This window comes from Bos indicus x Bos taurus, chromosome 1, assembly GCF_003369695.1.
Source record: "Bos indicus x Bos taurus breed Angus x Brahman F1 hybrid chromosome 1, Bos_hybrid_MaternalHap_v2.0, whole genome shotgun sequence".
Lineage (NCBI taxonomy): Eukaryota > Metazoa > Chordata > Mammalia > Artiodactyla > Bovidae > Bos > Bos indicus x Bos taurus.
Window position 1 is genome coordinate 150,502,870 of NC_040076.1, and position 71,239 is coordinate 150,574,108.

The 71,239-nt window shown below is 45.9% G+C and overlaps 1 protein-coding gene, 2 long non-coding RNA genes and 1 pseudogene across 4 annotated transcripts in view; 2 read left to right on the top strand and 2 right to left on the bottom strand.

Annotated features, from left to right (window-relative positions):
* Positions 1-520: 520 nt before the first annotated feature.
* On the bottom strand, positions 521-14,218 carry LOC113896902. 2 transcript variants are annotated; one of them, XR_003512175.1, is made up of 3 exons: positions 13,827-14,218; positions 2,212-2,332; positions 521-560 (listed from the first exon to the last, which is right to left on the bottom strand). It is a non-coding gene; the product is annotated as an uncharacterized LOC113896902 (long non-coding RNA). The 2 variants fall into 2 exon arrangements; XR_003512176.1 differs by lacking the exon at positions 521-560 and adding an exon at positions 1,994-2,131.
* On the top strand, positions 1,027-1,153 carry LOC113899561 (annotated as a pseudogene).
* A 159-nt stretch (positions 14,219-14,377) lies between the features above and the next one.
* ETS2 (ETS proto-oncogene 2, transcription factor) lies at positions 14,378-34,157 on the top strand. The gene is made up of 10 exons (XM_027549003.1): positions 14,378-14,675; positions 19,150-19,221; positions 22,500-22,611; positions 23,850-23,969; positions 24,267-24,467; positions 26,293-26,376; positions 27,572-27,796; positions 28,876-29,139; positions 30,684-30,802; positions 31,948-34,157. The coding sequence occupies exons 2-10, from the start codon at positions 19,150-19,152 to the stop codon at positions 32,161-32,163; spliced, it is 1,413 nt and encodes a 470-aa protein (XP_027404804.1). The 5' UTR covers positions 14,378-14,675; the 3' UTR covers positions 32,164-34,157.
* Positions 34,158-65,540: 31,383 nt separating this feature from the next.
* Positions 65,541-71,239, bottom strand: part of LOC113896905 — a 10,644-nt gene continuing 4,945 nt past the window's right edge. Inside the window, exons 3-4 of the long non-coding RNA XR_003512180.1 lie at positions 66,769-66,907; positions 65,541-65,807 (exon numbers count right to left, since the gene is read on the bottom strand). This is a non-coding gene — a long non-coding RNA (uncharacterized LOC113896905). The remainder of the gene's footprint in view (positions 65,808-66,768; positions 66,908-71,239) is intronic.

Below are 71,239 nucleotides of genomic sequence, written 5' to 3' on the forward strand. Positions count from 1 at the left end.
CAACACTGTAAATCAACTAAACTCCAATATAAAATAAAATTTTAAAAAATGAAAGACTTCACATAATGTATTTATCTCTTTTTATTGGTAAAACTTGTAACAGCTGCATCTATATGTACAAACTAACATTATACTTGTTCCTCAGAAAGGCGGCAAAAATTCCCTGGAATTCATGAGTGTCGTTTACCCAACAAATATGTATTGAGTGCCATGTTAGGAATTGTTCTGCAGAAAAGTAGTGCCTGAAATGGATACAACCCCACCCTGCTGAAATAGAATTCATGCAGGGGAGAAGAAGAGTTGTTCTATCACTCAGTCATGCCCAACTCTGAGACCCCATGGACTGCAGCACGCCAGGCCTCCCTGTCCATCATCAACTCCCAGAGTTTACTCAGACTCATGTCCTTCGAGTCAGTGATGCCATCCAACCATTTCATCCTCTGTTGTCCCCTTCTCCTCCTACCCTCAATCTTTCCCAGCATCAGCGTCTTTTCCAATGAGTTGGCTCTTTGCATCAGGTGGCCAAAGTACTGGAGCTTCAGCTTCAGTATCAGTCCTTCCTATGAATATTCAGGGAGAGTGAACAGGGTGAAAAAGGAAAATGTCAAAGGAAAATTACATAATGACAAGGGCTTTAGGGAAAAAAAAAGTCAGCCTGTGTTAGATGAAAAATGGATTAAATTTTAGACGTGGGAAGAGGTTTCCCAGGAGAGGGAGGATCCTGTCTGATGTTTGGGGGAGGCCAGCTGGTGCCCTGAGGACCAGCAGGACTGGGGCAAGAGGAGACATCTGAGAGATGGAGGCCTCAGAGTGGGGAGGGGAAATCGGAGGGCCTCAAGCTCTTCCTCTGAGTCACCCTGGGCCACTGGAGGGCTTCAGCTGAGGAGAGAGGGTCTGACAGATGTTTTAACAGGATCCCTCTGGATGCTGTTTTGAGAACAAATACAGTGTTTAAAAGCCTTTAGAAATAAGTATTCAAATGTGCAAGTCACACTGACAAATCATTTTTAAAATGTCAAATTGTATTTGCAGCCAATTAAGCCAACTATGCTCCATTCCCCATGGGGGCTTGGTGTGCACTGATTGCAAATGTCAGGTAGTATATGCAGCCTGTTGCCTGTGTGGGTTGCCCTAAGGGACCTTGGAAACAGCCCTTTCCAGGGGACACTCATGACTGGCCTGCCACCCTCAATCCAGGCTGCAGATAGGTATCTGTGATGCCTTTGGGAAGGCCCAGGGCACAGTGGCCAGGGCCCACACCGGCCAAGTCATAAAGTCCATCCACACCAAGCTGCAGAACAAGGAGCATGCGACTGAGGCCCTCCGCGAGGCCAAGTTCAAGTGCCCTGGCTGACGGAAGGTCCACATCTCCAAGAAGCGGGGATTTGCTAAATTTAACGTGCATGAATCTGAAACATGGTGGCGGAAAAGCGGCTCATCCCGGATGGCTGAAGGGCCAAAGTGAAAAGTGAAGTTGCTCAGCTGTGTCTGACTCTCTGCGACCTCATGGGCTGTAGCCTGCCAGGCTCCTCCGTCCATGGGGTTTTCCAGGCAAGAGTACAGAAGTGGGTTGCCATTTCCTTCTGCAGGGGATCTTCCCAACCCAGGGACTGAACCCGGGTCTACCCGCAGTATAGGCAGACGCTTTACCATCTGAGCCACCAGGGAAGATACGAGGGATCAAATACACCCCTAATTATGGCCCCCCGGACCAGTGGTGGGCCTGCACTCATGAGAGCTTGGTGCTTTCCCCTGCTCACTCACACTTACCAACAAATCCTACTTCCCTGTCAAAATAAAATGTCAAATTATGCCAATTGTACCTCAATAAAACTGAAATGAATGAAGGAAGGAATGAGTGAGTGAATGGATGAGCAAAATGTCAATTTTTTTTTTTAAGTAAACCAGATCAGGTGGTTCTTTCAGAGAAATAGTTCACTCTTTTTTCTATACAAACACCAAAGTGAAAATAAAGCAACAAGAGACAAGCAGCTAGTTTCCTCAAATATTCTTCTCCCTCGTTATCGAGTGTGTTGAAGCTCAGAGAGGGAAGGGCTTCATTGATCTCCTCTCCTCTCCCCAGTGAGGAAGACCCAGCTGTTCCTAAGGTGGCCCTCTGCCGTGACAGCCACTGTGGGAGAAAAACAAAGGAGGCCTGAACGCAGCCCTGTGACAGACCGTCTGGCACAGCCCAGGGCACCTCCTACCCACCTGGCTTTGCGTCTTCCTCTGCTGCCCAAGCTGGTCCAGGAAAAGACCATCACTGGTCAGCCCTCTCTCGGCGTTAAAGATGCTATAAGCCTCAGTCACAGGCCAGACGTTTCACAGATAGCTGCCAACAGAAACCAAACAATTGGATATAATAAAATATATACGGGTCATAAAGAAAAATGAAGTGCTGACACAGGTTACAACCTGGATGATCCTTGAGAAGAGTAGGCTGAGTGAGAGAAGCCAATCACAAAAGACGCTTGCTCCTTGGAAGAAAAGCTATTACAACAAACCCAGACAGTGTATTAAAAAGCAGAGATCATCACTTTGCTGACAAAGGTTCGTATAGTCAAAGTTACGGTCTTTCCAGTTGTCATGGACGGATGTGAGAGTTGGACCATAAAGAAACTGAGTGGGGAAGAATTGATGCTTTCAAACTGTGGTGTTGGGGGAGCCTCTTGAGAGTCCCTTGGACTGCAGGGAGATCCAACTAGTCAATCCTAAAGGAGATCAACCCTGAATATTCATTGGAAGCACTGATGCTGAAGCTGAAGCTCCAACACTTTGGCCACCTGATGGGAAGAGCTGACTCATTAGGAAAGACCCTGATGCTGGGAAAGATTGAGGGCAGGAGGAGAAGGGGACCGTAGAGGGTGAGATGGTTGGATGGCATCACAGATTCAATGGACATGAGTTTTGAGCAAACTCTGGGAGATAGCTAAGGACAGAGAAGCTTTGTGTGCTGCAGTCCACGGGGGTCACAAAGGGTGACTGAGCGACTGAACAACAAAACAAAAAATGGTACACCTCTGTTCATGGGAAAAGCATAGAATAGGCAGGCAGAAAGCAGATCAGTGATTACACAGGGCTAGCAGGGGAGAGAAGGGCTGATGGGATGATGGCTAATGGAAACAGAGCTTCTTTCTGAGGTGATAAAAATGTCTTAAATGTGACTGGGGTGACAGCTGCACATATTTGTGAATATTTCTAAAACCACTGAACCATATACTTTCAGTTCAGTTCAGTCGCTCAGTCGTGTCCGACTCTTTGCGACCCCATGAATTGCGGCACGCCAGGCCTCCCTGTCCATCACCAACTCCAGAGTTCACTTAGACTCACGTCCATCAGGTCAGTGATGCCATCCAGCCATCTCATCCTCTCATCCCCTTCTCCTCCTGCCCCCAATCCCTCCCACCATCAGAGTCTTTTCCAATGAGTCAACTCTTCGCATGAGGTGGTACTGGAGTTTCAGCTTTAGCATCATTCCTTCCAAACAAATCCCAGGGCTGATCTCCTTCAGAGTGGATTGGTTGGATCTCCTTGCAGTTCAAGGGACTCTCAAGAGTCTTCTCCAACACCACAGTTCAAAAGCATCAATTCTTCGGCCCTCAGCCTTCTTCACAGTCCAACCCTCACATCCATACATGACCACTGGAAAAACCATAGCCTTGACTAGATGGACCTTTGTTGGCAAAGTAATGTCTCTGCTTTTGAATATGCTATCTAGGTTGGTCATAACTTTCCTTCCAAGGAATAAGTGTCTTTTAATTTCATGGCTGCAGTCACCACCTGCAGTGATTTTGGAGCCCCCCAAAATAAAGTCTGACACTGTTTCTACTGTTTCCCCATCTATTTCCCATGAAGTGATGGGACAGGATGCCATGGTCTTCGTTTTTTGAATGTTGAGCTTTGGGCCAACTTTTTCACTCTCCTCTTTAACTCTCATCAAGAGGCTTTTTAGTTCCTCTTCACTTTCTGCCATAGGGTGGTGTCATCTGCATATCTGAGGTTATTGATATTTCTCCTGGCAATCTTGATTCCAGCTTGTGCTTTTTTCAGCCCAGTGTTTCTCATGATGTACTATGCATATAAGTTAAATAAACAGGGTGACAATATGCAGCCTTGACGTCCTCCTTTCCCTATTTGGAACCAGTCTGTTGTTACATGTCCAGTTCTAACTGTTGCTTCCTGACTTGCATATAGGTTTCTCAAGAGGCAGGTCAGGTGGTCTGGTATTCCCATCTCTTTCAGAATTTTCCACAGTTTGTTGTGATCCACACAATCAAAGGCTTTGGTGTAGTCAATAAAGCAGAAATAGATGTTTTTCTGGAACTCTCTTCCTTTTTCCATGATTCAGCGGATGTTGGCAATTTGATCTCTGCTTCCTCTGCCTTTTCTAAAACCAGCTTGAACATCTGGAATTCATGGTTCACGTATTGCTGAAGCCTGGCTTGGAGAATTTTGATCATTACTTTACTAGCGTGTTTTAGAAAAGGCAGAGGAACCAGAGATCAAATTGCCAACATCCGCTGAATCATGGAAAAAGGAAGAGAGTTCCAGAAAAACATCTATTTCTGCTTTATTGACTACGCCAAAGCCTTTGACTGTGTGGATCACAATAAACTGTGGAAAATTCTGAAAGAGATGGGAATACCAGACCATCTGATCTGCCTCTTGAGAAATCTGTATGCAGGTCAGGAAGCAACAGTTAGAACTGGACATGGAACAACAGACTGGTTCCAAATAGGAAAAGGAGTACATCAAGGCTGTATATTGTCACCCTGTTTATTTAACTTATATGCAGAGTACATCATGAGAAATGCTGTACTGGAAGAAACACAAGCTGGAATCAAGATTGCTGGGAGAAATATCAATAACCTCAGATATGCAGATGACACCACCCTTATGGCAGAAAGTGAAGAGGAACTACAAAGCCTCTTGATGAAAGTGAAAGTGGAGAGTGAAAAAGTCGGCTTAAAGCTCAACATTCAAAAAACGAAGATCATGGATGGCATCCTGTCCCATCACTTCATGGGAAATAGATGGGAAAACAGTGGAAACGGTGTCAGACTTTATTTTTCTGGGCTCCAAAATCACTGCAAATGGTGACTGCTGCCATGAAATTAAAAGACACTTATTCCTTGGAAGGAAAGTTATGACCAACCTAGATAGCATATTCAAAAGCAGAGACATTACTTTGCCAACAAAGGTTGGTCTAGTCAAGGCTATGGTTTTTCCTGTGGTCACGCATGGATGTGAGAGTTGGAACTGTGAAGAAGGCTGAGGGCCGAAGAATTGATGCTTTTGAACTGTGGTGTTGGAGAAGACTCTTGAGAGTCCCTTGGACTGCAAGGAGATCCAACCAGTCCATTCTGAAGGAGATCAGCCCTGGGATTTCTTTGGAAGGAATGATGCTAAAGCTGAAACTCCAGTACTTTGGCCACCTCATGCGAAGAGTTGACTCATTGGAAAAGACTCTGATGCTGGGAGGGATTGGGGGCAAAAGGAGAAGGGGATGACAGAGAATGAGATGGCTGGGTGGCATCACTGACTCAATGGACGTGAGTCTGAGTGAACTCTGGGAGTTGGTGATGGACAGGGAGGCCTGGCGTGCAGCGATTCATGGGGTCGCAAAGAGTCAGACACGACTGAGCGACTGATCTGATCTGATCTGATCTGAGATGAGTGCAATTGTGTGGTAGTTTGAGCATTATTTGGCATTGACTTTCTTTGGGATTGGAATGAAAACTGACCTTTTCCAGTCCTGTGGCCACTGCTGAGTTTTCCAAATGTGCTGGCATATTGAGTGCAGCACTTTCACAGCATCATCTTTCAGGGTTTGAAATAGCTCAACTGGAATTCCATCACCTCCACTAGCTTTGTTTATAGTGATGCTTTCTAAGGCCCACTTGACTTCACATTCTAGGCTTTTACATGGGTTAATTTTGCAGTATGTGGATTATATCACAATACAGGTGTTTAAGTGAGTTTGTGTAGTATGTAGCTTGAAAAGACCAAGTCAGACTGACACAGAGGCTCTGACCTGCTGCCTTGGGAGCAGGGGGCTGATGGCCACCTGTCTGCTGTGTGTTCTGTATGATAGAAGTGCCCTCTGGCTCCCTGCACGTGGGGAAAGTCATGGGAAAAATGTCTCACCAGGGACTGACTACATAATTTGAAGAGCCTTCTGCAAAATGGAGGGAGAAGGGAATGGCAACCCACTCCAGTACTCTTGCCTGGGAAATCACATGGACAGAGGAACTTGGTAGGCTGCAGTCCATGGGGTTGCTAAGAGTCAGACACGACTAAGTGACTTCACTTTCACTTTTCACTTTCATGCATTGGAGAAGGAAATGGCAACCCACTCCAGTGTTCTTGCCTGGAGAATCCCAGGGATGGCGGAGCCTGGTGGGCTGCCGTCTATGAGGTAACAGAGTTGGACATGACTAAAGCAACTTAACAGCAGCAGCAGCTGCAAAATGGAAAAGAGCCTCTTATATATTATTAAGAGAATTCCCTGGCAGTCCAGTGGTTAGGATTTTGCAGTTTCACAGATGAGACCGTGGGTTCAATCCCTGGTGGGAGAACTAAGATCCCACAGTTCTCAGTGCATGACCAAAAAAATAAATGAAAATGTAATTTTTTTAAAAATGTCAAAATTTTTAAGTATAAAGAATTTCATGATGGCAACTGGGACCTGGTCCCCTCATTGTCCCTTTTTCCAGGTGTAAATGCAAATGACACACCAACAGGTGCCCTAACAGTTTCAAGCCTGATCATAAAAGGCCAAAAATTGGGCAGTGGCCCAATTCCTGGAAACCTCCACTCCTTCTCCAAAGTGGGAGGTGGGGAAGGGGTGTGTCCCTGTGAGTCATCTCTGCTTTGTTTTAATAAGGGGGCAAATACAGGACTGTTTCTTTGCTCAGAGAGCTGGGGCACCCCCTGTAGAGTTCTGTGAGAACCTTCCAGAAGATGAGTCCTGGGGTTCTTCCTCTTGACAGCTGAGAGTATTGTGTGGTCTCTCCTCTTCACCCTCAACCAGAAACAAAGAGGCAAGTTCGAGGTGACAAGTCTGGCACTGAGAGGTAAAGCCAGCATTAGCTGCAATGAGAAGAGGTGATTTACATAATGACTATAAACCAGAGACACTAGCAACTCCATGGGTCTGAAATAGACATAGACACTGGAAATCATAAAAGTAAAGAAACGAGGGAAAATGTCTTGCAGCAATTGGAAAGCCAAATCTCAAAAGAACGTGAAACAAGAGGGAGGGAGGCAGGGCACAGCCTTTAAAAGAATGACATCCCAGTAGAGGATATGACATAAACTGGTTAGAATCATCTAGGTCCAAGACAGCAGAAGGTTCAACTTCCAGCAGACCCTGAGGCTTATATACGCTCATTGTAATACACTGCTGCTGTTCAGTCGCCAAGTCGTGTCTGACACTTTGCAACCCCATGGACTGTAGACCATCTGGCTCCTCTGTCCATGGGATTTACCAAGCAAGAGTACTGGAGTGGGTTGCCATTTCCTTCTCCAGGGGAATCTTCCCAACCCAACTCTCCTGCATTATAGGAGATTCTTTACCATCTGAGCCACCAGGGAAGATAATACATTACCATAAGCTAAATGACACACCCACAGGTGCCCTAACAGTTCCAGGGCTGATCATACAAGGCCAAAAAGTGGGCCGTGGCCCAATTCCTGGAAATCTCCACTCCTTCTCCAAACTAGTTGGAGCAATCCTCCCGCTCATTAGCCTATGAAATTTCCCAGCCCATAAAACTAACCACCCCATATCTCAGAGCCTCTGGCCTTCTGAGATGGCCCACACTCTGTCTGTGGAATGTGTTTCTCCGGGGGCTATTTTTGCCTTTTAGATGGACTGAATTCTGTCTATGGAATGTGTACCTCTCTCAATAAATTCACTTCTTACCTATCACTTTGGCTTTCACGGAATTCCTTCTGTGCATAAAGAACCTGAAGAACATAAAGAACGTAAAAAGAACCTGAGCCTCATTAAGTCCTGGGACCAGGTGTGTGATCTCAACGAAAGGGGTTCAAATCCTAATCTGGGCTTTGACTGGGTTCGAGTCCCAGCCTGAGGGGAGCAGTTTCAAATGGACATAACATAAATACCCGGTTTTAATGATTATTCACGTGTTGCTTCTGTCACATTCCTGGGCTTTACAATGCTAATCCAGGTTTTACGTTGTCACCAAGAGCGGCAACGTGAATTAGCCTTCCTTAATCACTGGCTGGACTGGCGGGCGCAGCAGTGACTAACTCTTCGTTTGTGTGAAGACTAGCAGCTCGGTGTCCAGTTTGCAAGATAAATAGTCATGCTGGTGCTCAAAGCATCATTCAGTCCAGCGTGTACTGTGGGAATCATTTTGTGATTCAGAACACACATGCACACCTCTGAAATCCTATATCTCCTCAGATCTGACTCACATTGCAGACACATTTATTTAGGGATTATCAGTTCTTCAGAATACAACGGGTCCCTCTTACTATTTTTGTTGTTCAGACTTGCCTACAGCCTGTCATCATGCAGCTTAATATCACAGTGGATTTTGAAGGCGGCTCATATACTCTGAGAGCACTGCCTTATAAGGAAATATGACTGCGTCAGGGAGGCATGGGGGGCAGCTGGCCTGGACTGGGGCCCCAGGTCCACCAGGAAATAGTCTTATGACCAACAGCAAGAAATTGATCCTCAGTAGGCTTTAGATTCCTTATAAAAACAGAAGTTGGTCTCACTTATTAACTCTCTTTTTTTTCCCCAATTTTAAAATTCAGTGTTTATTCCTTGATATCCTGCTACCAAAGGCCAGAGAATTACAGTGAAACCATGTACGCCTATGGATGGCATTGGCCTTGATCTTATTCCTCGCTGTGAGTCAAGATCCTGCTTAGAGTGTAGAACTGGGTGGTCATTAGACGTGGCTGAAGGGGATGGTGGGATCAACCCTTGCAGGGTCAGGGGAGCTCTGGCTTATTTGTCACAACCTTGTATGTGCCAGGCATTGTTCTAAGAGTTTCAGAAACTTGAACTCACTTAATCGTCCAGCGGCCCTAGGAGAAAAGCATGGCTATTATGCAAATGATGGAAAAGGAAACTGAGGCCCAGACAGTTTCTGTAGCTTACCAGGGTCGCAGCTGGACAGCTAATGAAAGGCTGAGCTGGGACTGGACCCCAGGGAGACTGGCCCATCAAAGGATAAGATCACGGGCTTGCTCTATCTGGTTGCCCTGCCTTCATGCCCACAGGGATCAATCACAAGGGACCAATTTTGGGCTCCAAAATCACTGCAGATGGTGACTGCCACTATGAAATTAAATGACGCTTACTCCTTGGAAGGAAAGTTATGACCCACCTAGACAACGTATTAAAGAGCAGAGACGTTACTTTGCCAACAAAGGTCCATCTAGTCAAGGCTATGGTTTTTCCACTAGTCATGTATGGATGTGAGAGTTGGACTATAAAGAAAGCTGAGCACCAAAGAACTGATGCTTTTGAACTGTGGTGTTGGAGGAGACTCTTGAGAGTCCCTTGGACTGCAAGGAGATCCAACCAGTCCATCCTAAAGGAGATCAGTCCTGGGTGTTCATTGGAAGGAATGACGCTGAAGCTGAAACTCCAATACTTTGGCCACCTGATTCGAAGAGCTGACTCATTTCAAAAGACCCTGACGCTGGGAAAGACTGCAGGCAGAAGAAGGGGACGGCAGAGGATGAGATGGTTGGATGGCATCACTGACTTGATGGACACGTGTTTGGGTAAACTCTAGGAGTTGGCGATGGACAGGGAGGCCTGGTCTGCTGTGGTCCATGAGGTTGCAAAGAGTTGAACAGGACTGAGCAACTGAGCTGAACTGAATGAGGCTGCCAAAAGCAGATGAAATTAACACAGGACATTAGGGGCAGTTTTTGACCTTCCATAGTCACATGTTGGTTGTTTTGAGGAATCTTAAAGAGAAGTATAGAACCAAACTACCTGCTCTCGAGTAGTGTGGAACCAGCCTGGGGGGGTCGAGTGGTACTGCAAGGGTGCTGGATCACCCCAGGTTGGCCTGGATTCTGGGAACCTCTGACAGCAGATGGGCATGAGTAGAGGGCAACTGCATGGTGTCCACATCGTGTGCCTATCTGCTGTGTGAGGTGAAGGGAGATGGGGGTGCTTTAAAATTTAATTTCATTTGTTCCTTTTTATTTATTTATTTATTTTTTTCATTTGTTCCTTTTTAAAATTGTTTTTCATTTATTTTTGGCTGTGCTGAGTCTTTGGTGCTTTTCGCAGGATTTTTCTAGTTGCAGCGAGCAGGGGCTACCCTAGTTTCGGTTCAGGGACTTTTCAGTGCAGTGGCTTCTGTTGCAGAGTGCATGCTCAGTAGTTGAGGCGCGTGGGCTTAGTTGCTCCACAGGATATGGAATCTTCAGAGACCAGGGATAGAACCCATGTCCACTTCATTGGCAGGTGGACTCTTAACCACTGGAACACCAGGAAGTCCTCATCTGTTCCTTGACCCTAACATGTATCAGTAGAATAACTCCTGCCAGACATGACCCAGTGACTGCAAGGTGAATGGTCAGTAAAGGAAACATAGGCGGTAGAATATGAATGAATTTTTTTCAGTTACTCAGTCGTGTCTGACTCTTTGCAACCCCTTGGACTACAGCACATCAGGTCTCCCTGTCCTTCACAATCCCCCAGAGTTTGCTCAGACTCATGCCCATTGAGTCAGTGATGCCATCCAATCATCTAATCCTCTGTCATCCCCTTTTCCTCCTGCCTTCAATCTTTCCCAGCATCAGGGTCTTTTCAAAATGAGTTGGCTCTTCATATCAAGTGGCCAAAGTGTCGGAGCTTCAGTGTCAATATCAGTCCTTCCAATGAATATTCAGGGTTGATTTCCTTTAGGATGGACCTGGATCTTCTTGCAGTCCAAGGGACTCTCAAGAGTTTTCTTCAATACCACAGTTTGAAAGCATCAATTCTTTGATGCTCAGCCTTCTTTATGATCCAACTCTCACATCCATACATAACTACTGAAAAAACACAGCTTTGACTAGACAGACCTTTATCCACCAGGTGAATGAATGAATTAAATTATATCTAAGTGCATTTTCTCCTCCACTGCCTATCCCCTTCTAGGATTTCCAAAGTCTCGCGTTTGTGTATGATATTTGCAGAACTGTGGACTTTATTTTTACTTCTCCAAGAGCAGGGACTAAGCCTTTACTCATCTGTCTTCTCGGCAGCTGACACTGTGTTTGCTGAATGAATAAATGATATACCTCAGACCATATGACGTCTGTTGCAGCTGGAAACTGCTTCAAACTGTATACTGCCTATTGATTAATATTTCAAGGTAAATACAGACATGTTTCTAAGGAACCATTTTTGTTGTGGTAGTTTTTACAGGATGACTAGGTAAGCTAATCATTTTTAATAATTACATCTGGATTCTAAAGAACTCTATGTGCATTTTACTCTCTGGAAATTTAGTACTTATAATGCCTTCATTCTGCTATAATTCCTCTTTCTTCCTCTCTTCGATGAGCTTCCTTCTTTCTTAAGGGAAGAGTTAAGGCTACTCCTACACTCAGCTTGACATGGTGTGTCTGGTCATTTCAGCCCATGCATGCCCCAACTTTTCATTTCCTTCTAACATCTTCGACTTTTGATCTTGAAGCCCAAGGGTCATACTTTTATTGGGTTTAATTCACTGGAAAACCCGATGTTCCTTGTGAATCAAGCCATAATAGTCAATGAATAATCACAGGCTGCAGCCATGCCGGGTTTTAGTTCTGCTGAGTAACTAGGAAACCGACAAATAACAGGAAGGTAAAAAATGTTAGGAACCCCGGTACGGCCCCATTTGATTATGAGCCAGTGACCCAGACAAGCATAGAGGGGGTTACTTACTGCGTAGGACCCAGGGTAAGGGCGCTGCTTGGCTGAGCCCAGGGCTCCTGGGAAGAGGAGCAGGGAGTGGCAGAAGTCTGGGTGGGAGTCAAGAGTCCAACTTGTGGGTACCCTGAGCTTCCTCTCTCTTTCAGCTGCTGTATTTTTTCCAGCTCTGCACTTATGCCCCTGGCTAGATTATTTTCTATAAGTTTTCATGCATTTATATCCGAGAGGGTAGGAATGATTTTTTTCATATATTGATGTATATATTTTAAAGGATTTTTCATAAAATGCTCCCAGAGGGGAGCTTGGAAAAAGACATGTAATAGCTATAACATTTTGAACCTCTCTCTACCAGGTGATGGACAAATTTGCAAATTTGGCTCTGTGTTGAGCTCCCATCACAGCCTTATGACATAGGTGGCATAATCACCCTTGCTTCTATACAGCTGAGAATCCCCCCAAGGTTTAGCCAGTTAGAGCACGGGGAAAGCTGGTTGTCATAAACGGACTGTCTTCAAAATCCTGTGACCCTTCTTTTGATGTCTTTCTGCTCAGATGTGCTGGAGATGCCCCTCCTCTCTGAGTTCTTTAAGGAAGAAAGATGTCTTCCCAAAGATCACTGGGTCTCAGGGGCCCAGGGGGCCCCTGATCACCTAGCACTGATACCCATGTATACAGGACAAGGCAGCCCCACTCCGGGCAACTGAACTTGACCTAATGGCTGTCTTTTCCGAGTTTCTCAGATGCTTTCAGTAGCCTAGAGGGTAAGTCCCTCTGTTAGCTGAAACCGCAGCCCGAATGAGTCAGTATTTTCTGGTACAGTTTAAAAAAAAAAAAAAAAGGTAGCATACTCTTCATGTCTCCATGGTAACTTACTATGGATCTGTATCCCACTTATGAAATTCCTTCCTGATCTATCTATCTGTGATTTCTGATCCAGGCCTGAATGTACACAGAGAAGTCATTAGAATCCGTTCAATCTGCTGGAACGATCAACTGTTTCTGCTTCTGGTGGTTTGAGCTGTATAGACCCGGCCTCTGACCTATGCTATGGTGAGTCCTGGAGACCCTCAGGTACCTGAAAACATTAAGGTGCAATACTATCTCAATTATCTGAACAACTCCTGGGTTCAGGGTTGCCATGGAAACTGGGAACCTTGGCAACAGAGAAGTGAGGCCCCTCTCCCTCTCCTTTCATAGCACTGTGGTCTCTGAGATGCACCAACTTCCAGTCCCTGGCCTTGCCTAAGCTGAGCTATTTTATTCTACACCCACCTTTGGGAAACTAAATCTTCCACCAAAATATTGAGAAGCTGATCTGAATCTGAATAGGAAATGTGCACATTTCTAGCCAGAGACTCAAGTATTTCCTGCTAAAAATGGAAACAGGAGGTACCAGTCACAGTTTTGACCATAGTTGGAAGTCAGATAAACTGGAGTTTCAACCCCGAATTTCCCATCTGTATGTCTTCTGACTGGGCAAGTTATTTGCCCTAAGGGTCGATTCTCTCATATATAAAGCAAGGACAATGAGGCCTTGGAGAATTATCACGGAGGATTAGCCCAGGCGCTAGAGGTGAAGAACCCGCTTGCCAACGCAAGAGATGTAAGAGATGCGGGTTCAATCCCTGGGTTCAAAGATCCCCTGGAGGAGGAAATGGCTACGCACTCCAGTGTTCTTGCCTGGAGTATTCCATGGACAGAGGAGCCTGTCGGGCTACAGTCCAGGGGGTCGCAAAGAGTCTGCACGACTGAAGCCACTTAGCACAACCCAGGGAAGCCCAGCCAAGGCTGGTTATCACCAAGGCACCGCTCAACTCTAGGGGCGCCACTCACGTGGAGGCTGCAGGATTGGGGCGAGGGGGGCGGCTTTCCGGAGCAGGAGGACTTCGTGACAGACAGAGGGTCTACTTCGTACCTTTGTCATCTCAGCGTGTTTTCACGACAGAACGCTCGGAATAAAAACGATCGGAAATCATACGTCCATAAGCATGTCCAAGAATGGGGCCACAATGAGTCCCCCGGTGGACCAAGCCCCGCGGCCACTCGGTGGCACCGGCGGTAGCTAGCTACTCCGGTCCTGCCAGGACACCTTTGGGGGTTAAAGCGGCGGACCCGGGAAAGAAAGAAAGAAAAGAAAGATTCGTCCTGAGCTCCCAGGACTCACACGGCCCGGGGCGCCGGACGTCGGAGGCCCAGGTCCGCAGCGGCCCTGGGCGAGCGGCCGCCGAGCGACAGCAGGCGCCGGGCGAGGTCCGACCGGGCAGGTCCGGCTCCGCCTCCGGCTCCGTGCTCCTCCCCTCCCCTCTGCCCCTCCTCTCCGCGCGCAGGCTCCCGGCCTGGCCCCCTCCGCCGCCCCTCCTCCTCTCTCCCCTCCCCCTCCGCCCCTCCTCCTTGTCCCGAAGTCCCCTCCCTCCTCCCTCCTCCCTCCTCCCCCCCGAAACCCCGGCTCCAGAAGAGCGCGCGGCGGAGGGCACCGGCCGGTTACTTCCTCCGGCGGCGGCGCGGAGCGCGGTGCAGCCACAGCCCGGATCGCCCCGATCGTCGCGAGCCGGCCCGCCGTCCCCGGCCCGCCCAGGCCTCCCGGATCTCCCGGAGCCCGCCCGCCGTCCCCGGTCCGCCCCGGCCTCCCCGAGCGCCCCGAGCCCGTCCGCCGCCCCCGGCTTCCCCGAGCGCCCCACTCGCGCGCCCGCGCCCCCGCGCTCGCCGGCGCGCACCGAGGAAGCCCGGGCCCCGAGCCCCGGGCGGCCCTGCCCGAAGCGGCGCGGTAAGAGCGGGGTCGGGCCGGGCGGGGTGGCCGGGGTCCGGCGGGGGTCGGCGGGCGGGGAGCGCTCTGCGGCGCCCGCTTCTCTCCCGGGGAACCCAGGAACTGAGTTGGGACGCAGGTGGCGCCCCGGATCCCCAGGGCGCAGCCGAGGTCCAGGCAGGGTGGCGACTATTCGTGGGATTCTGGGGTCGCGCGTCCAGGATCAGTCCGCTTGGGGTTCTTATTCCCCGTGTCGAGTGGCTTTGGGGGTAGGTGGGTGGGCGGCGAGCAGGGTTCCGGGTGGGCCCGGCCGTGACGCGCGGAGCCGGCTCCGAACTTGGGCCGCGGGGCCTGGGGTCGCCGAGGCGGCTGGGGCGCGCAAGGCGCGCCGGCTCGTTTCACTTGCTTTTGTTTTAAAAGGAAACGCAGGCGTGAAGGCGGGGGTGGCTCCTGCCGGTGGGCGCCCGGCGAACCTGATTTCGCCTGGGGGCTTGGGGGACGCGCGAGAAGGTGTCTGAGGGCCCCTGGCGCGCCCTGGTTTGCCGGTGACTTACCGGAGGGCGCCGGGCCCGGCAAGATCCGGGGCGCCTGAAACACCTGGGGAACTGCGGCTCCCACCCCCGCTCCCCGTCACCTGCGCTGTCGCGTCCGGGGCCCGGCCAGGGCGGCAGGCAACGGGGGCGCGGGGAGGATCCGGCGGCTCTACCGAGACCCCCGGGGCTCCCCAGGACCTCTGCATTCGGGCCCCTTGATGCTGGGAGGTGAATGTGGGGACAGTGTCGGAAATGGGGTTATGGGTGCGCAAGGCTGCCTCTAATTTCGGGATCTTACAGCATTTTGGACGAAGGGGTAACAGCGTTTGTGCGTATATGTTTTTTTTTTTTTTTTCCAAGCACTCGAGACTTTTTTATTGGCCTGTATTCACTTGTACAGTATCCTAAAATAGTATTTGACCTGCAGTTTATTTAGGGAATAAAGAAATGAGCAGCCCCCTTTGGAGATAGGGGTAGTTAATGTTAATTTACCGGTAACAGATTCATCTTGTTCCGTGCAGTGGAAGCGCCTGCGCGCTGTCTGCCATCCCACACCGCCACCAATCAGGGAGATAAATCTCAAAGTTAAGGTTTATTAAAATTCTGAATAATATCACAGTACAGTAAACTAGCGTGCTGTGTGTCCTGCAGGGAAATAGTCTAACACTCATTTCTGGGATTAGTCATTCCTCTCCCTAAATTGATAGCTTTCAAAGGAAAAAGAAAACCAATCTTCAAAAGTGCGCTTAGGGTTTGATTTTTTTTTTTTTTTTTTTTTCTTTTCCAATTTGCCTAAATGCAAACCTGTGCTCTAATCTCCTAGAAGCAATCACTTGTTCCCATAAGGGTACTGTTGTTGGGCAAGTTCTACTTGTTTTAAAATTGAACATGTCTGCCATTTACCCATTTTTTTCTGTTGTTGCTCAAGAGCAGCGATCAATAGGGCAATGGCAAAAAGACCTGAATGTGAAATTGATTTATGTGGACTGATTTGGCCTGTCTGCTGTCTTCACAAGCCCTGTTGAGTAGAACTGTTGTTTAAACGCTAAGTCACGTCTCACTCTCTGCAACCCCATGAACCCCACCAGGCTCCTCTGTCCATGGGATTCTCCAGGCAAGAATACTGGAGTAGGTTGCCATTTGCTTCTTCAGGGGATCTTCCCAACCCAGGGATTGAATCTGTGTCTCCTGCGTTGGCAAACAGATTTTTTACCACTGAGCCACCTGTGAACCTGTTGAGTAAAACAGGGGAACTTAAATTTGATTAGCTATGCGTTTGCCAGAAATGATTGGTAGAGCACTTTGATTCTACATGGTTTTTACAAAACAAATTAAAAGCCGAACAACAAAAGAATTCTATTCCGCAGCTGGTAATTAGAGCTCTTTATATGGGAGTGGTAGACTGCCTTTCCTCTCAGAATTTGTACACAAAAACCAGGCGAGGTTGCTCCATGGCCTTCCACATCTATTCTCGGTCCATCTCCGTGGAGCTCAAGAATGTGGAGTAAAGTCTGCAAATCAGGAGAAGGAGACGGGTAATTGACACCCAAGATGTCCTTTCATTTTGGTCTCCTGTTTTGAGGCTTGCTGATGTCATCAACAGGTGACAGGGCTTCATTCATGCAGATCAGTGGCATAAAGCTCTCCATTAAGGAGCATTTTGCATCTGTGCAAAGTCGGCCAGCAGGAGCCTAGGCTTGTGGTATCTGTGTGTGATCTCTGCTCTTCACTGCTGGGAGGAGGGTCGAGGCCTCACCATTCAGGGGATCCTGGCTCAAGGCGGAGCTCAGGTCAGGCCATATCCCCAAGGGGTTTTGGTCTGCTCTGTGCCCCTGAGGGCTTCCCCCATCCCGCAGTAGCCCTGTGATCCTGGGCAAAGTCCTGGGACGGGGGTGTCTCTGTAGCCTCTCTGTCAGATGGCATAACATCTACCTCTCTGGGATATCAGACTGTTGAGTAAGGTGACAAGGCGTGGTCCCCCAGCTCAGGCTTAGCCCTTTGAAAGTAGGAACCTACCATGGCAGTGATCATCCATAGTGTATATTGATTTTTGATTGATTGTGGATGACAGGATTCACCAAGTGGGGGTTCTGAGCAGACGCAGTCCTTTTTGATCCAGAACAACACCCCCTCCCCAGCCCCCATTATTTACTGTCAAACCTTTCCAGCCTGCACCGGCCCCCCTGATGATGACCTGCCCTCAGAGGTTTTTAACAACTGCCCCCACCCCCCAGGTGGCTCGGTGGTAAAGCATCTGCCTGCCAGTGCAGGAGACACGGGTTCCATCCCTGGGTCAGGAAGATCCTCTGGAGTAGGAAATGGCAACCCACTCCAGGATTCTTGCCTGGAAAATTCCATGGACAGAGAAGCCGGGCAGGCTCCAGTGCATGGGGTCGTGGAGTCTGACACTACGGAGCATGCACACCCTCCGCCCCCACAAACACACCATTGCCTCTGGCCTCCCCTGTGGCAGGGACTCTCCTCCCACACTGCCTTTCTAGCCAAGGGGGGTGTGTGTGTGTCTGTATGCTGAGTCCTTAGGAGGTCTGGTTTAGCCATAGTGTTGACCATAAAGAGAAAACAAGAAAGGACAAACTCGAATTAAGTAGTTACAGGAAAATATGCTGTTTGCCTCTGCTAGTCAGCCTTATCCATTGCACAATATTTTAATTACTCAAAGTTTTGGTTGAAACAGGTAGCAGCACCCAGTGGAGACCTCAGAATGGGCAGTGAGAGGTACCCATGAAGTTTCCTATTCTAGACCTCCTGTTCCTGGTTCTGAAGCCAGGAGGGTGGGTTACTGTCATGGGGGCTTTCCCAGGGTACTTGAAAATCAGGTTCAGTTGCTTTGTTTTTTTTTTTTCATCTAATGCTCTGGCAGGATTATCTAAGTACTTTTCTCACGAACTAATATTTAACTTACCCTGGCAAACAGTAACGTTTTAGGGCCCCAGATAAGTTTTCAGTTGATTACAGCAAATCACAGGTCACTTAGGGAATTGTCCAGTTGCAGGTCATACATGTAGCTCTTAAGCTTTCCAAGGGCCGCAGTTAAATACAGTGAAATAGATGAAATTAATTTCAGTTAACCTAACATTCAGAATATTACATAAACACGCAGTAAACAAAGAGTCAATACTGAGATAGTTGACTTTTTGCTGCGAAATCTTTGAAATCGAGGGCAAGCACATCTGAGTCCGCCCTAGTCCAGGGCCAAGTGCTCAGGAGTCACACGTGGTTACCACACGGGTCAGCGCGGGTCAAAGGCAAAAGCCCAGGCCATCCAAGTAAGGCAGGTCCGCAGTCGGAGTTACTTCCTCTTAAAGAAACGCACAGCTGAGCAGCCTGCAAATGCAGGATTTTGAGCTTGTGTGCTCAACGCTGGAGAATCTGAGATAATGCAGGAGAGTTTCATCTCAAGCTGCCCTTCTTCCTTTCTCTGTGCTTCCTGAGCTTGGAGAGGGGGGGAGGGCGCCTCCGAGGCGGGTCTTCCAGTGGGCTTTCCAGGATTTGGATCTGCCCAGGAGCAGAGGTGGCGGCTGGCCCTGGAGCTCCCAGGTTGAGCTGGCTGCCCCTTGCATGCAGGAGGTGGTCCACGGCCAGGCAGCCCACCCACCCACAGCCCCAAACAGCCTCTACACCCCGACCTGACCTTGAAATTGGCGATGAAAAACAGGTCTTCTGCACTCCTGTCCTGGAAGGACCCAGGCCCCCAGCCTTGCTATCCCAGCCAGCCGGAAGGCAGCTTTATCTGAGCCCCTCAGATCCTAAGGGAATTCTGCAGGCGGCATTATTATTTAATTCCTTGAGTAGCATCACCTTTGTGAGAAGAATTCCTGGCATTCGGTTCTGAATGACCTGTTAGGGCTGGAGCACTGGAACTGAGGTGTGGGTGCGGGTTTAACCATGGCCTTGGTTTGTTGCCTCTTTCAACTCTTAATTTTTTTTTCTTCTTGTTAAAGATGAATGATTTTGGAATCAAGAACATGGACCAGGTGGCTCCTGTGGCCAGCAGTTACAGAGGGACACTCAAGGTGAGTGAACGAGTCTTAATAAAAACTTAGAAAATTGGAAAGCTCAGTTTCTTGGAGTGAAAAAACAATTGGGTCCCAGGAGACCGGTTCTAGCTGTGAGACTGGTTGTGTGACTCTGGACTGTTTGCTTAATCTCTGGGTCTCAGTGTTTTCCTCTGTTAAATGGGTTTCCTGGTGTTTGTTTGACTTATCCTCCAAGATATGAAGGAAACCATTCAATTTGTAGATGGTGAGACCTTGGTAGTTGATTTCTGAGGCTCCTACCAGGTGGAATGTTCCATAAATTCTCAAGAGAATAGAACTGGAGGAGGTATCTGTTCTGTCCACCCAGGAAGTTTCCTCAAGTGATGGCAAAGAGCTGAAAGAGCTTAGAGGAGGCAGGCAGGCCCAGTTATTGGCTGCTGCTCCTGCTCTCATCCGAAGGGTCAGTGCCTGTGGGGTTCAGGCAGTCTGTCCTTCCTGGGACAACTGCGGCTGTTTAAAAACAAAGAGAAAAACAGATTAAACAGCCTCCTCCCTTGTAATAAACATTTCATGTAGCTTCTATCTCACTCCCTTTTGGGAACATTCTTTAGCAACACAAATTGATAATTTCCCATTTGCCTTCTCCAAATATGACAGCGAGATTTGATTTTTTTTTTTTTTTTAGTGTTCTGTGGTAAAGATGTCTCACAAGCAGTGGTTTTAGATTGGTAGTGTTTTGTATAATATTGTGTCTCTGGCACGTTCCGCTTTTTACTATCGTTTATGAGGTTGTTTGTCTGATCAAACCCCAGGAGGCAAAAACCGACACAGGTCTCTCCAGAGTATCATGAAACTGATCAGATTTCAAGCCAGTGAGGTTTTTGTTGTTGTTCAGTCTGGTCAGACGTTTTCACTGTGGCCTGGCAGAAACCATACAAGAAATTACAGTAATATTAAGTTTGAAATGACACCTCTAGAGAGAAAATTTCTCCTATAAACTCGAAGAGCTTAGGCCTGTGTGATTTCTGGGCTTGGAGAAGAAATCGTTCTTGCTGAAACTGATGTCTTGAAATACGCCGTGGGAATTTATCTTGTCTTTTGGCTTCTTGGTTTTAAAAACAGAACAGAAGTGCAGTCAGGAAAGGAAAGGCATTTCTTAGTCACCTGGGCCACGCTTTGTTGTTCAGCTGCTTAGTCCTGTACGACTCTTTGCAACCCCTTGGACTGCAGCACGCCCAGCTTCCATGCCAGGAATTTAAAAAATCTATCCGGTATGTCACCAAAATTAGCATTGCTATAAGGTATTTTATAAGCTATTTAATAAGCTGTTTTATAACTCGAGATGAGTATTTCACACGTGCATGATTGGCCTCTCCCCGCCCCCCACCCCCCTGCCCCCGTGCGTCTTGGGCAGTTGGGTTTTTTGGGGGGCTGGGTGCCAACATCATTGGGCCAAGCTCCAACTTCTGCCTACCCTCTTATGTCATTCACTGTTCTGCATTTCTAAACAGAAAGCACACCAACCATTGGATCTGTAAATGTGTTACACGCTTTCTGATTGATGACTCAACAAATGGGTCACTGCATTACACATGACATGGGATTTCCAGCTTATGTTGGGAAAATATAGCCGTTCTTCACGTTTTTCTTCCACAAGTTAGGCAATGATGAATCAGGCCTTTGTCTGTTACTTACAAATGACTCTTACAGTACAGGCTCTTCCATTTGTATTTGAAATTCTCACAGCTCCAGGCTTATCTTTCTGTGTGTGTCTCTTCCCCTAAATTGTAGGTAGTTTAAATCTGTTTGCTTTGGAAATCTTTCCCCTTCATAGATGATGGGAGGCAGTAACGGAGTGACCTTTTCAATACACTATATTTTTACAAAATTAAATCTTAAAGAATGTTCTTATATGTATTTTGTTTGATTTTTGTCATTTGATATTTTTCTTTCCCTGCCTTTCATCTTAACTGCAGTGAGCTGAAGCTGTTTTGCCAAGGATCATTTTTTTCCCCCCTCCTTATTTATTTTCTTATATATTGAAGTATAAATATAGTAGGGCTTCCTAGGCGGTGTGGTGGTAAACAATTTGCCTGCCAAGGCATGAGAGGCAGGAGACACAGGTTTGATCCCTGGGTCTGGAAGATCCTTTGGAGGGGGAAATGGCAACCCACTCCAGTATTCTTGCTTGGAAAATTCCACGGACAGAGGTGCCTGGAGGGCTACAGTCCATAGGGTTGCAAAAAGTCAGATACTATTACCTGTACACACACATAGTTACTTTACATTGTTGTTAATTCCTGTTATACAGCAAAGTGGTTTGGTTTATATATATATGTATATATATTTACACATATATACATAGATATACATGTACATTTTAAACATTATTTTCCATTATGATTTCTCATAGGATTTTTTCTTTTTAATTAGGGGATAATGTTACATTGTTGTGTTAGTTTCTGCTGTACAACAGCGTAAGAGGCATTTTCCTTATGAACATGGCCTGCGTATCTCACCCATTTAGCTGAGAAGGGCTAGGTGTTTGGATTGAGGTGGTCTCCGAGTCCCTCCAGGCACTGTTCTAAGACTCTCTGGGTTTTAGGTTTGTTTGCTTAACTTATACATTTAACTTGATTAGGCCATTAAAAGTAAATTCCCAGTCATTCTGATTCTGTGGTTGATGACAGGCAGACCTTGATAGACTGCACTTTGCTATACTGAGTTTTTTTTTTTTTTACAGATTGAAGGCTTGTGCTAACCCTGCAGTCTAGCATTGATTGGCACCATTTTTCCAACAGCATTTGATCACTTCGTGTCTCTGTGTCACATATTGGTAATCCTCGACATGTTTTAAACCCTCTGCTAGCAAAAGGATTACCAAGGCTCAGATGATGGTTAGCATTTTTTAGCAATAAAGTATTTTTTAATTAAAGTATGTGCACAGTTTTTAGACACCATGCTATTGCACACTTAATACTGTAAGAGTAACTTGTATATGTATTGGGAAGCCAAGAAATTTCTGTGACTCACGTTACTGTGATGGTTACTTTATTTCGGTGGTCTGGAACCAAGCCTGCAGCATCTCCAAGGTGTGCCTGTAAGTGATCCAGAGTAAAGAGATCCTTTGGGTCACTTGCATCTTCTCAGAAGTCTGCTCAGAGTGCCAACTGGTCAATGCCACGCGTGGCTTTATACCTGGCAAATTGAATCAGGGTGTTTTGGTGAGGCTGCCCATGGACCACTTTTAAAACAGGTCATTAACTAAGTGTAAATGCCAACGTTTCCGTTTTCTTTCCCTCTTTCCTTTGCAGCGCCAGGCCGCCTTTGACACCTTTGATGGGTCCCTGCTTGCGGTTTTCCCTTCCCTAAATGAAGAGCAAACACTCCAGGAAGTGCCAACCGGCTTGGATTCGATTTCTCATGGTAATTGGTTACTCAGACTTGATGAATTGAGCGTGATGTCGCTAAGGATCTCAGTTCATAGATTACCGTTCGTAAGGGATGCACATTGATGTCTTGAATCTTTGTATGAAAAGTCAGACAGAGGCTGGGATCTGGGAGAAAACATTTCTTTTTTATGCAGCTGGTGACTCTGAAGTTCTTACCTGCTAGACACACCCCAGGGAGAGGAGGTGCCCTGCTGGGGGCAAACCGCAGGGGGCCCTGAGCGGCTCCTTAGGCTGCTCCAACTCTGCAGCCAGCCCAGGCCCCATCTCCCAGTCCCCTCTGTGACACAGACCAGTGGACCTCACAGTGCACCCCACCTTTTCATCCTAGGTTCACGTCCTTAGCTTAGATTTTTCCCCCGCTACCGCCAGTTTTGGGGCAGCAAAGTATTCCTGCTCATCTTTAACCATCTGCCTTTGTGCCTGTAGTTCTTCCTATCAGTGTTCTTTCTTTTGAAAGGTATAGCACGTCAGGTGATGCCTCTGTGATTACTATGATAGAGTTATTAGCGGGAGACATTCCAGAGATGACTGTCACATGAAGTCAGTGCTAAAAAATACAGCCCAGAAAATTAATTAAAACGCATATGCTTGCGTAAGTGTGCTGTCACGTGACAGCCATTCATCATTCTTGAAATTGCTGAGGGAATGCAGAGAAGGTTGTTTTTCAAAAAAATTGACGTCACAGGTGCTAAGTACTATTTGTTCCTGCGACATCTGCTGTCCCTTTGCCTGCAGCTTAGTTTAATGGATGGAAGTCGCTTCCAGATTAGCCATTTACAACCCCTTAAGGCTTTTGGTGAGAAACCACACAACTTCGTCTGTTGTCAAAAATGTAAGACTGGCTGGCCTGCAAAAGAAACCTTACCTAGGTGTCGATCACTGCTTTCTGAAGTTTGGCAAAAATTTGACTTGAGTGTTGCTTTACATTTTTTTTTTTTTCAAATAAGGGTAGTTATTAAATTGTAAGAAGTATAGTTACATAATTATTAAAATAATACGTGTTTTATTAAATTGCAATATATTTTCTCAGTTTCGTTCAGAAACCATTTTGGTTATATTAATATTTATGCTCCTCTGGGGAATGATGCTGAAGACTGAGGATCCTCATTGTTCTTCCATAGGAGCTAAGACTTCCTCCCTCCTCCCCTATCCGTTCTCCCTGTGCTGTGGCCAGCTGGAACTCTTAACGTCCCCATGGGGTTTGTTTTCCAGACTCAGCCAACTGCGAGTTGCCTCTGCTGACCCCATGCAGCAAAGCTGTGATGAGTCAAGCCTTAAAAGCCACCTTCAGTGGCTTCAAAAAGGAGCAACGCCGGCTGGGGATCCCAAAGAGTAAGTGCTGCTTCTTGGAGCTGTGTTCTGCCCTGCGCTGTGCTAGACCGGGAAGTCGGGCCGCCATAGCTTGAGATGGCGTCATTTCAAGCATGTGCCTAGGGTGTCTTGCAAAGAGGGGCAGAGATCTCATGAAGCTGAGCTGAGCCACCCCTCTGAACGCTTCTTCCAGCACTGCTGTTAGCACCTCAGCGTCTGCTGGCTCGTCACCTTGAGCCCTGGTGCCCATCGGGGCTCTGCAGGTAAATCAGGAGTGTGTCTGGCCTCACCGCCTTGCTTTTCTCCCCTCCCTGCTAGATCCATGGCTGTGGACTGAGCAGCAGGTGTGCCAGTGGCTTCTCTGGGCCACCAACGAGTTCAGTCTGGTGGATGTGAACCTGCAGAGGTTTGGCATGACAGGGCAGGTGTTGTGTAACCTTGGCAAGGAGCGCTTTCTGGAGCTGGCGCCCGACTTTGTGGGTGATATTCTCTGGGAGCATCTGGAGCAGATGATCAAAGGTACCTGTGAGCAACGGGGTGATTGTGGTGGGAAAGAGTGATGGGGGAGCTGTGCATGCTAACTGTAGAGTCAGCAATTCAGTGATGGAAGGCAGATAGACTGAAAATGGCATTGCACAAGTCAGCTCCATGGTGACTTCAATGATTTCAATTCCACTTAAGTACGTGTGTGGGGAGCATTAGCCACAAGGTGGGAGCCTTAGTCACCAAGGTGTTCAGTGTCGCCAGACCTCATGAGTCGGAGGCATACATGTGGCTCTGACGTCAAGGCAACTGGGATGCCCGTGTTTGGGGGCTCACTTTACAGAGCCTTGAGAAATCAGTTGGTCCCAACCAAAGCGTGCCTTTGATAAACTGGGAATTTTATAGTTATTTTCCTTAAGACCAGATGGGATCCCACAAAGACTTTTTGTTTTATGTTTGTAAACAAATGTAGAAGTGATTGATGTATATTTTACACACTGAAATATTGTACAGCAACTAGCCTTCAAGCAAAAGAACTCTCATGTAGAAAATGTTGATTTAGACCTAAACAGAGCATTGAGACTAGTGTTAAAAATACATTGAGCCTTACGGGCGGTGACGCCCTCCCCATGAGCTCATGCCTCTCGCAAAGTATCTCCTTCATCCCTCTCCAGAAGAGACGAGGAAGCAGGAGCAAGTGCCTCGTGCAGAGCCCCAGTTCCTGTTTCATGGGTGTGAAATGCCCAGGATGCTACAGAATCACCCTGTCTTTAGCCATGCACAGGCAGTAGTTATGTGTGTTCACTGCTGTGCTGTTCTTGGCCAGCCTTCAGGAGGAAGAGCAACCTTACAGGAGGACCAGCCTTACAGAAGGCTGCTCCTTCGATTCAGACCGAAGCAGTGCTCAACGTACCCTGTATCAAGATGAGTGGGAAACCTTCCCAATACACATTTTGGATAAAAGAAGAAAAAAACCACATTGAGTTAAAAAGCAAGATATAGGAATCTTCAAGTTAAAAATATAAGAAAATAAGCCTGTTGGTGGAGTTCAGAGAAATATTTCTCATTCAATTGATTTTAAACTCTGAGTTTCAACACCTATTACAGACTCAGCATCTTAAAAAGATCTCAGGGCCCCCCACCAGCTCTTTGTAGTTATGACTTCTGAGGGCCAGGGAAACCTAAAGACCCTTAAATTTTCCCTGAACCTGGACAAGTCTGATCTGACAAGTTTCTGTTTGAATCTGTTTGTTGGCATGTTGGACCCATTTTGCGATTTCTTAGTGTGTGTGTGTGGTTGTGTGTTTGTAGAAGTAAGTTCACACAGAGAATGCCAACCTTTTCCTTTTTAAAGTTCCTGGACACATGGGTCCCACTTGGAAGCCCATGGCACTGTTTTGACCTCTCTGTAGCTCTTCCCATGCGTGGACACACCTTAGGGTTTGAGGTGATGGATCTGAAGCATCACCAGGGCAGAGAACCTGTCCAGGTCCCTAATTTGCTGTGTTCCCAGCCCCTGGTGAAGAGGGTACTTCATAAGCATTTAACCCTTTGTGGACTACATGGATGAATTCAATACATCATCTAGTTCGCTCAAATTATACAATAGAAAATTTAACTTTGCCAATGGCAGCACTAATTTTAGAAGTCTTTTTCTAGTTATTAGGAAAATACGTTGCTGTCTCTAGTACTTTTAAAAAACATAATGACACGGAACACCATCGGATTAAGTATGCAACTAAAATGCATTTCTTTATGCTGGAATAACCGTAGAACAGTAATTCAGAAAGGAACTTTTTTTCCTTGCGTCGTTTAAAACCTCTCAATTTGTAATTTTCTGTCTCCTCTGTCAATTTTTCAGAAAACCAAGAAAAGAACGAAGATCAGTATGAAGAAAATTCGCATCTCAACTCAGTTCCTCATTGGATTAATAGCAATTCGTTAGGTCAGTGCAATGAATTCTGCCCTTGAGAGCTTGGTTCTAAGACTTCCTGTTAGATTCACAAAGGGTGCGAAGCCAGGGTCTAGACCTGCACTGTCCCACACAACGGTCACAACTCACAAATCCAGGCCACTGGTCACTTGAAGTGTTGCTGGTCCACACTGAGATGTGCAGTGAGATAAAACTCATGCCCACCCATCTGAAAGTCTTAATATAAATGTCTCCTTAATAACTTTTAACATTATGATTACATGTTGAAATGATAATGGATTTCTTGCATACATTCTGATCAGTTGTATCTGACTCGCTGTGACCCTATAGACTGTAGCTCACCAAACTCCTCTGTCAGTGGGATTCTCCAGGCAAGAATACTGGAGTGGGTTGCCATTTCCTCCTCCAGGGGATCTTTCCAACCCAGGGATTGAACCCACGTCTCTTGTATCTCCTGCATTGGCAGGCGGGTTCTTTACCGTCTCTTGGGTCAAGTAAAATGTTCAAACTTGTTTTGCCAGTGTCTTTTTAGTTTTCCAGTGGAGCTGTTAGAAAATCTAACATTGCATTATGGTGGCTTGTGTTAACCTTTGCATTGGCCAGCGCTGGTTGAGGCAATTTATAACGCAAGGGGGCAGAATGGAGTGAGCTGATCGCCAGGGTCAGATCAGTATAATAGATAAAGGTGGCAGGCACAGGAGGTATGTGAACAGCAGTACCCCATTTGCTCTGGGATGTTACAGAATTTGGGTCGGTGTTTCTGGTGGTTGACGCTGGTGAGCGCAGCTTACGGTGGTCCCCTCGGGCATGGGCAGGGTGACTGGACAGGCTCACTTATGGGTCACAGGCTGGACGGCAGATCGCTTAGTTGGTCTGGACCTGTTTGCTCGGAAGGCGAAAGAGCCAATGACCCTGTCGTCCTGAGGCTCCCGCGGAAGCATTAGGAATATCCACCTGCAGCATTGCCCCAAGGGTCCAGAGGCTGCAAGCCTTTTGGGAAAGGGCCCTGGACTAAGAAGATGGACAGTTAGAACAGAGGAGGACTCGGTGGAAAAGCTGCCTGTCAAAGCCTCAGAGTGTCCACTGAGATCTTGCAGAGGGAGGGCTGGAGCGGGAGGGTCTGCTCGCGTTCCCTCTGGTTGGAGGCGTGTAGGCTCTCTGGTCATCACGCTGATGTCACCTGACAGCCCGTGGTCCCGTGTTACAGGTTTTGGCGTGGAGCAGGCGCCGTACGGCATGCAGACGCAGAGTTATCCTAAAGGCGGCCTCCTGGATGGCTTGTGTCCAGCGTCCTCAGCGCCCAGCACGATCGGGCCAGAGCAGGACTTCCAGATGTTCCCCAAGGCCCGACTCAGCACCGTCAGCGTCAACTACTGCTCCGTGGGGCAGGACTTCCCGGCCGGCAGCCTGAACCTGCTCTCCAGCGCCTCTGGTGAGACCCAGGCTCCCGAGCGCCACTCTCGGTGGGGCTGGGGGTGTGATTTCCCGGGGCCATGGTCAGACCATGACCTGAGTTTCTTAATCAGTTGGCCCGTGCTCTGCCCCTGGAGGAGGTCAAGGGCTGGACTGCCGGGACCCGGCCACAGCAGCGATGCTCAGCGAGCTTGCTCCTCACGTGCCTCTGGCTCTGGTCTGGCCCGGAGGGTGTTGGGGAACCAGCAGAGTTCCTGCTCCCGTAGCAGGAGTCCTCCACCCACCCAGTGCGCTGTTGGAGGAGGCGGTGTAGGCAGGTGATGGGATGTCTTTGTGGAGACGAAAATGCATATTCCCAGGTGTCACAGTGATAAAGAACCCGCCTGCAGTGCAGGAGACATGAGACATATGTTTGATCCCTGGGGCGGGAAGATCCCCTGGAGGAGGGCATGGCAACCCACTCCAGTATTCCTGCCTGGAGAATCCCACGGACAGAGGAGCCTGGAGGGCTACGGTCCATGGGGTTGCAAAGAGTTGGATATAACTGAGCAACTGAACACACTCGCAAGTATGCAGTGTACAAAACTCAGATTGGATTTTATATATATATATATATATATATATATATATATACACCCCTGGGGACCACCACCCAGATTGAGATGGAGAGGGTGCCAGCATCCCACAAGGCTCTCTCATACTCCCACCCACTCAGTAGCACTCTCCCTACCCCCAGAAGATGCTACTGTCCTGACTTTTCTCATCACCGTCTTTCCCGTTCTTGAACTGGATGCAAAGTGTTCTCGTGTTGGGCTTTTGCTCACATTGTGTCTGAGATCCATCCGCATGGCTCCCCTTTCCCGTGCGGTGTAGCCCTCCGCTCGGAGTAGCCCTCCGCTCGGAGCTACACAATGTCTCTGTCCTCTTGCCTTTTATGGAAGAGGCGCTTGAGTGGCATGTTTATTCATAAGAAACAGGCGCCTCAATGAGAAACCTGAGTTGCTGTGCACCGGCGGGGCGAACGCCTGGAGGGGCCAGTGGTCGTGCCTGACCTTGCGTTGTCCTAGAGGGGTCAGAGCCCATGCTTGTCTCTGCCAGGGAAACCCAGGGACCACGACTCGGCGGAGACGGGCGGCGACAGCTTCGAGAGCTCGGAGTCGCTGCTGCAGTCCTGGAACAGCCAGTCGTCTTTGCTGGACGTGCAGCGGGTGCCCTCCTTCGAGAGCTTCGAGGACGACTGCAGCCAGTCCCTGGGCCTCAGCAAGCCGACCATGTCCTTCAAGGACTACATCCAGGACCGGAGTGACCCAGTGGAGCAGGGCAAACCAGTTATACCCGCGGCCGTGCTGGCCGGCTTCACAGGTGCGTGCGCCCGCCTTGTTTATCAAGGGCGTTTCTCGCTGGACGACCTCGCGTTGGTGCTCCCGGTTTTACGCGTGCGGTGTCATCCTTAAGCCGAGCGAGCTGTCTCCCTGCACCCGAAAGAGGCCACGTGGACAGGGATGTTCGTGGTCGCTGAGCTCAGCATAGTGGGTGGGAATCCCCAGGCTGCTCCCTCACCTGGTCAGTCCTGGCCGGTCCCCAAAAGGAGAGGAGAACAGCGGGGGACACGGGCCCTGGAGGCTGAAGCTCTGACTCAGCCACGCCTGGAATTTCAGAGACTGTAGCCTGGTGGGGGAAGGGGCACAGAGCTGGCCTCCAATAACCCAGGGACTGTTTACCTTCTGCTTCTCAGATCCATCTTATTTTGAAGGTTTGAGTAACAGCTATTCTAGGCGGGGACAAATATTAAAGCTGTTTTTAGAACCAGATATTTCCAGGTTTTTTTTTTTTTTAATTGCTTTCTGTGTCCTTAAATGTGCTTTTTTTTTTTTCCTTTTTTTATGCACCCCCCCCCCCCAATCCCATAGTTTGACCATATGGAGCCACTGGGGATTTAAAAAATACCTGCTTTTAAAAATCCAATAGGTTAAAATAAGAATATGCAGGCATCCCATTTCTTTTCTGTCCTGTAAAACAAACAGCCATGAAAATTACTTGGAGAGTGAAAATAGCTGTCATTTTCATACATGGGCGTCAGGGCCTAATCAGAAGGGAAACAGCCACGGTGTGGGTGGGTTTTCATTTTAACGTTAGTGATCATCGGTTGCCTTGCCAGCTCTGTGGTTGACTAGGACAGTACTGGGACCCTAGGGCGGCCTAGCATGGCTGGTAGTAGCCCATTTCACAGACAGGGAAGTGGGCTTGGAGGACGCTAGCTGTGGTCACTCAGGTCACAGCTGTATCCATGATGCGGTCACTGTGCCTTGGGGAATATACGGAGAGCACTTTGCAAAGCTTATACCTCACCCAACACATGCTAAGGCCCTGGCTACTCCCCTAGGTGCCCCAGTGACCACTCAGTCAACCAAGTCTTGGATCAAGCGATTTAGCCACTGTCATCTGGTCGGAAAGCCACGCGTGGGGTTCCAAGAATGACATGCCTCGCTCTGTGCTGAAAGGCCCCTTCTAAGGCCCCCACCCCTGTCCTACGAGGTGTCTCTAGAAATAAACCTTGAAAGTTATGACATAAGGAACAATTAAATGGAGGGAAGGATTTTGATGCCAAGGAGATGGTGGCCCAGAATTTGTTTTTTTTGTTTCTTTTCTCCAAAAGACCAAGCCCAGCGATCAAGGACCCGGTGATCTCTTTCCCAAGAGCAGGAGGCATGGGGGAAGAAGCCCTCACCTTGGGGTCTGGCCTCCTGCCATTAAAGCATCCAAGACTGTCACCAGCACCCAGCGCCACACCTTCACCTTGATACCCACTTGATACCACTTGATCTCACAGTTCTTGTTTCAGGAGGGTGACTCTAAAAGCCTTGCTGTGTTTAAAAACGTCTAACCCACCCCCTTCTCCCCTGCAGGAAGCGGGCCTATCCAGCTGTGGCAGTTTCTTCTAGAATTGCTCTCCGACAAGTCCTGCCAGTCATTCATCAGCTGGACGGGGGACGGGTGGGAGTTTAAGCTCGCTGACCCCGACGAGGTATGTCCAGACCCGGGGACTCAAGTCTCCAGGTTCTCAAACCTAATTCCATCACATGGGCTTTGCATGCAAGAAACGGGTCCCAAGTATATACAAATGAGAGCACTTCTGCAGGAGACAATTTCTGGCCCTTTAAGAGTCTTACTGCGATGATAAGCAGTTTAATATGCTGTACTCAGCGGCCCAGTCGTGTCTGACTCTCTGCAACCCCGTGCACTGTAGCCCACCAGGCTCCTCTGTCCGTGGGGTTCTTGAGGCAAGAACGCTGGTGTGGATTGTGTGCGTGGCACTGTTGGGCTTCCCCATCTTGCTCTGTCATTGAGCCGAAAGGCGCAGGCTATAAACTGAGGCTCTTGCCTGACTGTCGGAACACGTCGTAGGAAATTTGCCTTTTTCCCTTGCCGGGGGTGGGGGGCAGATACTGAGCCCCACTCCTCAGCTGAGCCAGCCCGTCTGGATGAGAAAGCTGAGGGCGGGTCCCATAGCAGCCCTTCAAGGATAGCGCAAGGGGCACCCGTGGTCTCTGGCACCTGTGGGGTGTGGTGCGTCAGCTCCCCAGTAACCCAGGGCGGCAGAGGCACTGAGGAATGCAGACGTCCACGTGACCTCGGTCCCACTGCGGCAGCTGCGGGCGCGGTGGTCTTGGAGTGCGAGCCCAGGAGGTGGGGGCACATAGCATTTCCTTTGTCTCAGGACCAGCCCCTTGATTCTGAACCCTTGGCTCCCGAACACTTTACTGAGGGAGAAGCCTCAGCAGACGAAGCTGTGGGTCGGGGGACCCGTCTCCCTCATCTGCCTGTCCCTCCATCCCCGGACAAATACCCAGGGATGCAGAGCAGGAAAGCAGACGGCATCTCTTCGGTCCCTTTGTGGTGGTCCAATAATCATGCATCCAAATTGTCATCAGGGCCAAAGGGTGCTTTTTCTTTCTTTTTTTAAAAATTAACTAATTTTGATGGGAGGATAGTTTTCTTTACAGTATTGTGATGGAGAAGGCGTGCTTTTTCTTTCTTTTTTTATTTATTTTGCTGGGAGGATAGTTTTCTTTACAGCATTGCGATGGTTTTTGCCAGGACGAGGGAGACACGTGTGCTTTTTTTCAATTAAGGAGTTTTAAATGGCACTCTTTCCCATCCCCGCCACAGGTGGCCCGCCGGTGGGGCAAGAGGAAAAACAAGCCCAAGATGAACTACGAGAAGCTCAGCCGGGGTCTGCGCTATTACTACGACAAGAATATCATCCACAAGACGTCAGGGAAGCGCTACGTGTACCGCTTCGTGTGCGACCTGCAGAACTTGCTGGGCTTCACGCCCGAGGAACTGCACGCCATCCTGGGCGTCCAGCCGGACACGGAGGACTGAGCCCGCCCGGGCTGGGGGCGGGGCTGTCAAAGCGCCCCGTCCCAGGACCCTGAAAGGCCGGACCGGCTCATCCGGCACGCCTATTGGAAGCAGTGGCCTTATTCCATCGGACACCGCAGTTCTTCGCCGAAAGCAGCACGGTTTCTCGCTTCTGAAAGCCTGCTGCCGGGAACCCGCCACTTAACGATGCTATTCCATTCTGTCGGCCCAGGAAGAAGCTTGGGGCCCCCGGCCTAGCCCTGGGCAGGCTGTACGGTGACAGGATCGGTCAGGCTGTTGGGTCTTCTCAAAGGAGCGAGCGTGTCACAGACGCACACTTCTTGGATTTTTCTTTTGCCTTTTTGCAGCCAGGAATCGCACAAGAGCTCTCTTTGGTTCTGAGGGGGAGGAGGGGGCAAAGACACATTCTGTTTCGAAGTTAGTTTGTATATATGACTGTAACCTTGTAATTGTTATCAGAGTCCCCTAACAGACCTATTTAACAGAAACTGTATATTGTAATTTAAAATAATTATATAACTGTATGTGAAAATAGGAATGCAGATGGCATTTTGCCGTGTTCGCTGGTTTTCAAGAGCACTGGCGTCCTTTTGCAAACATTTAATCTGCTGGTGCAGATTAAGAGAAGTTGTAAAGTGTGTATTATTTACATTTAATATGCCTACAGGAATAAGGTCTAAGAAGGTTCATTCCTGTTTTGTTTTGTTTTGCCTAGGTTGTTATCTATGGCAAGGACTTTGTACATTTGGGAATTTTTATAAGAAACTTAATGTTATTATCTGGGGGCCTCTCCTGGCCTCTCTGCTTCTCCTTTAATTGTAATGTAAAAGCTATAAAGCAGTATTTTTCTTGACAGATGGCATATGTTTTCCATTTCTATGCATGCCTTGAAATAAGTTTATAACAAAACTTACTTTATTTTTTAGTTCAACTATGTTTTCCCCAGCGACACACCTCCCCTGACCAGGCATTTCCTTCCCCAGCCCCACCCCCACACCCCAAATATGCTGTGTGATTAAAATAGGAATACTATTTTTGGAAATATGCGACTCCTTTTCAGAGATCAGGAGGGATTTATGTAGCAGCTATTTTTACTGCAAAAGTAACTCACTGGAAAAAAAATGTAATTTGTTAGAAAGTTTTATTTTTACTGCAGCACCATGAGCCATACAGAGCTGAAGATGCAGGGGGAGGGGAGGCTTAATTAATAAACTTCTCGGGCATGAGTGGAGCCTGATTTTGTCCCATCTTGTTTACCTGTGGAGTCTCAGGATTTCCCAACACCAAGCTGCTCCTTTCTGTTGAGTGTCCACCGTTTTTATTTTCTTGCACACAGAATGCCCAGAGGCAGAAAGAGGGTCAGCAGGATGGGAAAGAGAAGGCATTGGGGCCATTCATGTGAAGAAAGCGTCTTCATCGTGATGGAGACTTCCATAGTCCTTTTGAAGGAACCCCTGGTTCAGCCTGTGTTCCTGGCTTTTGTAAACGAGTGAGTTGGTTTCCAAGTCAGACAGTCTTCACTAGCGTCTGAGGGGGACGAGTGGTGATGTCTCTGAAGACGAGTCCTCCGTGTGATGAGACAGGGGAATTGGGTGGTAGGGTGAGCAGGGGAGAGCCGGAAGGGGGACCACGGAGTCTCATACCCAGACAAGACCGTTTGCAGTACCGCTAAGCACAGGATGTTCTTCTCAAGCAAGACCTGTTTATCTGCCGGACAGCTGTTTATAACATCAACAGACATGCGGCTGGGAACATCTTGCTGCTGACAGAAATCGGCCATCCGCTCGCTCATTTTATTTGGGCTTTGACCGCATGAATTTGCCAGTATTTGTTTTTATCTACAGAATTGGCAATTTTACATGGCTCGAGCCAAGAGTCATGGAAAATCAAATCCATGGTAAACCTTTGGCATGATAATAAACAGGACTTATATATCAAAGTTTTGTAATCTGGCCTTTTCTTTCTCAAATAATAAAGTATTTTGTTTACATCAATTCCTCCTTGTGAGAGTCTTCATGCTTCACCCCTCTGCCTCCCTCCCCCAGCATGGAGGCGGCAGATCCAGAGTGCTGGGCCTGCCCCTTGGTGGCTGTCACTCCAGGTCACAGCCCCTTTGAACTGACTTTACACACCTCTGCTGCTGCTGCTAAGTCGCTTCAGTCGTGTCCGACTCTCTGCGACCCCATAGACGGCAGCCCACCAGGCTCCCCCGTCCCTGGGATTCTCCAGGCAAGAACACTGGAGTGGGTTGCCATTTCCTTCTCCAATGCATGAAAGTGAAAAAATAAAGTGAAATTGCTCAGTCGTGTCCGACTCCTAGTGACCCCATGGACTGCAGCCCACCAGGCCCCTCCGTCGACGGGATTTTCCAGGCAAGAGTACTGGAGTGGGGTGCCATTGCCTTCTCCCTTACACACCTCTTCCCCAGCAAATCAGGACCAAGCTGGAACCTACTGTGAACCTTCCTGAAGCAATTCCCAAAAAGTATTCCCTAAAGAGAAGGTTTTTCAAGGAGAGATTAGAAAGATTTGGCTATCTTGTCTTCACCTGGGCTTTGGCAGAGATCACAGAAGAGACTTCAGGATATTTCTGTTAAGAACACGAGGGTGGCGACGTCCCTGCTGGTCCAGTGATTAAGTCTCTGCTTCCAGCGCAGTGGGTACAGGTTTGATCCCTAGTCAGGGAACTAACGGAGAAGGCAATGGCACCCCACTCCAGTGCTCTTGCCTGGGAAATCCCATGGATGGAGGAGCCTGGTAGGCTGCAGTCCGTGGGGTCGCAAAGAGTCGGACACGACTGAGCGGCTTCATTTTCACTTTCATTCACTGGAGAAGGAAATGGTAACCCACTCCAGTGTTCTTGCCTGGGGAATCCCAGGATGGGGGAGCCCAGTGGGCTGCCGTCTATGGGGTCTCACAGAGTTGGACACGACTGACGTGACTTAGCAGCAGCAGGGAACTAACATCCCACATGCTGTGTGGAATGACCAAAAACCAAAATAGGTTTTTAAAAATCCAGTTAAAGAAAGAAGAACCTTAGGGTTGGAAGCTCAAAGACTTGTAATTGAGGCCTCGACTGCCCTGGAGTTCTGATGTGACCAAGATGAGGGTGGTGGTCCTAGGATGCCTGAGCGCAAACTCATTCTTGGACCTCCTTTCCACTCTCCAGAATTAGTGAGGATTCCAGAACCGTAGATGGATCATGTCCAAGCTGTGCTGGAGCTGGCTCGCCATGGGCCAACCCAAGCTGAGGGTGTGGGCCTCTCCCCAGCGCTGCATCAGTGAGGTATTGGTAGCTGGAACTTGGTTGGGATGAAAGCAGTTATGCACCACCAAAATTAGCATCTGGGATGTCCTCTGTGGTGCAGTGGATCAGAGTCCACCTCCCAAGGCCGCGGACATGGGTTTGATCCCTGGTTCCAGGAAGATTCCACATGCCTCAGGGTAATTAAGCCAGTGTATCAACAGCTACTGAGCCTGCATGCTGCAATCACCAAAGCCCAGGCACTCCAACTTGAGAGTAACCCCTGACTGCTGCAACTAGAGAAAGCCTCTGTGCAGCAACCAAGACCACCCAGTGAAGCTAAAAATAAATACACATTTATTTAAACAAAAACAAAATCAGCATTTGCTACAAATCAGGGCTCCCCACCAACCCTTTTAAGGGAGCTTAAATACATTCTGAGAGTCCCCTGGACTGCAAGGAGATCCAACCAGTCCATTCTGAAGGAGATCAGCCCTGGGATTTCTTTGGAAGGACTGATGCTAAAGCTGAAACTCCAATACTTTGGCCACCTCATGCGAAGAGTTGACTCATTGGAAAAGACTCTGATGCTGGGAGGGATTGGGGGCAGGAGGAAAAGGGGACGACAGAGGATGAGATGGCAGGATGGCATCACCGACTCAATGGATGTCCCCTTTTCCTGACTGAGCAACTGAACTGAACTGAACTGAAATACATTTAACAGCACATCACTGATCATCAATATTAACTATATATATATAAATATATTATAAATTAAAGAAAAATTTAAAATATGACTCCACATTTTTGAAATAACACCTATATTAACATTTTTATGAGAAATAACTCTTTCCAAAAAAGGAAAAATGGCATTGTTTTACGTGTTTTCAAATCTCTTTGATGTCTGATTTAATGAAAAAGAGCTGAATTTACATACTGCCTTCTGCATCAATCTGTTATGATACACTTTAAAGAAACTAAGTTCAGTTCAGTCGCTCAGTCATGTCCGACTCTTTGTGACCCCATGAATCACAACACGCCAGGCCTCCCTGTCCATCACCAACTCCCAGAGTTCACTCAAACTCATGTCCATCTAGTCGGTGATGCCATCCAGCCATCTCATCCTCTGTCGTCCCCTTCTCCTGCCCCCAATCCCTCCCAGCATCAGAGTCTTTTCCAATGAGTCAACTCTTCACATGAAGTGGCCAAAGTATTGGGAGTTTCAGCTTCAGCATCAGTCCCTCCAATGAACACCCAGGACTGATCTCCTTTAGGATGGACTGTTTGGATCTCCTTGCAGTCCAAGGGACTCTCAAGAGTCTTCTCCAACACCACAGTTCAAAAGCATCAATTCTTTGGCGCTCAGCCTTCTTCACAGTCCAAATCTCACATCCATACATGACCACTGGAAAAACCATAGCCTTGACTAGACGGACCTTTGTTGGCAAAGTAATATCTCTGCTTTTCAATATGCTATCTAGGTTGGTCATAACTTTCCTTCCAAGGAGTAAGCGTCTTTTAATTTCATGGCTGCAATCACCATCTGCAGTGATTTTGGAGCCCAAAAAAAGAAAGTCTGCCACTGTTTCCACTGTTTCCCCATCTATTTGCCATGAAATGATGGGACCAGATGCCATGATCTTAGTTTTCTGAATGTTGAGCTTTAAGCCAACTGTTTCACTCTCCTCTTTCCCTTTCATCAAGAGACTTTTTAGTTCCTCTTCACTTTCTGCCTTGCCTCACACAAATCTGTAACTGGAACAGGGAGCATGTTTTACAGTTGTTTCAGATAACTGGATATTGTTATATTCTACACCTAAGCTGACACATGGTAGTTTCTTAAGCATGAATTGCAGTTGGAAGATGAAGCTATGTTAATAAACTTGTCAATCATGAAATTCCGTGGGTCCATCTTGCACTTGAATGAATCTTTTTACCCAAGTGTGATTTTGTAACATGCATTAGTCATCGGAAAATACTGCCTCAAAATGTTGACTCATTTCAACATACACTGTAAAATGATCACATTAGTTACACTCCCCACTGATTTCACCAGAAAAGTCCTAAGAAGCTATCAAGCGCCCAGTGGCAGACACAATTTTTTTTTCAAAATTTCAGATTTTTCACCTGAGAGCTCAAATTTTATCATCAGCAACAAATAATCTGTTGTTCCTTTGGCACTGGCTGACAGGCTCACTTAATTTTCCTTTGGGGAAATGCTTGTCAAACACGCAAATCCGAATAAACCTCGTTTGTCGGTTGTGTATGAAAGGGTCAGTGTAGCTTGCAACTCAAGCGCACGCCTCAACTGCATTTCCCAGGACAACGGAACTCCCTCAGTAGCACCAGATCTTCTGTATATTTCCCATGCTGTTAACTAGGAACCAAAAAGATGTATCTTTACTTATTAAGAAAATTAATTTTTACTGCTTATTCAAGAACATTTTTAAAGGAAACTGGTGCTTTTTCCCTGTAAGTACATGATGAAACACTCTAGTATGGTTTAGTGCTAAGGCTTCAAGGGTTTTAAGTACCATCAGTGCAAGTGTCAACACAGTAAAAAAAAAAAAAAAACAACAACAAAAGAAAAATGAATGTTTTAATGTTATTATAAATATCATTTTGATCCTGAGGATCCCCCTGAGAGGGTGTTGTCTGCGGACCACACTTTGAGAACTATTCTAGAAAGTGGAGAAGCTCGCCCAGAACAAAAGAGCTGGAACTGGGGCAGTGAGGGTGTACAGGGAGGAAACATTTTTCTTTTGTCTCTCTGCGTCCACGCTTACAATCTTACCCTTCCAGAGCCAGTTTAGATGAAGCATATTCCATTTAAAGCAAAAAGAACGGTCTGATGTCTCCATGACAAGGAAGAAGTTCGTTCACGCAGGCTGAACTGGATCTTTTCAAAGTCCTTCTATCAGCAGCATTCTTCTTTTTCTTGTTCCACTCAAATCCCAAACCTTTTTAAAAATGTTTATTTTATCATGATTTTTTTTTTTTAATAATACTTTCCCCTAACATGGTCAGATCTGAGGTCATAAAGAGATGAGGTGTGTGTGGTCCATATTCCAGCTTTTCCACAAGGTGGAGAAGAAGCAGAGCTAGGAGCTGCCCTTAGGGCCCCCGCTCCCGGAGTCCCGGCTACTCGCTCAGGTGGTGGGGACGGGAGCTTGGTGGCTGTGGGGCCAGAGGAGGTGGGCAGGGCCCAAGGGTGGGGCAGGGTGGGCTGTTTCATCACCTCTTTGGAAACATCGAGCAAGCTGGCCATAGGCTTTTTGTGCTTAGGAGCTAAACCTCTAGTTACCACTCTTGTCCAGCTTTTGGAGCACTGGTGTGTGATCCTGGCCGCATGACTTACTCCATGCCTCAGTTTCCCCTCCGTAAAGTGGGGAGTGGGTGGATGATCCACTGTTGGTTTAGGACTGAGGGGAGTCGATGGCCTGGAGGTTCCACGGAAGTCACGGCCACAGCCTTCCAGCAGGAGTTCTGCAAAACACAGATGGCTTCTGACAGCCACGCTCTTTCCAGAAGCATCGTAGGTTCAGAGTTCAGTGATAAAGCTGACACTGAGCAGAACTGGGACTCAAACCCAGGTCTTCTGTCTCCTGATGCTTCTCCCTTGCCGAGATAACCAGACTGAGTTTTGCTGATGTCGTTGAAACTGCTACCCAGGACTCCCCCAGGCTTCTGTGACTGCCCTTGGCTTTGAATTTTAAATGACCCAGGAGCTTCCAACCAGAGCCCTCGGACACACAGCAGCTGGCAGCAGCTCAGTCCTCTGAGTGGATGAGAGAGTCCCATAACCTGGGCTAGATGTTAACATGTCTTTTCTGTAAGAACGCGACAGAAGAGTGAGACTCATGCAGGGAAGGAGGAAACCCCTTATTGTGTAAACCCTTTTGCAATTCCTGGGCAAGGTTAGAACATGTGATGATGCTTGAAATCTAACTTTAGGGGAGAGACCATTTTTGGTCATAGCTGGTGTGTTGACACCTTTGCAACTGGAAATGGCATAGCCTCTGTCCATGTGCTATGAGTAACTGACCCCTCCTGCTTGCCAAATTCGTGTTCAGATGGCAAAACAGCCTGAGACTGCCACATTGGACCCCCGCCAGTTGTTCCTGTGCTGTGTACATATGACCAGGGCTTAGCAGGCACCTGTGTGTTTACATGGCAGGGAGCCAGCTAGGCTGATTCAAGGTGGACCCACGGCCTGGCAGGCTGGAAGGACAGAGACAGTAGTGGGGGGAAAAGGGTAAATAGAAAATGGACAAAAATATTGTGTATCAGCCATGATTCATCTCCATGTAAAGCCCTTCAGAAACAATTTTATCATTTGCTGGTAAACTCCACCAAATAAGGTCTGGAAGAGGTCATTCATCATCACAATGCAAATAGGACTGTGGGTCCTATCTGGTGGGTCTCACCACTTTGCACTGACTTGCTCTTGTGCTCCGACCCGCAAGGTTCGCTGTAGGGCCAGCTGTGCCTATAGGGCCCACCTCCAAGCTGAGGTCAGCTGTTTCCACCTCCCCCAGGGCCTGTGTAGGGGATTAGATCACTATTTCAGAGCACTTAGGGAGAACTGTTTCCTAGAACCTGGCTGGCCTCCCCTCCCCCAGCCTAACTGACAGCCCTGGTTGTCAGGCACATGTTTACCTTGGAGACGGAACACTTCGCAGGGTTCTCAGTGGTCTGCTGAGGTCCCCGGGACACTGGATCTCAGAGACAGAGCAGTGGAGCCCTCGCAGACATGGAGGGCCTGCTGCCTGCCCTGGGATCTGCCTTCCAGCTGATGCTGGAGCATTTATGGGGCACTCTGCTGGTGGTTTCTGAGAGCTGGACACACGACTCAGGTCTCCCTGAGTTTCCCTGGGAGATCCTGGTATGTGCTATGGTGCTGGTTCTCATGATAAAGAGATGGCACAATTTAAGAAGTGTGAAGTCCCTAGGGAAAAGGTCTTCTGCCCGTGAGGAAGTCTGCGGAAAATGTAGTGAGAATGTTGGGCCACGGGCTCAGGCTGACGAAGCCCTCAAGCCATCTCGGGTGGAGGCCAGTTCTCCCACGTTACAAACCTTGTGCTTGTCGGCCGTGAACGCAAACCTGAGCGGGTCATCGTTTCAGGACACGGCGGACTTCCTGGAGAAGGCATGGAGCGGTCAGTCTTCTTCCCTTTCCCAAGTTACTGACGGAAAACACGCCTTCAAAGCATCAGAGGATGGTGGAGAACGACCTCAGAAGAAAGACATGAGTGATTTGAACAACAGTGTTGATTTTCCAGAAAGTCCAGAACCATCTGACCAAGAAATCGAGAGAGAAAAGCAGCAAGTCCAGGAAAAGGAGGGGCAGGGAGGAGGCCCGGAGCCGTCCAAGGCCCTCAAGGAGCGGGTCCTGGAAGACAGGGTCAACCGACTAAGATTCATAGCAAAACACCTGCTGACCGTCTTCCCCTTTCCTGAGCTCCTAGGAGACTGCAGGGATGAAGGGAACCCAGACGTCCAGCCAAAGAAGGAAGCAGAAAACAGCCATCCCCCTGTCCAGGGGGCGGAGGGTGACCTGAAGGGCGTCCCTGACGATGCTGACTGCAGTGTGTCCCTGCCACGTCCCGAAGAGGAACAGCAAGCAACCGCCAGACACCCGAGGGAAGATCAGCAAAGGAGGGAAGAGTTTCCAGGACGAATCACAAGTCTCCACATTGAGGAAGCGTCCCTGCGGTGTGAAAATTCACAGCTCGACAGTGAGATTCAGCTGCTGAAGCGGAAACTTCAAAGCCTGCCTGATTTACATGACAGCTACGTGATGCAACTTCACAGAAGACTGTTCAAGAAAGAAGCACGCTGCTTGGAAGCGAAGAAGAAACTCCTCAACGTGTGTAGAGAGCTGAACTCCGTGTGTCAGATCCGCAACCTCTCCAAGAAGATAGCTGGAGACATGAGCAAAGAATTAGAGAGAACCGCTGCCTACCATCGCCAGGAGGTGGGTCTCTGCCAGGAAAGAGCTCAGGAAAGCTGGGTGGCGGCCAAGGGGATGGAGAGAGCGCTCAGCGAGCTGACCCGAGAGAACGCCCGCCTCAGGCAGCTGCTGGCCCAGGTCGAGTTCAACTCCCAGCTCTCCCCGAGGGGCCTTCATGCCCCTGCTGCTCCACCCACAGCCCACAGGGGCCCGGAGGGGTCAGGGGAACCCCTGGGTCAGGAGGCACCCTCGGCGAGGGGGAGGGTCCAGCCGTGAGGACTCAGCTCAGCGCAGCCGGGTCCGGACACTCACGACCAGGACACAACATCAGCGTGTGTTTTCCCTTTTTAAAGTAATTTTGATGTTTTATCTTTTTATTTTAGCTTCTGTTACATAATTGATTTTTATTCGTATAGATGGTGCATTATAATTTGTAAGGTTTTTTTCTGAATAAAGTTTTATTTAATACATTTCTGAGGAATAACTTATTTGTATGTCTTGCACCCTCTAGAATAAGTTAGTATAAATTATAGAATAAGGTAGTATAAATAATGTATTTTAATTTAAATCAAAAGTCATGATTCCTTAAGCCGTCATTGAAGTTTAACATAGAGATGTTTGAAATAATAAAGACCATGTCTGTATGCTATGAATGGTTATTAGAAATGGATACAGTTAATCTAAATTTTGCCCCCAAGAAACTGAATTGGTTTTAAAACACAATGCAAAAAAAAAAAACACACACACACGAATACACTATCCCTGAAACTTCATGATTTTTATCAAATGGCCTAAATCCATTAAATAATTTAGAGGAGTTGACATTCTGCGATCATTTTCGGTAGGTTTTATTGTCTTTCCAGGCTCGCCCCAGTGGTTCAGCAGTAAAGCATCTACCTGCAATGCAGGAGACACAGGAGATATGGGTTTGATCCCTGGGTTGGGAAGATCCCCTGGAGAAGGAAATGGCAACCCACTCCAGGACTGAAGAATCCCACGGTCAGAGAAGACTGGCAGACTACACAGTCCATAGGGTCACAAAAGAGACACAGCTGAAGCGACTGAGCATGCACACGTGTACTTCTTGCTGTTTAGACATTTTTCTACTTTATGACGTGAAAGTTTCTTATTGGTGGCAATCCCATGCACACATGTACACACACATACACAGATAAACACAAACACCAAGACTACAATGCAAGTATAAGACAATTTTGTTATTCTAGTACCTAGGGGGAAATGTACAGGAAAAGGAAAAAATTTAGTTAAAAAAGGAAAAATTAAAATCACACTTTCTTGTGAACCTAGCTCAAGGATGCATCAGCTTTGGGTCTGACACCTGCCACCTCAATGGACCAGAGCTTGATCGTCACCTCTGAGTCAACGCGCTGAGGCATGCTCCCCACCAGACTTTCTGGATTTGAGTCCCAACTCTGCCACTTACTGGCTTTGGGTCCTGGGGAAACTTATCCACTTGGTGAACTCAATACTTTCATCTGTAAATGGGAGGCTTCTTCATACCTACCTCACAGTGTAGTTGTGGGGAGTCTCTTAACTCTTGTTGAACTCACCGTGCTGTGCTGGCACTTAGGACGTGCTGTGACTCCTGGGGACAGGCTGGTGGAGATCAGGGGCCCCCCTCTCAGAATCCTAGTTTTAGGCATACAAAATCCAGAGGATGACAAATGAAACCAAATGTTGTACCCTGGATTATAGTTGTGGAAAAGCGATCTACACTTTTTTCTTGGCATTTTGTAGAATAAGATCAGTGTCAGGTCTCATAACTATTACAATTTCGAAGCAGTATTTCAAGATTTCACAACCGCATCCATGTGGGATGAAATATGTGTCATTTAGCTTGATGACCCCATCAGAGGTGCGGCTAATCCTGCTGTAATGTGTGGCCTCCATTCAATTAATGAAGGAAACGCTGCATTTTATGAATTCTCCAGGCCAGAATACTGGAGTGGGTAGCCTTTCCCTTCTCCAGGGAATCTTCCCAGCCCAGGGTTCAAACCCAGGTCTCCCGCATTGCAGGCGGATTCTTTACCAGCTGAGCCACAAGGGAAGCCCAGTTGGAAGCCAGTGAACACTAAAAATTTTGTGTTTTTTATTTTTTTTAATGTTCACTGGCTTCAAACTAAAATGCAGCATTTCCTTCATTAACTGAATTCAAGTTCAAGTTCATCCAACTTCAACTTCATTCAAGTTCATTAAGGAACCCTGAAAACTCAAATCTCTGGGTTCTCCATGGCTCTGTCCCAGGATCCCAGATTGTCAAGGGAGGAGCAGAGGTTGCTGGCCATCCACAGAGGTGGGTGTGTGCAGGGTGGGTGGACTGTGGATAATCTACGGAGGAAGGGGACCCCTGGGAACTAGGGGGACCATGGTAGACGTGAGACGGTTACCATGGCAACCTTCTCACCAGCCTGTGTCCTCCCCTCCTGTGCTCACCAGATACTTCTTCCAGAGCCCATGTCCTGAGATGCCCTTCCCTCAGGACGTGGTCACGGGCTGGTTTTCCTGCCTGTCCTCTGCTACTGCTGCTGCTAACTCACTTCAGTCGTGTCTGACTCTGTGCGATCCCATAGACGGCAGCCCACCAGGCTCCCCCGTCCCTGGGATTCTCCAGGCAAGAACACTGGAGTGGGTTGCCATTTCCTTCTCCAATGCATGAAAGTGAAAAGTGAAAGTGAAGTCTCTCAGTCATATCCGACTCTTAGCAACCCCATGGACTGCAGCCCACCAGGCTCCTCCATCCATGGGATTTTCCAGGCAAGAGTACTGGAGTGGGGTGTGACAAAATTGATAGGGACACTCGGGGCTCCTGCTAAGTTGAAGAGCATCTCCCCAAATTCATGTCCACCTGGAACCTCAGGAGACCTTATTGGAAATGGGATCTTTGCAGATGTCAGTCAAGATGAAGTGGCACCGGGTTAGGGCTGGTGCCTCATCCTGGGTAACTGAGGTTCTTAAAGAGGGGCAAACAGACAGACTCATGGGGAAGAAGCCATGTGAAGACAGAAGCAGAGCTTGGGAGGGTGCGGCCACCAGGGGCTGGGAGAGAGGCCCGGAAAGACCTTTGCTCAGGACTTGAGAAGGAACCAGCCTGGCTTGACACCTTGAGTTAGACTTCCAGTCTTCTGAACTTGGGGGAGAATACATTTCTGTCCTTTCCAGCCTTTCAGTTTGCTGCAGCTCCCACTGTAAACCAAACAGTGCGGCTGGATACTTCAAAATATACAGCTTGCAAAAACTCGAAGCTGGGATTCAGTTAGCTGGAACCTGCGGTAATATTAAAAATGTATGTATGTCTGATAGCCATACCTCATACTTTTAACAGAAAAATAACATACACATACATCCTTAAATATTTCAAAAATAACCTTCCAGGCAATGTGCTGGGATTGACACCAATTCATCGTGAATTCCGCCAGGGAGCTTAAGTTCACAGTTCGCACCTGCGTGTAATCCTGGAAAAGCTCCATGAAAACAAACTCCATTCTGTTTTCTGTGCAGGCTCCTGGGGGTTGGGGGTGGGGGGCGTCTCTGTCGCAAGAATGGCAGGAAGGAAATTTGCGGAGAGGCAGGCCCGCTGCCCCTGCGACCCCCATCATGTGGTCATGTTTTCACAGAGGGTGCCTTGTCGACTGGGGCTCACAGTCTGTCCCGCTGAGTTTCCTGCATGGCCCTTCGCCTCCCTCGGGGTGAGCGCGGAGGCGGCGCGAAGTCAAACCCCCAGGAATAGGCGTTCAGGGACCCGCCGAGCCTCGCGCCCCGTTACCTGAGCGGCTGCGACGTGCTCCACCTGTGCGGTGATGGGGGAGGTCCCCGGGCGGGCCCCGGGGTGAGTCCACCCCTCTGTCCTCCGCAACCCATGAAACCTGGGGAAATTTCCAAGCCTTTCCTGGGGACTGTCGGAGAGCAGCACAAGTCCCAGCCCCTAACGGGAGACGTTCACATGCTTGGAGACCCAAAGGAGCTGCCTTGGCTTTCCCTCCTTCACACGTCCTGCGTCTGCCCGCCTCCTGTGCACCATGCAGGAAGGACGCTTTACTTGGCCGAAGTATGACGGGGATCCCCAGTGTTTGCGCCTTATGGTGGGGCTTGGGTTCACCTAGAAAGACCGCTGGGACCCCAATGGGACCAGCTGACCCTGGGGAGGCATCTCCGCCTTCCAGTGAACAGGATGGGTCTCCATCACCACCAGCGCAGAACTGGCATCAGCCCGTGTCCCCCGTCTCCGCAGTAGGACTCACACACACACACACACACACACCCCCAACGGGTGTCACCTTAAAACACGCCTACATCAGGGATCAGGCCAGGGCCAGGTGAGCCCATAGTTAGTGTCCTGGGCTTTGGTGAAAGAGGATGGTGAGAGAAGGACTTCAGTACATTCTGGAATGTTAATCCTCTTCAGGGCCAAGTTTAGAAGGTATTATGGTTTCACCTCACTCAGCAGCAGTGTGCTGCTGGTGGTAAGGTTCAAGTCCGAAGGGTTCCCGGTCTTTTTTCTTTCTTTCTATTTTTCTTTTTTATTGAGATTCAACACTTCCACTGCAGGTGCTTGAATCTTTGGGGTCCCATTTAGGGACCTTCAACATACATCTCCAGCATGTGATACCTTCCCCAGCAACATGCAGAACATTCTAGGTCCCCGCGGGCCCTCGTGGTCAACAACCAACCCCCATCAATCATCCCCAACCTGGAGATGACTGCTGTATGGATCCCCCAACCCATATGTTACTAAAGCCCCTGCGGGTGGGTTCACACAGGACACACCCTGGGACCTGCCTTCTTGAATCCGCACCGTGTCTGTGATGTGCCCTTGCCTCTGTGATAGTTTTTTATTGCCGTGCACCATCCATCCCATTATGTGAATATACCACATTGATTCACCTCGGGCCCACAGCTGATGACCATTTGGCTGGTTCATGTTTGGGGCTATGGTGCCTAAAGATATCATGAGCATTCTCACAAGTGTCTCTTGGTGCCCTGAGTCTTCATCTCTCTTGAGCCCCAGGAATCACTGGTCATGGAGGCACGTGTGTTTATCTGTATTGGATGCAGTACAGCTGTTTCCAAGATGGTGCCAGTCTACACTTCAGCCATGGGTGCGAAAGCCAGGAGCCCCAGTTACCCCATCATCGTCACAATGGTCAGGCTCTGGGGCTTTCACCATTCTAATGGGTGCATAAGGGTGTCTAATTGTGGGTTTGGCTTAACACGTTCCTCTTGGCTAATACATCGGGCACCTTTTCATGTGCTTATTAGACTCAGATTTCTTGCAGCTGTCCCCAACCTTTTGGCACCAGGGACCGGTTTTGTGGAAGACAATTTTCCCCCAGACTAGGGTGAGGGTTGGTGGTTTGGGGATGATTCAAGTGCATTGCATTTATTGTGCACTTTATTTCTATTGTCATCACATCAGCTCCACCTCAGATCATCAGGCATTTGATCCTGGAGATTGGGGACCCCTATATTACAGGATCTGCAGATTTTTCTGAAAGGGGCTTATATGTTCCTAGCAGCACTACCTACAATAGCCAGGACATGGAAACAACCTAGATGACCATGGGCAGATGAATGGATAAGGAAGATGTGGTGCAGATATACAATGGAATATTACTCAGCCATAAAAAAGAATGAATTTGAGTCAGTGCTAGTTAGGTAGGGTGGCTCAGATGGTAAAGCATCTGCCTGCAATGAGGGAGACCGGGGTTGGATCCCTAGGTTGGGAAGATGTCCTGGAGAAGGAAGTGTCAACCCACTCCAGTACCCTTGCCTGGAAAATTCCGTGGACAGAGGAGCCTGCTGGGCTATATAGTCCATGGGGTCACAAAGAGTTGGACACGACTGAGTGACTTCACTTTCCCTTTTAGTTAGGTAGATGAACCCAGAGCCTGTGATACAGAGTGAAGTTAGCCAGAAAGAGAAAAACAAATATCATATACTAATGCATACACTGCAATCTAGAAAAATGGTATTGATGAAATCATTTTTAAAGAGGGAACAGAGATGAAGATGTAGAGAACTGTGGACACAGTGTGGGAAGGGGAAGGTGGGATGGATGGAGAAAGTGGCATCGACATATACACATTATCATACGTAAGATAGACAGCCAGTTCAGTTCACTCAGTCATGTGACTTTTGTGATCCCATGAACCACAGCATGCCAGGCCTCCCTGTCCATCACCAATTCCTGGAATTTACCCAAACCCATGTCCATTGAGTCGGTGATGCCATCCAGCCATCTCATCCTCTGTCATCCCCTTCTCCTCCTGCCCCCAATCTTTCCCAGAGTCAGGGTCTTTTCCAATGAGTCAGCTCTTCGCATGAGGTAGCCAAAGTATTGGAGTTTCAGCTTCAGCATCAGGCCTTCCAATGAACACCCAGGACTGATCTCCTTTAGGATGGACTGGTTGGATATCCTTGAAGGCCAAGGGGCTCTCAAGAGTCTTTTCCAACACCACAGTTCAAAAGCATCAATTCTTCGGCACTCAGCTTTCTTTATAATCCAACTCTCACATCCATACATGACCACTGGAAAAACTATAGCCTTGACTGGATGGACCTTTGTTGGCAAAGTAATATCTCTGCTTTTTAATATGCTGTCTAGGTTGGTCATAGCTTTTCTTCTAAGGAGCAAGCGTCTTTTAATTTCATGGCTGCAGTCACTATCTGCAGTGATTCTGGAGCTCCCAAAAATGAAGCCTGCCTCTGTTTCCACTGTTTCTCCATCTATTTGCCATGAAGTGATGGGACCAGATGCCACGACCTTAGTTTTCTGAATGTTGAGCTTAAAGCCAGCTTTTTCACTCTCCTCTTTCACTTTGAAGTTGCATGTAACACAAGGAACCCAGTCTGATGCTCTGTGATAATCCAGAGGGGGAGGATAGGGGGACAGGAGGGAAGGTCAAGAGGGGAGGGGACATTTGTATAATTACGGCTGACTTGCCTTGTTTTATGGCAGAAACCAACACAACATTTCAAAGCAGTTTCCCTCCAATTTAAAAATAAATAAAAAATAAAGTAAAATAAAATAGAGAAAGTAAAAAAATGGAGTTCGGGGAGGGGGCACTGAGAGTAAAATCTTTGGTTTACAGGCCACATAGTCTCTGCTCCAACCATGTCAGCTCCACTGCTAGAGAGAAAAGCAGCCCTTACTTACCATGTGGGAGTGAAGTGGGTTGGGGGGGGTGGTGGCTTTCTTCCAATAAAGCTATTAATAAACCAGGCTGGGGAGGGGCGGGATTTGGCCTGTGGGGCCTTCCTTTGCGGACCTCTGCTCTATGATAAAGCACTTGCTCAGGACTTTGATGCAGTTTGTAATTGGTTCGTTTGTCTTTCTCTTAGAGGTTTGTGCAGGTTCTCTGCGGGCTCTGGATCCCAGTCTTGTGTTGTTAATTATCTACCATGGTCTGGAAATTGGAAGCAATGATGGTATTATAATGGACCACTGCTCCAGCCTTGCCTTGGAAGTTTCTACCCCAAAGCCCCTGAGGGATAGACGCGGGTGGTCACAGGGAGCCACCCCCCAACACGTGGACCCCGGAGGGCCATCCCCCACCACATTCACTGCGAGGGGCACGCCTGCACACGCCTGCACACGCCTGCACACAGCAGCTAGAGCCCGAGTCCCTCTGCTCCTCCTGCAGCATGTCTTGGAGCCAGAATGGGCCACAAGATAGATGTCCCTGACTTGTTCAGATGGACACATTTCCTGAAAGGAACATCAACTCCATGTGGATAATGAATCTTCGTGCCACCAGGAATTTTTTCTCAGCTGAAAGGAATTTTGCAGCTCTTCCCACCACGGATGATCAGAAGGCTGCAGGGGGTGGGGCTCCTTCTCTGTTATGAGCCAAATGTTCTTAGGCTGGGCCTTGGCTGACAGGGCATTTGGAGGAAATTGCCCACTTTCCTGGTTGCTCCACAAGCAAAACAATCATCGTCTTTGCACTGCAAAACTTTTTTCACAGTCCCCCGGGTAGCCACAGCTAGGTCAATAGTGGAGTGGCCACTTTGTTTGTGGGGTCTCATTTGAGCGAGTGTGATCATCTCATTTTGCAGCAAGAAAACGGAGGCTTAGAGAGAAGTTAAATGAGTTGAACAAGATCAGAGATTCAATACTGAGCAACCGAAATACTTTACCTCAAAACCCGGGCCCTTCCCCACTGGACTGTACTCAGATATCCCCTTACAAAGATTGGGCCGGAAGGACTGTAATTGGAAATCTGGTGAAGTTTTCACACCTAGTGTATGAGACCTCTAGTTCTGGGTTGGGGGGGATGGGTGTCAAAGGACTCGTTATCAGGGCCCCCCAAAAGCTAGCTGCAAAGCTGAGATGAGAATTCAGATTTTCTGGGTCCAAAGTTTTCCTCACAGCTTTTTTTCCTATTTAAAAACTTTGATTGTATGATATCAACCAGGATATAAGCTGCTTAACAACAAGAATTTATTCTGTCTGTGTCTTGTACCTAGTGGTGTGTCTACAGGGCATTCATGATGGAGCCGCTCCATTTCTTGAACAAATGGATCATAAAAAAATAAGTAGTACGAGGTAAGTGAATTTGGACTTTGCTGTAGCTCAGTCAGTAAAGAATCTGCATGCAGGAGTGCAGGAGACCTGGGTTCATTCCCTGGGTTGGGAAGTTCCTCTGGAGAATGGAATGGCAGTTCACTCCACTACTCTTGCCTAGAGAATCCCATGAACAGAGGAGCCTGGCTGGCTACAGTTCGTGGGGTTGCAAAGAGTTGGACACGACTGAGCAACTAACCCCTTGTGTAAGTAGATTGATTTCATCCTGCAAGAACGTTTTTTCCTAATATTTTGGGGGAGCGGTTCTGGGTCTTTGTTGCTGCATATGGGCTTTCTCTAGTTTTGGAGAACAGGAGCTACTGGAGTGGGTAGCCTTTCCCTTCTCCAAGGGATCTTCCCAACTCCGGGATCAAACCCAGGTCTCCTGAATTGCAGGTGGATTCTTTACTGTCTGAGCCACCAGGGAAGCCCAAGAATACTAGAGTGGGTAGCCATCCCTCCTCCAGGGGATCTTCCCATCCCAGGAATCAATTGTTGCAGTTCTAGGGTTTCTCATTGTGGTGGCTTCTCTCATCACAGAACAGAGGCTCTAGGGAAGAGTGAGTGGGCTTCAGTAGTTAGGGTGCATGGGCTTGGTTGGGCTTCCCTGGTAGCTCAGCTGGGAAAGAATCTATCTCCAATGCAGGAGACTGGGTTGGGATTCGATTCCTGGGTTGGGAAGATCCCCTGGAGGAGGGCATGGCAACCCACTCCAGCATTCTTGCCTGGAGAATCCCCATAGACAGAGGAGCCTGGTGGGCTGCAGTCCATGGGGTCGCAGAGAGTCGGACCCGACTGAGTGACTAAGCACAGCACAGCACATGGGCTTAGTTGGCCCGCAGCATGTGGGATCTCCCTGGACCAGGGATCGAACTTGTGCCCCTGCATTGGCAGGTGGATTTTAACCGCTGGACCACGAGGGAAGTCCCACCATCCTGCAAGACAGTTTTGATGCTGTTCCTCTCTCTGGCTCCCTCTCAGGTCTCCACTCAAAGAGGGTGGCTGGGTGCCCAGACGTCAGCCAGGACCAAAGGCCGAAAGGAAACTCATGCTGCTGCTAAGTCACTTAAGTCGTGTCTGACTCTGTGCGACCCCATAGACGGCAGCCCACCAGGCTCCCTCGTCCCTGGGATTCTCCAGGCAAGAACACTGGAGTGGGTTGCCATTTCCTTCTCCAATACATGAAAGTGAAAAGTGAAAGTGAAGTCGCTCAGTCGTATCCGACTCTTAGCAACCCCATGGACTGCAGCCTACCAGGTTCCTCCGTCCATAGGATTTTCCAGGCAAGTGTACTGGAGTGGGGTGCCATTGCCTCTTTTCCTTATATCTTACTAAAATCATAAGCACGAAATCGTTTGTCTCCTTGACAGAGCTTCTCATCACAAAGAGATATATAGAAATATCGGAAATTCTGCTTGTCTCATCCAAAGTGGCTTTAGATGGTCAACTGTTTTTCACTTGCAGTTCTACCCATTTAGAACACTCAGCTCCTTAGCAATGAAGGGAAGCTGTTCTCAGTCCCTGCATGTGGGGTTTATCAACTCAGTGTGTTGCTTATTCTTGTGCAATTAGCAACATGATTTCTGCATTAAAAAAAAAAAAAAAAAAAGACTTTCAGGACTGAATAAAGCTATCTGTGTCATTTTCCTAGCAGCTATTATGCTTCTTTCTGCCTACTCTCATTTCATACCAAACTTGGTTTACGGGAAGTTTGGGTAAACAAAGCTCTTATGAGTAATTAGTATTTAATTAGGCTGAGTTTCATGTCTGTGTGAGTCAAGGCCTCTTTTTCCAACCTCTGGGAAGAATTAAGTATGTCAGGGCTCTGTTTACAGAGCTAGGCCCAAAGCGGACTGCCCTGGGCATTTTAAAAGTTGTTTAGTGGCTGGACCCCTGGATTAAGCTACTCGGTATTTTTGTTGGCTTTTGCTGCTGGTGAAAGGCTGAAGACTAGTCACCCAGTAATCTAGGTCCTTCTTCTCTGTGTTTGTCTTATAGGAGGTTCCACAACCCACCAGCGTCTCCACCAAGAAGCTTCACCCTGACACAGAGGGAAGGTCACAACACTGCCTTCTGGGCAAAAAGGTCATGACCCCGCCTTTCCCACCATCATCTTATTTCAAAACGAGAATTTGGAGTGAGAGCCTCTTGGCTGACAAGCATTTATGCCTGATCAATTTTTCCCAACTTTGAATTATGAACACATTCAAGGATACAGAAAAGATAAAGGAGGAAACACAGTGGGACTTCCCTGGTGATCCAGCGGTTAAGACTGGCTTCCAAAGCAGGGAGCTGGAGCGGGGTGGCAGTTCAATCCCTGGTCATAGAGCTAAATTCCCACATGCCTCACAGCCAAAAAGCCAAACATAAAAAAAAGAGAAGCAATGTCGTAACAAATTCAATAAAGACTTTATAAATGGTCCACACCAAAAAAATCTGGAAAAAAAAAAGGAAAGAAATACAGTCACCAATTAGAGTCAAAATCTCAGCCTCCCAATTGTCAAAATTGTCCCAAACTGTTTGAAAGTGAGCTGTGCTTCACATATTTCTTCCTGTATATCCTAAAAATAAGGATATTCTTTAATACACTAAGTTATACTGTGAAAAAAATTATCATTCATTTACATTATTGAAGTAATTGGTGTAATATTGCTCATATTTTCTATTATCCCTTTAAATCTTTTAGTATCTGGTGATGCTTCTGTTTCATTCCTGAAGTGGTCATTTGTATTTTCTTTCTTTTTTCCTGAATAAGTCTAGTTAAAGGTATATCAATTTCATTGTGTATTTTGTTTTCAAAGATGCAACTGTGGGTTTCATTCATATTGATATTTTGTTGTTTTTCATTTTGTTGATTTCCACTTTTATGTTCATTATTTCCTTTTTCCTGTTTTTGAATTTAATTTGCACTTTCTCTTTACTAGAATTTTAAGGTGGAAGTTCAATTCATTTTTAAAAACTCTACCTCACAAATTTTGCTTGCATTTTTATTCTTATTTAGCTCAAAATATTCTTAATCTCCCTTGTGGTTTCTCCTTTGGGCCATGGGTTATTTAGAAGTATGCTGTTTAATTTCCAAATATTTGAAGGTTTTCCAGATACTCTTCTGTTGCTGATTTCTTATTAAATTCTGCTGTTATGCAAAGCATAAACTTTGTATGATTTCAATCCTTTTAGAGTTTGTTGAGGCTTATTCTGTGACTCAGCACATAGTCTATCTTGTATGTTCCATTAGCACTTGAAAAGAATGCTTTATTCTGCTGGTGTGGGGAGACCTTTTTTTGTCAGTTACATCAAGTTATGAATAATATCCTCGCTGAGTTTCCGTTTACTTGTTCTATAAATTATTAAGAAAGGAATGCTAATATTTCCAACTAAAATGGTTGATTTGCCTAGTCTAGCAGGCCTGTTTGTTTTTGCTTTATTTACTGTATATATACACACATTTAAGATTGTTATGTTTTTGTGGTAAATTGACCTCTATCAGTATGAAATATTTTTCCTTATCCATGTTCATAATTCTAAAATCTATTTTCTTTTATGTTAATGAAGTGAAGAGAAGTGAAAGTTGCTCAGTCATGTCCAACTCTTTGTGATCCCATGGACTATACAGTTCATGGAATTCTCCAGGCCAGAATACTGGGGTGGGCAGCCTTTCCCTTCTCTAGGGGATCTTCCCAACTCAGGGATCAAACCCAGGTCTCCCACATTGCAGGCAGATTCTTTTACCAGCTGAGCCAGAAGGAAAACCCAAGAATAATAGAGTGGGTAGCCTATCCCTTCTCCAGGGGATCTTCTGGACCCAGGAAACGAACCCAGGTCTCCTGCATTGCAGGCAGATTCTTTACCAACAGACCTATAATAAAGCTGCTCAATTTATCTTGTTTACTATTTTCGTGATCTATTTCCACTTTTTTACTTGTACTTATCTTTGTCATCACATTTAAAGTAGGTTTTCTGAAGATCACAGTTTTGTCTTTCTTTTTGTATCTTAGAAGCTCTGTCTTTGGAGTGTAGACTATTACATTGTTGAATTTAAATTTATTATCTTGTTGCATTTTCTGTTTGTCCCATCCCTTCTGTATTTCTTTATTCTCTTTCCTTTCTTTCTTTTGGATTATGTGTATTTTTTGCTATTCTATTTACATGCATTATTGCCAATAAGCTATTCTTTTCATGTTTTATTATTTTTAAAGTGATTACTCTTAAAGTTTATAATATTCAGCTTTAATATATCACAATCCACATAGAAATAATATTATGCCACTTCATGTATATTATACAATCATTAAAACATTATACTTCTGTTTTCCCCCTTCTATTTGTTATTGTCACATTTTATGTTTCATATATTAAATACACAATACATTTTTATATTTTTCTTAAATATTCGATTATCTTTTAAAAGAATTTTTAAATGAAGCAAAAAATATATATTAACCACATATTTTCCAATTTTTTAACTCTCCATTTCTTTATCTAGATCCAAGCTCTCATGTGATTCCAAGTTTCATATTCTTTTGATACAAAGAACTTGGCTTTAATTTATTGAAGAGCAGATATCCTGGAAGTGAGTTATTGCAGCTTATGTTTGTCTGAAAAAGATTTTAATTCCATTTTCAAAAAGATTTTATTTTACTTCCGTTTTCAAATTCCTGAATATAGAATTATAGGTTGACAAGATTTATCATCTATCTATTTATCTATCATCACTTTATCTCTTTTCCTTTAATACATTATTCCTTTGTCTTCTGACCTGCACAGTTTCTGGCAGGAAATCTGCAGTCATTCTTACCTTTGCTCCTTTTTTGCCCATCTTTTCCCTCTACTTTTAGAGTTTTTCTATCACTGGTTTTCAGCTATTTTATTGGGATGTTTTATGGTGTAGTGTGTGTACATGTTTTTTTTTTTAATTGGAGGATAATTGCTTTACAATATTGTGTTGGTTTCTGCCGTACATCAGCATGAATCAGCCACAAATGTATGTATGTCCCCTCTCTCCCAAATCCCCCTCCCAACCTCCCTCCCCATCCACCCCTGTGTATGCCTTCGTGTTTTTATCCTACTCTGGATTCATTGAGCTTCTCTGACTATACGATTTTCATCAAATTTGCAGGCATTATTTCTTTAAATAATTTTCTGCTTACTTCTCTTTCAGAGATTTCAACTACCATCATGTTCAGTTCAGTTCAGTTGTTCAGTCAGGTCCGACTCTTTGTGACCCCATGAACCGCAGCACACCAGGCCTCCCTGTCCATCACCAACTCCCAGAGTCCACCCAAACCCATGTCCATTGAGTCCGTGATGCCATCCAGCCATCTCATCCTCTGTCGTCCCTTTCTCCTCATGCCCCCAGTCTTTCCCAGCATCAGGGTCTTTTCCAATGAGTCAGCCCTTCACATCAGGTGGCCAAAGTATTGGAGTTTCAGCTTCAACATCAGTCCTTCCAATGAATATTCAGGACTGATCTCCTTTAGGATGGACTGGTTGGATCTCCTTGCAGTCCACGGGACTCTCAAAAGTCTTCTCCAACACCACAATTCAAAAGCATCAATTCTTCAGCGCTCAGCTTTCTTTATATAGTCCAACTCTCACATCCATACATGACCACTGGAAAAACCATAGCCTTGACTAGACAGACCTTTGTTGGCAAAGTAATGTCTCTGCTTTTGAATATGATGTCTAGGTTGGTCATAACTTTCCTTCCAAGTAGTAAGCGTCTTTTAATTTCATGGCTGCAATCACCATCTGCAGTGAATTGGGCTCCCAGAATCATCCAAATCCCAGGAGCCCAATTCACTGCAGATGGTGATTTGACCATTATGTTAGAGGGCATGAAAATTTTCCACAAATAATTGAATCTCAGTTCATTTTTTCTCATTTTTTCTCTCGCTCTGTGCTTCATTTTATGTAAATTCTGTTGTTACATCCACAAGTTCATTGGTCTTTTCTTCTGAAGTATTAGAATGTACTATTATTCCTTCTGCTAATGCTTTTTAAATTTCCTTTATTGTAAGCGTCATCTCTTTAATTTCCATTTCAGTTCAGTTCAGTCGCTCAGTCGTGTCTGACTCTTTGCGACCCCATGGACTGCAGCAGGCCAGGCTTCCCTGTCCATCACCAACTCCCGGAGCTTGCTCAAACTCATGTCCATCGAGTCGGTGATGCCATCCAGTCATCTCATCCTTTATCGTCCCCTTCTCCTCCTGCCTTCAATCTTTCCCAGCATCAGGGTCTTTTCCAATGAGTCTGCTCTTCACATCAGGTGGCCAAAGTATTGGAGTTTCAGCTTCAACATCAGTCCTTCGAATGAATATTCAGGACTGATTTCCTTTAGGATGGACTGGAACTAAATTTCCATTTAGTCCTTTTAAATGTATCTCATGTCTCTCCTCATTATGTTTTCCTTTAAATATTAAAATCTACGTGTAATTCCTGATTTAATGTCCTCATCTACTAATTCCATCATCTGTAACTTCTGCTTTGCTTCTAAAGATAGGAATTTCTCCTAGTCATAGGGAGTTTTTGGTAATTTTTTCAGGCTACTGTAAATGTTATGTTTTAATGTCTAGATTTTGTTGTTTTCCTGTATAGAGTGATGGACTTTGTTTTGGAAGGAGAAAAGTTACTTGAAGGTCAGATTGATCCCTGTGAGCCTTGGTTTGCTAGGGAAGGGCCAGAATAACTTGACTCCACAGAAAGTTCAGCCCTGCCAGTATGGTGTGACTGCTCTGGGTTCCTCAATGAATGCCCCAGGTTGTAACTGAGGACTCTCCACTCTGACTGGGCAGAATTTAAGATTACACTTCCTTCAGCTTGCAGCACCTAGCCAGTCTTTGCAAATATCCACCGTATCCAGAAGCAACCCCGGACTTAGCAAACATCCAAGGAACCTCGATGCACGTTCCTGCAGCTTTTTTTTTTTCTGAGTAGCTCTTTCCTGTTTGGGAACCTGCCCTGTGACTTCGTCTAGCCCCAATCTCCCTGAATTTTGATCTCTGTCTCTTCAAGTCATGATGTGACTGGGCTCTGTCTTGGTTGCCCCTCTGTCACCTACGGTCGGAAAAATGTCTGGAGTTAGGAAGCTGGAGCAATCGAAAGGCTTATCTCTTTTGTTTCTCTGTGAGTAGGGAGGATGTGAATGTGAAGTCGCTTCAGTTGAGTCTGACTCTTCTTCTGTCGAGTGCAACCCTACAGACTGTAGCCCGCCTGGCTCCTCTGACCATGGGATTCTTTGGGCAAGAATACTGGAGTGGGTTGCCATGCCCTTCTCCAGGGGATCTTCCTGACCCCTGGGATGGAACCCGCATCTCTTGCACCTCCTGCATTGGCTGGCAAGTTCTTTACCACTAGCGCCACGGGGGAAGCCCACTAAGGACTGTAGATCTATGCTATGTATTGTCTAATGTCCAAAAACAGTTGTCTAATCAATTTTGTCCAATTTTCAAATAGTTTACAGTGAGAGGGTAAATCAGAACTTTGTCTTCTCTCATGGCCAGAGATGGTTCTCATTATATTTTAACTTCCTCTGCTTTGTTCATTATTTCCTTTGTCATTTATGTGATTATAGTTGTGCTTCTCCCTCTTTTCCTAAGTAGAGTTGTCTACGTTCTTTGTTGTCTTTTTTTCCCGTGAACTACATTTGAATTTATTACGTATGCTATGTTTTTAAAATTTCTATCTGATTACTTATTGCTTTTATCTTTATTATTTTCTTTCTTCTGCTCTCTTTTGGCTTGCTTTCAAATACTTTTTAATTTGGAACTTCAATTTCTTATTTTCTTTTTTAGTTAATTCCTCTAGCTGAAGCTAGGACTGTACTTCATGCCATGAGCTTGAAATTCAAATCTCATACATTACTTTTTAAATAAAATTTTGTTGAGATATAATTCACATACCCCCAAATTCACCTTGTAAAGAATGTATGACTCAGTGGCTTTTCATATACAGGTGACCCTTGAACAATGCAATGGTTAGGAGAGTTGACCAGCCGCATCTGAAAATACATGCATAACTTCATAGTCAGCCCTCTGTGTCTGCCATTCGGCATCTGTGCCATTCAATCAACCATGGATCATGTAGTTCTATACCATTGGGGAAAAAAATCCATGTAAAAATAGACCCACACAATTCAAACCTGTTTTATTCTAGGGTCAACTGTACCTACAAATGTGGGTGACCAACACTGTTATTTTGAAACATTTCCACCATCCCCAAAATTAACACTGTACCCACTCTCAGTCTCTCGTTTCTCCCCTCTTTCAAGCCTTTGCTGACCACTAATCTGCCCTCTGTCTCAACGAGTTTGCCTAATACGAACATTTAGTACCAGTAGGATCATACAGTATCTGGTATTTTGTGACTAGTTCCTTTCACATAGCATAATGTTTTCGAGTCATCCATATTCATCACGTGTCAGTACTTCATATCTTTTTTATTATCACTGAGTAATATTCCATGGAGAAGGCAATGGCACCCCACTCCAGTACTCTTGCCTGGCAAATCCCATGGGTGGAGGAGCCTGGTTAGGCTGCAGCCCATGGGGTCTCAAAGAGTTTGACACGACTGAGTGACTTCACTTTCACTTTTCACTTTCACGCATTGGAGAAGGAAATGGCAACCCACTCCAGTATTCTTGCCTGGAGAGTCCCAGTGACAGCAGAGCCTGGTGGGCTGTCGTCTACGGGGTTGCACAGAGTCGGACACGACTGAAGCGGCTTAGCAGCAGCAGCAGCAGCAGTAATATTCCAATCAATAATTGCTTATCTATTCATCAGTTGGTGGATATTTGGGCTTTTCTACTCCTTAACTAGCACAGATAATGATTATATAAGTATTAGTGTATAGATTTTTGTGTAGATATATGTTTTAAATATGAAATAGGTCCTCGAATTGCTGGGTCATATGGTAACTTTATGTTTACATTTTTGAAAACTGCCAAACTGTTTTCCAAAGTCACTGCCACTGCACTATTTTAAAATACTATCAACTAGAGCCTACAGATGTAGCCCATTCTTCTCAAATGAAGCCTAATGCTCCTTCCTCACCTCAGAGGATGCAGGAGCCTCAAAAAAAAAAAAAAAATACTATCAACTAAATCATACTTTAATTAAAAACAAAAGACCATCAATAAATGTAATTCACTATTTCAAAAATAAAATAGTACCATCTATGAATGAGAGGTCTAATTTCTCCAAATGCTTGCCAAATTTTGTCTTTTAAAAATTTTAATCTTCCTACTGGGTGTTCAGTTCAGTTCAGTCACTCAGTTATGTCCAACTCTTTGCAAACCCATGGACTGCAGCACACCAGGATTCCCTGTCCACCACCAACACTTGGAGCTTGCTCAAATTCATGTGCATTGAGTTGGTGATGCCATCCAAACATCTCATCTTTTGTTGTCCCCTTCTCTTCCTGCCTTCAATCTTTCCCAGCATCAGGTTCTTTTCCAATGAATCAGTTCTTCACATCAGGTGGCCAAAGTATTGGAGTTTCAGCTTCAGCATCAGTCCTTCCAATGAATATTCAGGACTGATTTCCTTTGGGATTGACTGGCAATCCAAGGAACTCTCAAGAGTCTTCTCCAACATGGTTCAAAAGCTCAGTTCTTTGGCATGCAGCTTTCTTTGTAGTCCAGCTCTTACATCCATACATGACTGTTGGAAAAACCATAGCTTTGACTAGACAGACTTTTGTTGGCAAAGTGATGTCACTGCTTTTTAATATGCTCCTAGGTTGGTCATAGCTTTTCTTTCAAGGAGCAAGCATCTTTTAATTTCATGGCTGCAGTCACCATCTACAGTGATTTTGGAGCCCCCAAAATTAAAGTATGTCACTGTTTCCATTGTTTCCCCATCTATTTGCCATGAAGTGATGGGACCAGATGCCATGATCTTAGTTTTCTGAATGTTGAGTCTTAAGCCAACTTTTTCACTCTCCTCTTTCACTTATATCAAGAGGCTCTTTAGTTCTTCTTCACTTTCTGCCATAAGTGTGGTGTCATCTGTGTATCTGAGGTTATTGATATTTCTCCCAGCAAACTTGATTCCAGCTTGTGCTTCATCCAGCCTAGCATTTCTCATGATGTACTCTGCATATAAGTTAAATAAGCAGGGTGACAATATACAGCCTTGACGTACTCCTTTTCCTAATTGGAACCAGTCTGTTGTTCCACGTCCAGTTTTAACTGTTGCTTCTGATCTGCACACAGATTTCTCAGGAGGCAGGTCAGGTGGTCTGGTATTCCCATCTCTTTCAGAATTTTCCACAGTTTATTGTTTTTCCAGTGGTCATGTATGGATGTGAGAGTTGGACTGTAAAGAAAGCTGAGCACCGAAGAATTGATGCTTTTGAACTGTGGTGTTGGAGAAGACTCCTGAGACTCCCTTGGACTGCAAGGAGATCCAACCAGTCCATTCTAAAGGAGATCAGCCCTGGGTGTTCTTTGGAAGGAATGATGCAGAAGCTGAAACTCTAGTACTTTGGCCACCTCATGTGAAGAGTTGACTCATTGGAAAAGACTCTGATGCTGGGAGGGATTAGGTGCAGGAGGAAAAGGGGATGACAGAGGATGAGATGGCTGGATGGCATCACCGATTCGATGGAGGTGAGTTTGAGTGAACTCTGGGAGTTGGTGATGGACAGGGAGGCCTGGCGTGCTGCAATGCATGGGGTCGAAAAGAGTCGGACACGATTGAGCGACTGAACTGAACTGATTGTGATCCACACAGTCAAAGGCTTTGGCATAGTCAATAAAGCAGAAATAGATGTTTTTCTGGAACTCTCTTGCTTTTTCCATGATTCAGCGGATGTTGGCAATTTGATCTCTGGTTCCTCTGCCTTTTCTAAAACCAGCTTGAACATCTGGAAGTTCACGGTTCACATATTGCTGAAGCCTGGCTTTTAGAATTTTGAGCAGTACTTTACTAGTGTGTGAGATGAGTGCAATTGTGCGGTAGTTTGAGCATTCTTTGGCATTGCCTTTCTTTGGGATTGGAATTAAAATTACCTTTTCCAGTCCTGTGGCCACTGCTGAGTTTTCCAAATTTGCTGGCATATTGACTGCAGCACTTTCACGGCATCATCTTTCAGGATTTGGAATAGCTCAACTGGAATTCCATCACCTGCACTAGCTTTGTTCGTAGTGATGCTTTCTAAGGCCCACTTGACTTCACATCCAGGATGTCTGGCTCTAGGTGAGTGATCACACCATTGTGGTTATCTGGGTGTGACATGTATCAAATTTTCATTTAGATTCACATCTCTTAACTGATGATATTGATCATCTTTTGGTCTTTTGTATATTTTCTTTACAGAAATGTCTGTTTAAATGCTTTACTCATTTTTAATTGGATTATTTGTCTTTCTGTTAAGTTGCTAGTGTCCTGTATGTATCCTGGATATGTGTATTATCAGATATGTGATTGACAAATGTCTTCTCTCAGTCTGTGTCTTTTGTGCTTTTTTTAAAAATTTTGATGAAGCCCAATTTATATATGTATTCTCTTGTCATTTGTGCTTTTGGTATTGTAGCTAAAAATTACTGCCAACTCAAAGTCACAAAGATTTATTCCTCTGTTTTCTTTTTAAAAGTTTTGTAGTGTTAGCTCTTACATCCGAGTCTATGGTCCATTTTGAGTTCATTTTTGTGTGTGTTGTGAGATAGGGTTTCAGTTTTATTATTTTGCATGTAGATATCCATTTTTGAAAAGTCTTGAATCATTTTTGTCAAGAAAGAAAAAGCACTCTTCTAATATGTAAATGAATGACTTTTGAGTTTCATACAGTCATAGGGCATTGCCTCTAAAAACATGCTAAGAGGTAACTTGTTTGAATGTCTTCAAACAAGTCAATTGATTTACTGAAGGCCCTCCTTGTCCCCATTCTATTTCCCACTGATGCATCCAGCATCTGCACCAAACCAGGAACGGTGCAGCTGGGCGACTACTCTGTTACTGTCAGAACTGGTTTTTCCTTTTAAGCCCCACATATTTATATTTCCACTCAGAAACTGAAAGTCTCAAAGACTAGTGGATATAGAGGTTTGTGGTATGGAGGGTTTGGGGAGAGATTGCTGGTAAGACATTTCATCTGAGAAAATAAAGTTCAGAACAAGCAGATTCAAGCAGAAGAAGCCTTAGAGTTAGTGTGAGAAAGAACTGTGGTTTGTTTGTCTGTTTGCTTTTTAAAAACACCCTTCTTTGGTAGAGAGTTCCAGAAAATCACTGTATTGTAAAGACCAGTACTTAAGTAGCAAAGTCACCAATGATGAAGACCTCTTGGATCTGGGATTGTGCACAGACATGTTCCATCTATCACTGAACTTTTGGGGCAGTAAACTTTTCACAGGCTCACTCAGATGCCATTGCTACTGCCTTTTAGTGAGGTAGATAAGTTTAGTTGCTAAGTCATGTCTGACTCTTGCGATCTCATGGACTGTAGCCCCTCCACCTCCCCCCCCCTGCCAGGCTCCTCTGTCCATGGGATTTTCCAGGCAATAATATTGGAACAGATTGCCATTTCCTTCTCCAGGGAGTCTTCCCAAGCCAAAGATCTAACCTGGGTCTCCTGCATTGCAGGCAGACTCCTTACTGACTAAGCCACCAGGGAAGTTCAACTTTTAGTGAGTCTTCCAGAATAACAGATGCTGGGAAACCAAAACCTTTACTTAGGGAGAGCCAGGATGGTGTGTGTGACTTAATTTCTTACAAGTCAATACCTACATGACACCAGAAGGATGCAACTGATACGAGGCAGTGCCAAGCACCGATAGACTGGAGGTCTTTGCAAGCAAGGCAGCAGAGACACTGGCTCCCCTGGGGCAGCTCTGACGGAGACTGCTTCCTAATAACTTCGGTACTGAGCAGTGAGTGATGAGACTGAGGCAGTGAGCACTGACTGAGGTTTCCTCTAGAAAATCTCCACACACTGTTGGGTGTTTCCCTTGGTTCCCATTGCTTCCGGTTGTATAGCAATCAAATCTCATGTCCTGGGTCTCAATGAGATTCTGTCAGTTTCATAATACCATCTGAGAAACCACTTTCCTTTTTTTCTAACTTTAATTTTTTAATTGAAGGATGATTGCTTTACAATGTTGTGTTGAATTCTGCTGTACAACAATATGAATCAATCATATATATATATGGTGGCTACAGTCCATGGGGTTGCAAAGAGTTGGACATGACTAAGCACAACACAACAACAACATATATATATACATACATACACATATATACATATATATATACATACATACATATATATGTATGTATAAAACTCCCTGCTGGCTCAGACAGTAAAGAATCTGCCTGCAATGCAGGAGGCCCAGGTTCGATCCCTGGGTCAGGAAGATCCCCTGGAGAAGGGAATGGCAACTCACTCAGTATTCTTGCCTGGAGAATTCTGTGTACAAAGGAGCCTGGTAGGCTACAGTCCATGGAATCAAAAACAGTTGGACCTAACTGAAGGACTAACATTTCATATATGTATATATATATACACTTATATATATATTTTTCTGTTATCTGCCACTATGAGCCTTGACCAGTGTAATCAGCAATCTCATTAACAGTAAAAGGACAGTGAATACGTTTTTCTGTAGGCCAAACTTAAGTCTAGATAATTGTCTCTTCTTGGAAGAGTACTTCATTTCTAAAAGGAAAAAATAGATATGTTACCAATTTGAATACAAAATTCAAAAAAGTTGAAAGAAGCAACAATCCTGAAGACTCAGAGGAGGATGAAAAAAAACTTCTGAAAATCACTTACTAAAGGAAAAATAAATGTTATTTTGGAGATAGTTTTTCATCCTTGGTAGAATACAAGATGGTGATACCTCCACAAAACAAGATCAGAAAGTAACAATCTAGGAACTGACTGTGGTGAAAGAGAAAGAACAGTGAGCATTAAAAACAGAAAGGTGGTAGGCAGTATACTGTGTGAGGGACACGTTTGTCACCAGCTCCACAAGACTCCTGGGCCCGGTAAGGTGGGGGAACAGTAACTGTATGAGAACCTCGAGGAAGGAGCACAATGTGTGACCAACGGCCCAGGGTGTGCTCTGCTCTGTGCATCCGATGTGGTGGGCCCTAGCCTGGGGTATTGTGCACGCACGTGGCACCACCTCCCTGGAGCATCAGTGGGAATTCAGATCCAATCTCTCCTTGTATAGAGATCACAGAGAGATAGGAACAGAGGAGTGGCGTGGGCTGTCTGGCTTCACTCAAGGTCCCAGGATGGTCTGAAGGCTCCTGGTTACCCTCAGTGGCTGTCCAGCTGCTGAAGGTTGGCGTGCCCAGACTGCCCCTGGAGACAGGGCTGCAGCCCCACTGCCCAGGCATCAAGTGGGTAGGGGTCAGCAAGTAGCAGTCTTCACTGCTCTTCCACAGATGATGGAAATAAGGTTGATGAAAAATAAACACTGCAGGACTTCCCTGATGGTCTAGTGGTTTGGTTGAGACTCTGCCCTTCCATTGCAGGGGGCGCGGGTTCGATCCTCGGTTGGGGAACAAGGATCCCACATGCAGTGTGGCCAGTGTTACTGTCAAGTACTTCTATACACCGTCAGTTTGATTGCAATTTAAAAAATTAAAAAATAATAAACCTCGCTTTCTTTAAAAAAAAAAAAAATGTAAGATGAGCCAGGAGTATAAGATGAGGAAAACAGGCTTGGAGAGATGAGGAAGAATTCTAAGGAGACTAAAATGGCAATAACCTAAATACAGTTTGCAGGAGCCAAAGACTACAGCCTCAGAGCTGGTTAATGAAATACGCACCTGATTTGCTTTTTTCACCATTTAAACTTTTTACTTTTCATTGAAGTGTAGCCAGTTAACAATGTGATAGTTTCAGGAGGACAGCAAAGGGCTTCACCTGTACATGTATCCACTCTCTCTCAAACTCCTATCCCATCCAGGCTGCCACATAGCATTGAGCAGCGTTCCACAGGTTATCCAGTAGGTTCTTGGTTATCCACTTAAAACATAGCAATGTTATGTATCTGATTCTTAAAAACATATATATATAATAGATAAACTCTAGACAAATATAATCAAGAAAACAGGGGGAAAGGAGCAAATATAGAAATGAGAAAAAAAATAACTAAATTTCAAGCAAATATAATCAAGAAAAGGCAAATAAGAAATTATATGTTAGAAAGTTCAAGGCAAACAGTGTTGGAGGGAGAAATATATATTAAAAAAAAAAATGTAGGAAACTTAACCAATCGTAAAGTATGGACTCAAATCATAAACATGTAGCAGATAATTGGGGAAAGGTGAAGAATAAATAGATATTTGATGGTAGTAAGAAATTATTGTTACTGTTTTAGGTGAACAGTAATATTCTCTTTAGCTTTTAGAGTCTTTGTATTTTAGAGATAAAAGCTAAAAGAGCTATAGATAAAATTACGATGGCATTTGTTCAAAATAATGGAGGAGAGGGGACAATGAGTGAGCCTGTGAATGAGGTACCAAGAGAATAAAGTTGTCCCTGAGATGGTCATTATTGAAATCAGAGGATGGAACATACTGTAAATCAACCATACCTCAATACAATTTCAATAAATAGCTCAGATTAGGGAAAAAAACACCAACGATGTCAGTAGCACCCACTTTTTAATAGTGGCTTAAAGGGAATCAAATTACACCTAAAATAAATTCACAAATTAAAAAAAAAATCCTCAGGGAGAACTAGAACGAAAAGATTCTTCTTTCATACCATAATAATTATACAAACACATGGCCAACATCTTACTAAACAGTGAATCACCCAAGGCATTCCTATTAAACTCAGAAGCAGGGCAGGCGTGGCTGCTTCGAGCATTAGTGCTTCATGTTGCTTAAGATCTGACGCATGTAATAAGATCTGAAAGAGAAATAAGAACTATAACTGTTGGAAAGGAAGAGACAAAATGTTTACTATATACAACCTTAAGATTAGGCGACCTAAACATCTAAGCGAATCAACTCTGTAATGTGTGGAATTTAAAGGAAAGCTTAGCAAAAGAGCCAGATTTTAAAATAAATGTGCAACAGTCAATAAGTTCTACACCAAAGAACATCAAGCAAGCTGAAAATATAGCTCATGGATAGCAAAGATTTCTTATTAACAGCATGAAGAAAAGAATAAAGCTTGGTGGAGACGCAGCCCAAACACAATGAGAAAAAGCACATTAAAAATGGACAAACACAGCTCTTAAATATCTGCAGTGATGTGTGAAAACATTCTAGAAAAAACAAAACTGAATAAACAAAACCTAGAATCCGTAAGAGTATATTCACTATGATTCCTTTTTGTGGGCTAGAAATGATATAAATCCCAGGAAAAGAAAAATTAAAAAGATTTCAAGTAAACTTAAGAGATTTAAATAAGTCTATAATTATTTTTATTTTAAAATTATTTATAATTTTAATAATTATTTTATGAAGATACACTTTCAGATCATTTTCACTTTCTCTATATTTTTATGCAGTATTATCTGCAACAAGCAAATATAACTTTTGAGGTGGTCCAAAATTTTTTGACTTGTTGAATTGACTTGAGTTTAAAACCAAACAAGTGAAATATAACAAATTTGTTGGCTACTTATAATTTTCAGAAGTCAAGATTATGCTCCTCTGAATCAATCTGAAGAGCTTTTCTAAAACATGGGGTAATACTCAAGAGCAAAGAGTCAGACGAAATTCAAATGGATGAGTGGAAATAATTCTCTGGCTGTCCCGAGCTGGCCAGTCTGCCTAGAAACTAATTTAGGAATTTGAAATGACATCACTGCAGGTGTTCTTTCAAAGTAATACATTCATTTATAATGCTCTGGTTGACAAACCTGGCAGGTAGACGAGAGTTTAAAAGCCTCAAATATTCTCTTTGTTGATGCTCACCATCTTTATCTTCGAATAAAAGTATTTCTACTTTTTTCCTCTGCCCCTTAGGCTCTGGTTCTTGGTTAAGAAGTGTCTCATAAACTTCAGAAGAAGAGAAAAAACATAAGATGATAGTCATAATCTTCTATTTTTTAAAACTATAAATATTTTAACTTCTAGAAGAGACCACCTATCATGAATACTTCAGATATTCCTAAGTCTTATAAAGATTAACTATAAAGTTTATTATAGTTTCCAAACTCAAGTAGTATATGCCAGATTGGCTTGACACATTTGGAAATAAATATACTGAATGTTTGCCAAAGGTCAAGATTAACATCAAATTCAAAAGCTGAAAAGTAAAAGATGCTATCAAAAAATTAAATATATAAACTTTACTGAATAATTTTTTTAAAAAAATCGACAAGTTATACCACTAAGCAGGCAGAGCCTAGCACTTGCTCACAATCCAATAAATATTAAGTACCTGCTATTGACAAAGAATGGTGGTGAGCACTGCAGTTGAGAAGTAGTAAAATATCTCAAGGAATTTGGAGAGTAACCAGGGGGAAAGACAGGTACAAAGGTAAATAACAGAACTCCTACAGATTAACATGAAACACCAAAAAACCATTTTAAAAACCGTCAAAAGACTTGAGCAGACATTTCACAAAAGAAGATATATGAAAGGTCAGTAAGCATATGAAAAGTTACTCAGCAGTATTAGTCAGCAGAGAAATGAAAATTAAAACTACAGCTAGATGCCATTACACACCCACTGGAATAGCTAAAATAAGAAAAAGACACACAATGCCAAATGTTGGCTGCAATGAAGAGCAACTGGAACACTCTTACATTGCTAGGAGGGAATGAAATGGTCCAACTGTGTTAGCGATCTCTTTGGCAGTTCTTTTAAAGTTCAACAGTCATCTGTCTTATGACCCAGCAATTCCATTTCCAGGTACTTACCCCAGAGAAATGAAAGCATGTCTACAGAAAGACACATGCAAGATTTATTTACAATAACCAAAAAAATAAACAAAAATGCCATCAACAGGAAGAGGGATAAACAAAATTGTGGTATATTCATACAGTGGAATACTACTCAACAATAAAAATCATCAGATCAAATCAGATCAGATCAGTTGCTCAGTCGTGTCCGACTCTTTGCGACCCCATGAATCACAGCACGCCAGGCCTCCCTGTCCATCACCAACTCCTGGAGTTCACTCAGACTCACATCCATTGAGTCAGTGATGCCATCTAGCCATCTCATCCTCTGTTGTCCCCTTCTCCTCTTGCCCCCAATCCCTCCCAGCATCAGAGTCTTTTCCAATGAGTCAACTCTTCTCATGAGGTAGCCAAAGTACTGGAGTTTCAGCTTTAGCATCATTCCTTCCAAAGAAATCCCAGGGCTGATCTCCTTCAGAATGGACTGGTTGGATCTCCTTGCAGTCCAAGGGACTCTCAAGAGTCTTCTCCAACACCACAGTTCAAAAGCATCAATTCTTTGGCACTCAGCCTTCTTCACAGTCCAACTCTCACATCCATACATGACCACAGGAAAAACCATAGCCTTGACTAGACGGACCTTTGTTGGCAAAGTAATGTCTCTGCTTTTGAATATGCTATCTAGGTTGGTCATAACTTTCCTTCCAAGGAGTAAGCATCTTTTAATTTCATGGCTGCAGTCACCATCTGCAGTGATTTTGCAGCCCAGAAAAATAAAGTCTGACACTGTTTCACTGTTTCCCCATCTATTTCCCATGAAGTGATGGGACCAGATGCCATGATCTTCGTTTTCTGAATTGTTGAGCTTTAAGCCAACATTTTCACTCTCCACTTTCACTTTCACCAAGAGGCTTTTTAGTTCCTCTTCACTTTCTGCCATAAGGGTGGTGTCATCTGCATATCTGAGGTTATTGATATTTCTCCCAGCAATCTTGATTCCAGCTTGTGTTTCTTCCAGTCCAGCATTTCTCATGATGTACTCTGCATATAAGTTAAATAAACAGGGTGACAATATACAACCTTGATGTACTCCTTTTCCTAATTGGAACCAGTCTGTTTTTCCATGTCCAGTTCTAACTGTTGTTCCTGACCTGCATACAAATTTCTCAAGAGGCAGATCAGGTGGTCTGATATTCCCATCTCTTTCAGAATTTTCCACAGTTTATTGTGATCCACACAGTCAACAGCTTTGGCATAGTCATGGATAGGTGCAATTACGTGAAAGCATCTCAAAAATGCTGAGTGACAGAGTCATGAACACAAGTAACACATCCTGGAAGAGTCCATTTAATCGAAACTCTAGAATAGGCAAAGCTCGTCTGTGATGACAGAAGTTATACAGTGGTTGCCTTCAAGGTCATCAGAGTAGGCCGATAGCTAACTGGAAAGGAACAAAGGGGGACATTCTGGGTTGATGGATGAGCTCTACATTTTGATAGAGGTGGACAATAGTCCAAACTTCTCAAACAGGGAATTGGCTTCCCTGGTAGCTCAGCTGGTAAAGAAGCAGCCTTCAATGCAGGAGACCCTGATTTGATTCCTGGGTTGGGAAGATCCCCTGGAGAAAGGATAGGCTACCCACTCCAATATTCTTGGGCTTCCCTGGTGGCTCAGCGGTAAAGAATCTGCCTGTAATGAGGGAGACCTGGGTTTGATCCCTGGGTTGGGAAGATCCCCTGGAGACGGGAAAGGTTACCCACTCCAGTATTCTTGCCTGGAGAATCCCCATGGACAGAGGAACCTGGCAGGCTACAGTCTATGGGGTCACAAAGAGTCAGACACGACTGAGTGACTAAACACTTTGAACTAAACATGTAAAAGCCGTGCCTTTTATTATGCTTCAATTATACTTCAAATGTTAAAAAATGGTCAGAAAGTGTAAAAATAGAAATAGTAAACATTTGTGAGTTTGCATAGTAGGGACTACTCATCCTTGCTATCTTAACTCAGGGTGCTGTGACAAAACATCATGGACTGAGAAGCTTAAACGGCATGTATTTCTCGCAGTTCTGGAGGCTGGGAACACTGTGGAACATAGCCGAGGAAGAACAGCAGAGGCTTACAGAACAGGACTATAGTATACACCACTGCCCAAATCCTACATCGACCTAAGCGGGACTGTGAGGGGAAAGTGCCAAGAGATTCCATTCTTGGTGAGGGTCCTCTTCCTGCCTTCGTGCCATGCACTCACAGGAAGAGAGATTAAGTTCTGGTGCTATGTCCTCTCCTTACAAGGACACTAACCCCATCATGGGGACCCCACCCTCAGAAACTTATCTCACCCTAGTCACCACCCCAAGGTCCCACCTCCTTATACCATCATGTTGGGGGTTATAGCACCAGCACATCAATTTAGGGGGAATGCAAGCATCCAGGGCACTGCACTTGTTAATATCACGATAGAGTACAATTCTGCTGATAAAATGTCCCTCCGTCACATGAGGCAGTCAAGACCCAGCTCTGGATAATGAAGCCACAGTGAGGCCAGGAGTTGAGGGCGAGCAGGAAGCACCTCTGAGGACCATCTCTGCGGGGGGCTGAGTCTCAGAAAAATATAACTCCCCATACCTCCTGAACCTCTACAGTAGCTAGTCACTGGAGCGTCTGGGGAAGAGGGTTCAGGCAGATGGGGAAGCCATTGCAAAAGTCCTAAGGCAGGAGCATCAGACACATTCAAGGAATAAGGAGAAGATGGGACTTCCTGATGGTCCAGTGGTGAAGAATCCACCTTGCCATGCATCTGAGCTAGCAAATACTCGAAAGGAGAAACTTACATCCAAAAACGTATTCACTGTGCAAGACAGACTATTAGAAACATCAGATAAAGCCACAGAGAATGTCTTCAACAGGGTTTAAAAGGACAGAGAAATCTCGCACCCCAAGGAACAAAACCACATTAACCAAGATATTCACCCATCATACAGTCACCGCCCCTCAGAATCTAGCTCCATCTGAAAGTGATGAAGTTTACATTGGTTCTGTGATCCGAAATGAACTCGTGGAAAACTACTGGAAACCTTACTTGTTTCACTAAGATACACCCCTTCAGAGTCTTTAAAAAATTGTACCACATTAGTATATTCTTGGTCAGGATACTTTTGTTGGGACATAGATGATACAAATGGAGAGTTGCCTTAGAAGAGAGTTTGCCGGTAGCAGACAAGAATAAAGGTTAGTTAATTTCAACGTGTCCACATCGTTGGTCCTCAGCACTCTCCCTTCCCTCACATGTGCAAGGGGCAAGATGCATCACTGCCCTTCAGCACTGATGCCTCCTTAAGACAGTGTGTTCTTCTAAAGAAGGGAGCTGTGCAAAAAGAGGTTCTGAGGGTTGGAGGAGCTATGCTACACCGCTCCCCTCCCCCACCAGGAGAGTCACTGATTCTATCAGGGATTAAAGGGATCCAGCACCATTTGCCTTTT

What these genes read in the sequence shown, in the direction of transcription:
- ETS2 (XM_027549003.1), top strand. Translation starts at nt 19,150, where the DNA reads ATGAATGATTTTGGAATCAAGAACATGGACCAGGTGGCTCCTGTGGCC. An exon ending in GTTACAGAGGGACACTCAAG is followed by an intron (nt 19,222 to 22,499) that starts GTGAGTGAACGA and finishes TTTCCTTTGCAG; the next exon opens with CGCCAGGCCGCCTTTGACAC. An exon ending in CCTGCTCTCCAGCGCCTCTG is followed by an intron (nt 27,797 to 28,875) that starts GTGAGACCCAGG and finishes TGTCTCTGCCAG; the next exon opens with GGAAACCCAGGGACCACGAC.